The following is a 52,374-nucleotide window of genomic DNA, read 5'->3' as shown; positions in this document are numbered from 1 at the left end:
ATAAAAATTGAAATGGCATCATTAATTAGTTTTTTAATAAGTTGTCTAGAAGCACTCGTTATTATAATCCTTTTGAAAATTTTAATTATCTGAGAAAAAAGTCACTGCCCTCTTTGTTTTTTTTTTTTTTTGGAGACCAAACTAAGAATTTTTTCTGGTACTCTCTCTCTTCGATTTTTTAAGATATTGATTGTGCATAATATGAAAGTATGCATAACAATTGAAATGGTGTCATTAATTAGTTTCTTAAAAAGTTGTCCAAAAGCAATTGTTATTGTAATCCTTTTAAAAATTTTAATTATATGAGAAAAAAATAGTCACTACCCTTTTTTTTAAACACCAAAGTAAGAATTTTTTCTGGTACTCTCTCTCTTCCATTTTAAAGATATTGATTGTGCATAATATGAAAATAATCAATGCATAAAAATTGAAATGGTGTCATTTATTAGTTTCTTAATAAGTTGTCTAAAAGCACTCGCTATTGTAATCCTTTTAAAAATTCTAATTATCTGAGAAAAGAAAATAGTGACTGACCTCTTTGTTCCTTTTTTTTTACACCAAAGTAAGAATTTTTTCTGGTACTTTCTCTATGTATATATTTACACATATAAAAATGTGAATGATAATTAGAAGCTTGTCTAGTCTATCTATAACTTTTTCTACTACCCAATTAAACATGCTTTTTTGGCCAATCTATTTGATATGTTTTAACTATAAAATATATTTCAATATTTTATTATCATAATATACAATTAAATTTATAGAAAATTACAAAAAAATCCTAAATCTATTGGACTTGTGTCAATTCAACCATAAACATTGTAATTTAGTGAATTTGGTCATGAACTTTTTAACGATTTGATAATTTAGTCAATTTAGCTAATTTTGATCGAATATTATTGATGTGACGGTTTAGTCAGTGTTGACCATTCTACGTGATACGATTGGCACTAATATGGATAATTTTTGTAATTTTTACATTTTTATGGATAAATATACTATAAGTCCTAAAATTTGTTGTGAAAATGTAATTAAGTTTTAGAATTTGTTGAATTGGTGCAATCAAGTTAATTTGTCAATACCATCAATTTGGTTAACGAAAAATGTTAATGTGGTACTTTTAAATTAATTTCTCTCTCCTAAATGACATATTATTGTTATTATTATCATCATCATCATTATTTATTCAAAAATCATTTAAATTAGATTAAAAAACTAAAAAAATAAAGAAAGAACTTTATTTTAAAAAACAAAACAAAAAATAAAGAAAGAGAGCGGTAGGCGGGCGAGGTGACTGACCCCTGCTTGGCCCTAGGCGAGGTTGACCAACCTAGCTAGGCTCGAGCGAGGGTGCTTAGATTTGGGTCGCGTTGGTCCTCACTTGGGGCAACCTTTGCTAGGCCTAGATGAGGGTGACACTTGTGCTAGTTAGGCCTAGCGAAGGTCGGCTTTGCCTAGATCTAGGTGAGCCTCAAAGGCCCTAGGCGAGGGCTAATGAGGCCTAGCCCACGCCTAGTAAGGGATGTCGACCATTGCCTAGAGTGGGTGATGGTCGCCGGCCCTAGGTGAGGGTTGGCATTGCTTAGATCTAGGCGTCCTTGCTCGGGCTTGGTGAGGGTCGTCAGCCCTCACCTAGGGCTGGTGAGGCCTCGCTTTGGCTAGGCAAGGGTCGGCTACCCTCGCTAGGGACTAGCGACCTCCATTAGCCCCTTCGACGATGGGTGATGGCGGCGGTAGCACTCGCGCCCCATTGGCGAGCTTGCCATTCTCTTTTTAGGAATTCTATTGCTCCTATTCTTTTTAATTGTTTTGCATATTTTATTATTGTTTCTTTTTTTTTTTTTTTTCAAATTTGAGTCGGCAATCCTCAATTGCTTTTCCTTGCCTAAATCTAGGTGAGGCTTGACTCATCTATGGTTGGGAAAAAAAAGAATGAAAATTTTTAAAAATTTAAAAATTGCAAAAATTGTTCACGTTAGTATTGGCAATGTCATATAGAATGATCAATGTTGACTATAGCTGACTATATCACCATGTTAGCGATTTTGGATAAAATTTGCTAGAAAAACTAAATTGGCAAATCATCAAAAAATATATGATTAAATTAGTAAATTGTTAAAATGTTTAGGTTTAAATTGGCAAATTGTCAAAAAATTTACAATTAAATAAATCAAATTTAAAGATTTGACATTGAATTGACAAGTGCAATAAATTTATTTTATTTATTTTTCATAATTTTCAGTTAAAATTAAGTACTTGAATTTTTTTTTTTTTACTTTTTAAAAATTTCATTAGAGTACAGTAATGTGACTTTATTATAGAAAATTGCAAAAATAGATATTACTCTTGCAAACTTGATTTATTATTCTTGCAAACTCAACCGGGCCAAATTTGCTGTCACTGCCACCCTTGACAGAGCTAGATCTACCGTTGTCGAGAACGTCGAGGCCAGATTTGGCCCATTTAGTATGGTGGAGCCACTTTTGGCTCCTCTCGTGATGATAATCACAGTTATCAAGCCACCATGCTAAATTCCTTTTGCACTTTTGATTGTCTATATTCGTCTTTGTTGGATATAATTTAATAGGATGTCTCCTATGTGACACCAAAGCAAGAATAAGGCCATATCATGTTTTGTTTGCTCATAGGTCATACTTCCGCAAGGCGACATACTTTGGTGATGTCAAATCATGAAATCTCTGTTCATCTATTTTAAATCCATGCTTACTTGATGGGATAATTCGTTTCTCACGTGATCAACTACACATCGTTCAATGTTAAGGTAAATTAGCACACCATAAAACCATTTTCCAATCTTTTCGGTGAAACCTTAACATCCTTCCAACATTTCCATCTAAACTAAAACGTGTGGTTGCCTTGAGCAACCATTCATCGTTATTAAATTAAAATAACCAAGTACATTGTTTTCTTTTTGGAAAGAAAGATATTTGAATTTATTGTTAAATGAAAGAACTTTTGTTTTTAAGAAATAAAGATTAATTTGAATTTGATGTGTAAATGAAAGAACCTTTCAATAACCGTACATTAAAGAAGAAGAAGTGAAGGTTCACAATAATTAGAGGTATTATCACTTTTGTTTGTTGTTTTTTTTTTCTTTTTTGGGCCTGTTTTTAAAGATGAGGAAGTCTATGTTAGATTGGTAGACGTCTGACCAATCACATACCGCGCTAACCCCATTAGCTAAATCAAATGCAATCTTATACTTGGATGGTAGGCTCACTCATGGTATTGTTTGGGGATGAGCATCAATGGAGATGGTGGGTTTTGAGCAATGATAGTGGTGCAGCAATACTATTAAGAAAACCTCATATTATATTTCAAAATTGACAAAACTATCTATAACTTATATTGATTTTGATATATGGAATAAGTGTTTATGCTTCAAGTAATATTCATGCCGACAGAATTATTTATGACCGAAAAACCTATATGATCAAATTTGGAAAGATAGGTATAGGTCCATCTTGAACATTGGTGTAGGTCCATGCAGCGTATGTGTTGGTGTGGAAAGTATATGTATTAGACACTTCCTGAATTGCTGAGTCTTTAAAGATTAGAGCGTGGAAAGTATATGCATTAGAGTGTGGAAAGACTAAGCAATTGAGGAAAGTATATATGTATTAGAGCGTGGAAATATTGGGGTAAGACACTTCCTGAATTGCTGAGTCTTTATAGAAGGAAGTGATCCATGCTATCCGGTCTTGGTCGACAAGTGGTGATTTGATATCGACAGAAGGCAAAATGAAATGATGAGCAGACGCATGTCGTGACAAATGACAATATGATCTTTAACACTTGGTTAAAACCGCGTTTCCAGGCCTAAGTCGTCGAGCTTCTGGATAGTGGAGGTCTTGACGGGAGGTCGTACGCTGGGAAAGAAGGCAAAATGAATTGATGAGCAGACGCATGACATGACAAATGACAATGATCTTTAACACTTGGGCAAAACCGCGTTTCCAGGCCTAAACGCATATCTATCGTGTATAAGTGACACGTGGTGCGTGTTAATTAGTGAGTCAAATCCATCAGCATCAGTCTCTTATACCTGCTTTTCGAAGAGGACAAGAGCTCCATTTTGCCATTCGTAAGACAGCATCGGAAGAAGACATATTCAACGGCTACGTGGGACGGAGTGGGGGCATGCTGCTAGACTAGTGCACTTGATGTGACCATTTACAGCCTTAGGCATCAGCAGAGAGTATATTCGCCACCAACATTTATTGACAGGGAGAAAGAGGAACCCTTGCCTTGTCCATCTGCTGCTCGGAAGTATTTTAGAGGTTCTCCATTGATTTTGACCTTGACAGGTATCGTGGTTATGTTTTGCATTAACCGAGCTTTTCATCGGCCAAGAAAATCCATTCTGTCCGAAATTCCTCTCGAAAGATCCCACAAGTACATGCAATTCGGCAGCAGCATAACCTCTCTAGGTTTTTAAGCGTGGTTAGATTTGGTCTTAACAAAAATTGGAACTCTCGTAATAATCATCAAAATTGTTTGGCCACTGGATTGCTTGTGCACTTCTGCTTGTCTACTAGTCATCTACATCGGATACGATTTAGCTGGACATCTCTCTTGTTAACACCAAAGCCCAATGAGGCCATGCGATACTCTGTTTGCTCATAGGTTGTACGTTTGTAGGGAAAAGTACTAAAAAAGTTATAAATCTTGTGTATTTGTACCAATTTAATTCTAAACATTTTTTGATACTAATTTAGTTCTAAATCTTTTTACTTAGTACCGATTCAGTCATTTCCCGCCAATTTTAGCCGAATTTTGTTGACTAGACACCGGCCGGTTGATGTGGCATAATCGGGACTGACGTTGACAATTTTTAATAATATTTTAATATTTTAGATTTTTTTTAATTTTAATTTTAATTTTAATTTTTCCCTCCCCTCCTCCAGCTGGTCGACGGACACCAAAAAAATGTTCTTGACTAAATTTACACAAATACAAAATGTTTAAGACTTTTTAAGTACTTTTCCCTATGTTTACATGTTCGAAATTCTCTGGTGTTGTCAAAGCACAAAATCCCCATCTAATTCATCCTCGATCTTACGAATTTTATTGTTCTTTGCACGACTGGCATATGCTGTTTATTCGTGAGCAACAACAGCTTAACAATCTCTTCTCGATCCACTTTCTCTTCATATCGATCGATTGTTAATTTGTCCTTGTTTGTTCTCATACTCTACAAGTTTATATGCAGCGATGTGTGGTGGCTATACGGTAGGCGGTCAGGCGTGGCGCTGCCTCCGAATCCATGAGAATATGAGAAAAAAGAAAGAGTTATGTGGTCGTACTAAGTTAAATGAGCCACTGGATTTATTCTTGGTTTTGTATAGGCGATACGAGGAGCCATTACAGAGCAAGCAAGCGAAACTTGCTACACGAAGCCATCGTTTCAATTAGTTTTTCTTGAGAACCTTAACATCCTTCCACCGTGACTCCATGCGGTGAGAGGAATCATCCATTGCATAAACCCCAAACTTAAAGTAGTGCGAAGCCCCGCTACCATGGCCCGGAGCTGAAAACCTAAGTTGATCATCGATGTAGATCTTCACATTGGAGGCGTCGGCGTCGTGTATCACGTTGAGCTTGAACCATTTGTCGTAGACATTCTCGACCAAGACTTGGCTTCCGTAGTAATACAATGTGCCGTTGTAGACGCGGAGTACGAAAGTCGTGGCCTGACCGACGGCCCCAAAAACTTGCATAACGCAGACACCCGATGTTCCGCCTGGCACGTATCCTTGCCCTTCGAATTGCCACACTCCGGAGGAATAGTCATATCCCTGTTCGGTGTCTTTATTTCGTCAGCATGCAGTGGTTGGTGAAAGAGTATTCAAAATTAGATCATGGAATACTAAGGTAAGTCCAATCTGAGGAGCTTTCGACGAGGATCACGATCCTCACTTGCCCAAGACCACTCGTATTTCGTGAGCAGTATCTTTCCACGAGTGTAATTACCTAGCACATCATTTGATTGGAAAGAATGACGATGTACTTATCTAAACACGATTAAACAGAGTTAGAAATTGTTGTCGAGCACTTACCAGAGCGATCATGAATCGAGAAGCATATGTAAAAGCACAATTATCACCGGAGTACCGATTTCTAATACTTCTATGGAGGATTTCTTTCTGTTTATCACATCCCCGGTCCGGCTCCGGGGTCCCAAATCTCAGGACGAAACACTGTTGAGCTAAGACTAGTCACGAAGGTAGCTTACCCTTATACGGATTTCGGTGCGTGGCTTGGTTTCGCTTGTGGTGGAGTGAGGCTTGTCGGTGTCGAACACCCACAGCTTGTGCACTCCATCTTTGAAGCTGTATCTCTGATCTACCGGCACGTCGTACGGCCTTTGCACGGCGAAGTTGGATTGAGTCAGCGGAAGCGATTTGAACCCTTCTGTGGGATCAGTCTGCGTCTGAGCATCAACTTGGTGTGGCATCAAATAAGCTAGGCTCAAGCCCAAAAGAATTGCAAGGATTATCATGTTTAAATGTTCTGGCAAGGGACGAAAGAGATTGATGAAGTAATTGTTTGATTGTGTATATATAAGTATCCAAGCATAGATGGAATATAAAATGATCTTTGTTTCTTGGACATTCAAAGCTGACTTGCCCCGTGAAAGAGACGGTAGAGTCATAGCCTAAGTGGGGTTGCTTTATGCGTGGTTGGTGGAGAGCAAGAGGGGAGAGAGAGCGTGCACTTAGACTAATTAGCACTAACAGTGACACGCGACACATGATACGACACAACACAACACGACACGCCGACACATTATTTTTTAAAAAATAGAGAATTTCGATACATTGAGACATATTTATATATACATAATAAATTATCATTTTTATCATTATTTCAATCAAATTAATTTTATTCGAATTCACAAATAAATAAATAATTACAAAAGCCTAGAATGAATTTATACTAAAAACATTAATCCACAATTTATTAATGATATTCATTGTTTTAATTTGACAAATTCAATTCTATTCCAATAATTCATAAAATTTGGAGAAAAACAAGAATCGACATTCCGAACTCGCATGTTAGATATGTCAAAAGAAGAAAAAAAAAAAAACTTAAGGGTTAAATTGTGTATTATGAAAGTGGGAGTCAGAAGAGAAGAGAAGACTAGGTTTTTCTTCTTTTTCCATTTATTATTTTATTATTGTGTTATATTTTTTCACATATATTTGACATCTCATTATTGAAAATTTTTAAAATTGATATCAATATCGGAAACAAGTGTTAGAAACTTATATGTTAAAATTCCGACTAGAGTGTCGGAGAGTGTTGAAAAAGTTGACTAGGTGTCGATTTTCTGACAACCATTGAACAAGTGTTGGAGAGTGGTCGAGAATCCCGGAGAGTGTTGGACACGTGTCGAAGTGTCCGACACAACACAAAGGTTCTTGAAGAGTGTTAGTGTTTCATAGCACTTAGAGAGATCGAAGAAGGAGGAAAAAAAGGAGGTGTGGCTTTGCAGTCTTGATTTGGAGGCCAAAGGTTGATGAAATTGACTCAAATTTTAGTAAGTTTTTTGTGAGACTGAAGGCTACAAGTTAATCGACTTTGTTCATTAAGAACCTTTACCGAATTAAATCGCGATTAGGATTGTCTTGTTCCATTTGTGTTTATCTACCTTCGTGGTAATGAAATAGTGTTGAATTATTAATGTTGAGCTTTTAGTGTGTGACAAGAGAGAAATTCTTTGTGAATTCTATTATTTTTGGTGATTAGTGAAAGTTTGTAGGTGGTCATGATTTTTCCTTCGTTGGGTTTTGTTGGTAAAAGCGAACAATCGAACAATAAAATAGACAAAACAAGAAAATAAATTGTATACTAGATTTTCGTAATTTGGTCATAAAGAACTACGTCCACAAAAAAAAATAATGATGAATTTGTTATAGATCAAGCGATACAACAGAGATTACACACTTAAGTCATTCAAATACTCACGGTGTTTTTAAGTCTCAATTATACCTAATAACGCATGCAGTGTTTAGCCTCGAAATTTCTCGTGAAATAATATCTCAATTTTATGAAGAAATTATATGCAAATCTTATCAAAAGATTTAATTGGCTACAAACAAATAAAAGCTCTTGATGTAATAGCATATACGAAACCAACGAAATAACCCATGCCGAGCATTCGCTTAAAAATGGGGCTTCAATATTTCTTCGCAATCAACTTCAGAGCAACCCACAAAGATAGGTCGTCAACCAAGCACTCGAAACGGGGCTTCAATTGGAGGACCCACGGCACACCATTATGCAGCCCCTTGACCATATATCTATTGCCAAAATATAAACCTATAGAAACCGAAACAACATGGAATAGGAAATCCATGTGCCGTGTAAGTTTCGAGTGGGTTTCAATTCAAGTCCAAGAAACAACATTGAATAGAAATCTTTCTTTTTGGACAAATCTTGTTGATTTCAACCAAAATATATCTCCATATATTTTAAATAAAATCTAAGTCTAAATCAATATTAGACTTTTCTATTTTAGTGGCCAAACTCTTTGACGCGGATTCGGACTTTTGAGGAGTTGACTTTCGGATCTTCTTTGCTCCATTTCGGATGTCTGCAAAATACTCAATTTGGAATATTCAGACTTTTGCATTATGCTTAAATTCGAGACATATTTTAACAAATTTTTCATATAAAATCTTTGTGTTGTTGCCTTTGTTTTATTATCATTTTGTCATTATATTTATGTATTGTGTGTTGTATTACTAGAATTTATTGTTGGTTGTTGCTGGAGTGAAGTCGATTTCAATCGGTTCAGTGTTGGGAAGATATTGATCTGGATTGAGTTAGTTCTTGATGAGTTATTACCCCTTTCTCCCCAATATGTATAATTTATTGATCCTATTGTCATTAGATACGAAGCATTTGAGTTTTTATTATACCATGCTATGAGTTAATCACATGAAATACAAAATTATTAATGTTCTCCCATGTACAAAAGTTGAGTAAAAACCTTAGTCATAATTTCATAAACCCTTCAAGATTAATGTAATTGGGTGGAGTGTCGGGAGATTTTGGACCCAAGAACTAGGGATCTGTATAAATTGATCTGGGTACGGGCTACATGCACATACAAAATATCTAAACTCAATTGGTTCATGGGACCCACAAAGTGTTCCATCAACCTCTAGTTAGCTAGTTCTCCGCGCTGGTGTTTCTGGGTTACCAAAGAGAAACTATAGTCATAGCTTTCCTAATCACTATATCTCACTGCATGCTCTTGCGGTATGTTGGATTTCGGCGCAGATTATGGTAATGCTTTGTTTGCACGGTCGCAGTCGGACTGTTTAAGACGAGTGAATTAGTGCGGATCGAGCTTCAGTTGTGATAAGATTCTTTTAAAGTGATACCACCGACAAAGTTGGCCTTAGACTATGCGCCTACGCTTGCGATAACTCCTCGGTGGTCGGACCCTTTGGAAGCGAATTGATACCCTAAAAGCTACTAGAACATGTTATATACCGACCGATTCTTGCGAGACGTACTTCCATAGGTGGTAAAATGTTGAAAAGATTTATTTTTAGATCATCATAAATAGCCCATCTGGACAGTCGATCTTATGGAGCCGACATGGGAAACTGCATGATTAATAGCCTAGATGGCCTAGGCACAATGGTCGGTATACCACGCAAATTGGTAGGGATGAAGGGATCATCCCAACAAAATAGAGCCTCATCCAACAAGTAATGCAAATTGCTTGAAGATTAACTGCAAACCACGCTTGCAGAATTTTAAGCCTCACTTTTTTTTTCCTTTCTAGATTTTGAGGATGATTTCATGCTCCAATCTAGTATCATGAATATATATGGTTGGAAAGCTCAAATTTGCCCTGTGGCCCGAGGAAAATTTTTGAGGCAGTGAGCATTTTCTTTGTTGCATTTATGCTTTCTTCTGAATCTCAGACCCCTCCAATATTAGTAAAGTTTATGTCCAACTAGGGAATAGAGAGCATGAGGACAATAATTTGGTCCATTTGAAATTCTTAACGGGGGTGATTGTACACTCAATTTCAAAAGAATGTTAATACAAGTTCAATGATAAGTAAATCAAGCAAGTAATTAGGCTGACTGCGACGATCCCAACCAGCCCCTTTGAGTCCTTACCCCCTTTACTTTGATTTATCTTGATTCATGTCTAGGCAATCGCATAGGTCTAATTCCAAGAATTTGAATTGTCTACTCATCCCCAAGCCCCGGTACACAACTTCAAGTACGGTTCAACATGTGGACGAAGTGATATCTATATGTACAATCTTCTCCCAAACGGCATATCAGAAAAGATGACTCGCAAATTTGTCCATGCAACTCGAGATTTCCACGGTCACAAATGTACGTAACATTTGAAAGAAAAGCATTAATGGGAACAACATTTTCTGGACCATCCTTTTCCCATCCCAAAATCCCCGTGCACACTCGAGCATGGCAAAAGACTACAAAGATGAGGCACTATAGACTTGCATCACTTAAGAGAACTAGATGGAGCATATATATCAATATATGCATATGCATAATCTTTCCCAGAATGTAAACCAATAAAGATGATCAAGATAATCTAACCATGGTTTGCCTGTCCAGAATCAACAAAAGCAAGGCAATAACAGATTACCTTATCGACAATCATCCTCACTCATCAGAACTTTTAATTCGAACGTTCACGGGGAACTTTGTCCTTCGGTAGTACCAATGACAAGCGCTTAAGGGAATATCCGTATACAACTCAAAAGTCAAAAGGGCCATACTAATAGCACTGACCTTCTCAAACATCCAGGTCTGGCTCTCTTTACAGATAAGCTTCATCAAATCCAAGTTTATTCTTCAGCAGGTTGACCCAAACGTTTCCCTTTTTCAGATATTTCTCTGCAATTGCACTTAATAGAACGGAAGTGCAGTTCATGACCAACAGACTTGACTTTTGGCTTGAGCCAGTACTCCCAACAGCCATGCAATTCAATTTCAATAAGTCACAAATGGCATACAAAATGCATAACATGCATTTGGCTGCTCAGACAATTTGAAATAGAAGAATAAGAGTGCTTTGTTCAGTAACAGTATCTACAAGAACATAAGCTCTCCAAAGCCGGGCTCCAGTCCACAAGCTTTTTTACCTCTGGACTTTGTGTACATCAGGTGTAAATCATCTGCTCAGACAACTGTCCTTCATGAAAGATGTCAAAGGTCATGTCCAGGAATGATTTAGAAACCAGCCCATCCTGCAGGTTGAGAAGATGATTTGTTCTCCCTGAACTTTGAATCGCCAAACCGCTGGGAAGTGCTTCCTTCTCGAATGGGTTTTGATATCTGAGAACTGGCATTGGGCATGGCAGTAAAACTCTCCGACCCAAAGCCCCATGTTTCATTTTTTGATGCTGCTTGAGTGCCCTGCTTACTTTGTTGACCATTTATTGTCCTAACAGATCTGGAGGTGGTATCCCTTGAAAGAGGCTGCCTTGGTTTAGGATCATCAGCGAAAGCCTGCCATGAGGTGGGTTCTGGGCTTTGAAAATTCTTCTGAACTTTTTCCTGATGGGTGTCCCAGTTGGTTTTTCCAGTTTCCTCTGATGGCTGTATTAACCGAAATGTCTGTCAAGATAGAATGTAACACAACCTAGAAATTGCATGTGATGCAATAAATAAGACAAAAAGAGAACAAAATTACCATAGCAGCAGCAGATGACTCGATTCTAGTAGGGGTTTGATTTCTCATAGCATCCTTGCTTGGTGATGGAGCTCTAGCAGCAAGAGCTTGTTTGAGTTCCTGTATTTCCTGCCTCTGAGATCGGCAAATGGCAGATAGCTTTTCATATTTAGAAGTCATCTCAGTCTTTTCTAGGTTTGCTTGCTTCAGCTGCTCTTTTAGCCTCTCTAATTCAACATCCAAATCTTCTTCCTTTTGCATCACGTGATTACTGATACCAGAGCTAAATTTTTTGGTATCAAATTCAGCAACAAAGGTATTGAAACTCTCATCTTGAAAAATGGCCGCATTCTCAGGTTTTGATGCAAGGACTCAGGTGGCGACCATCACCCATGTTTTGTTCTTTGCACCTTCTCCGTGATTTTTCCTTTGCCATTCATGCTCATGAGAGATACTTCAAACCGTAACCCCCTCTGCATCTGCTTATAATGTTGTTCACGGTATAAAACTGAGGATAACTACATGATATTTCCCCAATCCGTCTCCACTATATCCGTCTACTTTCGAGTGAGCAATTTTCTGCATCAAGCATTCTCTGCTTGTACTAGTTTTCTATCTGATTAGTGTTAACCCCCAATTTTTTCAGTCAATTTGGAATAAATAAGGTACCAATGTTCAGAGCATACCAAGGCACAAAGAAATTCAGCAAAGCCAACAGAACATGGATTCTCAATGCCTCACAAAGCAATTCCAACTTCCACTTTTCATTCATACCGAAATCAAATTACAAACCCAATTCGACTAGAGATCGAATCCGTTCCAGATCAAACTATAAACTGTCCTCATGTTTTTCGGATCGAGGGGGCATGGGCTCGGGCTGATCCAAGCCGGTGGCGGCCACAGGATCCTCAAGTAGTCCGGGGAGAATGCCGCCCTCTTGATGCTATGGTCCTCCATGCAAAAGACATGGACTTTAACACCATAAAAATTACTCAATTCAGTGAAGTAAATGCAGTTCCCAACGCACCCACCGAACTCTTGCACAGACACTGAGAAGCAACTGTGATCACCCAGAAACAGGGCCACATCACCGAGCCTCCTCACTTCATCCCATGTGCCCCGTTCTTGATCCAACCTATATACTATAAACTTAACCGTCTCCAAGCCGACCTCCCGGTTGTTCTGGTACCTTGTCACAGCGCCCCTCCCGAGGTACCGGTCCACCACGTAGAGGTCGCCGCCCGCCTCCACCATGTGCTTCCTGTCACCGCCACCGCACATGTGTGGTGAGAATCGCTGGACCTGGAAAGACGGGTTGATCCATGACACTGTCCCAAGCCTATCCACGGCATAGAACTGCCCTTTGTAGACCATGACATCATCAAAATGACAATCTTGGCCTTCGATCACACTCCATTCCTCATCCCCATATCTCCAATGCCCCAATTTCCCTTCCTCAAGAATCCCAACCACCGCACACTCCCCTGCATCGGCCCACGCCGAATCAGGGAACAAAGCTACCTTCGCGACACGGCGGAAAATGGCCCCGTCATCGACCTCGACAGCGTACTCTTTGACAATCTCGGTGACCCTGAAGTCCAAAGTGTTCAACACGCTAGGAAAAAAATCGGGCTTGTACTTGATCGGCTCCTTCGAGAGCGGATTCAGGAGGCGGAGCGGGCGGCCCGGCTCGCCGGATCCCTCGAGCTTGACCAGCCAGCCAAAGGCCGGGCCGGATTCTTCCGGCGGCTGGAGGCGGTAGATCGTGGATCGAGTGACGAAGGCGGGCTTTTGGCCCGGCCGGAGAGGGAGCTGCAGGGGAAACAGAGGAGGGTTGTTGCCATGGGGGAGCGGAGGGATCAGAGAACGCCAAGAAGAGCAGACGCTGCGGAACCGGCAGACGTCGGTGGGGGTGTCGAGCTTCTTCCCGATCATACACCAGAGCTCTTCGGGGAGATCGGACCATGGCACGGTGTTCTCCATCTTTGCAGGGGAGATATCCGATCATCCGAGGACCAAGAACGGCGGAGTTGCAGATAAGCCGTCCTAACTGGCGGCTTGCTTTTTTTCCTTGCCTTCTGTTGGATTATTCTGCGGCTAGTATATAAGGACAGAGGGACTTTTGTCAGTTATATCATATGGTAAAAAAGTTGACCTTTGACCGGGTTCTATCACCTTGCTCCTGCGGACGATATGTGTTCGTCCATTAACTCTTTCTTTCCCGGCACGCTAGTTGAAAGCTCGCGCAACCCACGAATTGAACTTTCGGAGCATCTTCAGCAGGTTGACCCAAACGTTTCCCTTTTTCAGATATTTCTCTGCAATCTGCACTAAATAGAACGGAAGTGCAGTTCATGACCAACACACTTGACTTTTGGCTTGAGCCAGTACTTCCAACAGCCATGCAATTCAATTTCAATAAGTAACAAATGGCATACAAAATGCATAGCATGCATTTGGCTGCTCAGACAATTTGAAATAGAAGAATAAGAGTGCTTTGTTCAGTAACAGTATCTACAAGAACATAAACTCTCCAAAGCCGGGCTCCAGTCCACAAGCTTTTTTACCTCTGGACTTTGTGTACATCAATGCATAAAAATTGAAATGGGGTCATTAATAAGTTTCTTAATAATTTGTCTAGAAGCATTTGTTATTGTAATCCTTTTAAAAATTTTAACTATTTGAGAAAAAATAGTCACTGCCCTTTTTTTTTACACCAAAGTAAGAATTTTTTTGGTACTCTCTCTTCCATTTTCAAGATATTGATTGTGCGTAATATGAAAATAATCAATGCATAAAAATTGAAATGGTGTCATTAATTAGTTTCTTAATAAGTTGTCTAGAAGCATTCGTTATTGTAATCCTTTTAAAAATTCTAATTATCTGAGAAACAAATAGTCACTGACCTCTTTGTTTTTTTTTTTTTTTTTTTGACACCAAAGTAAGAATTTTTTCTGGTACTCTCTCTATGTATATATTTACACATATATATAATTGTGAATGATAATTATAAGCTTGTCTATTCTATCTATAACGTTTTCTACTACCCAATTAAACATGCTTTTTTGGCCAACCTATTCGATATGTTTTAACTATAATATATCTTTCAATATTTTATTATCATAATATATAATTAAATTTAAAGAAAATTACAAAAAAATCCTAAATCTATTAGACTTGTGTCAACCATAAATTAGTGAATTTGGTCATGAACTTTTTAACAATTTGATAATTTAGTCCATTTGGCTAATTTTGATTGAAAATTATTGACGTAACGGTCTAGTCAGTATTGACCATTCTACATGATATAACCGGCACTAATGTAGATAATTTTTGTAATTTTTAATTTTTTATGCATAAATATATTAGAAGTTCTAAAATTTGTTGCGAAAATGTAATTAAGTTTTAGATTTTGTTAAGTTGGTGTAATCGAGTTAATCTGCCAATATTGTCAATTTGGTTAACCAAAAATATTAGTGTGGTACTTTTAAATTAATTTCTCTCTCCTACGTGACATATTATTATTATTATTATTATTATTATTATTATTATTATTATTATTATTATTATTATTAAAAGATGAAAATTTACAAAAAAATTAAAAATTGCAAAAATTGTTCATGTTAGTGTTAGCCATGTCATGTAGGATGGTTAGCGCTGACTATACTGCTATCTAAGTGATTTTTGGATAGAATTGGTTGAAAATACTAAATTGGCAAATGCTCAAAATATATAGGATTAAATTGGTAAATCGTTAAAATGTTTAGGTTTAAATTGGAAAATTATCAAAAATTTTATAACTAAATTAGTCAAATTGAAAGGGTTGACATTGAATTGACAAGTGCAATAAATTTAATTTTTTTTTTGGTAATTTTCCATTAAAATTAAGTACTTGATTTTTTACTTTTTAAAAATTTCATTAGAATACAGTAATATGACTTTATTATGGAAAATTGCGAAGATAGATATTAGTCTTGCAAACTTGATTTATCATTCTTTCAAACTCAACCGGGCCAAATTTGTTGTCGCTGCCACCCTTGATAGAGCTAGTTCTGACGTTGTCGAGAACGCCTAGATTTGGCCCCATTTAGTATGGCTGGGCCAGTTTTGGCTCCTCTCGTGATGATCATCACAATTATCAAGCCACCATGCTAAATTCCTTTCGCACTTTTGATTGTCTATATTCGTCTTTGTTGGATATAGTTTAATAGGATGTCTCCTATATGACACCAAAGCAAGAATAAGGCCATATCATTTTTTGTTTGCTCATAGGTCATACTTCCGCATGGCGACAAACTTTGGTGATGTCAAATCATGAAATCTCCGTCCATCTATTTTAAATCCATGCTTACCCGATGGGATAATTCGTTTCTCACGTGATCAACGACAACATCGCGTTCAATGTAGAAGGCACGAAATCGTTGTCACAAAGCAATCACTTGAAGCTTTCCATACGAAACCATCATTTCCAATTACATTTTCTCTTGAGAACCTTAACATCCTTCCAACGTTAGTAGATGTTCACATTGGAGGCGTCGACGTCGTGTATGGCCTTGAGCTCGAACCATTCATCGTAGATACTCTTGAAGAAGACAGGGTGTCGACAGACTACAACTAATTCTAAGTTAGATAATTTTTATTTTTGTTCGAGAAAATTAATAGATATTGGTACATTTCTTTTTAGAAAGAAATATTAATTTGAATTTAATGTGCAAATGAAAAAACTTTTGTTTTTGTGCATACGAAAAAAAAAAAGAAGAAGAAAGAAATGATGGTTCACAATCTACCATTGTTGCAGACTATAAATTTTCGGTGAAATGCCGGTTATCCTTTCCATCTAAACTGAAATGTGTGGCTGCCCTTGCACCGTTATTAAATTAAAATAACCGTACAGTTATATTAGCAATGTCATTTCAATAATTAGAGGTACTATCACTTTTGTTTGTTGTTTTTTCCTTTTCTGGGCCTGTTTTTAAAGATGAGGAAGTCTATGTTAGATTGGTAGACGTCTGACCAATCACATACCGTGCTAACCCCATTAGCTAAATCAAATGCAATCTTATACTTGGATGGTAGGCTCACCCATAGTATTGTTTGGGGATGAGCAGCAATGGATCGACGATGGTGGGTTTTGAGCAATGATGGTGGTGCAGCAATACTGTTGAGAAAACCTCATAATATATTTCGAAATTGACAAAACTATCTATAATTTATATTGATTTTGATATATGGAAGAAGTGTTTACATTTCAGGTAATATTCATGCCGACAGAATTATTTATGACTGAAAAAATTATTTATGACTGAAAAACTTACATGATCAAATTTGGAAAGATATCGTATTCGTTGGTGTAGGTCCATCTTGAACATTGGTGTAGGTCCATGCAGCGTATGTGTTGGTGTGGAAAGTATATGTATTAGACACTTCCTGAATTGCTGAGTCTTTAAAGATTAGAGCGTGGAAAGTATATGCATTAGAGTGTGGAAAGACTAAGCAATTGAGGAAAGTATATATGTATTAGAGCGTGGAAATATTGGGGTAAGACACTTCCTGAATTGCTGAGTCTTTATAGAAGGAAGTGATCCATGCTATCCGGTCTTGGTCGACAAGTGGTGATTTGATATCGACAGAAGGCAAAATGAAATGATGAGCAGACGCATGTCATGACAAATGACAATATGATCTTTAACACTTGGTTAAAACCGCGTTTCCAGGCCTAAGTCGTTGAGCTTCTGGATAGTGGAGGTCTTGACGGGAGGTCGTACGCTGGGAATCGACGACTTGAGATTTCCGTGTAACACGCGTTCAGTATAAACGCATATCTATCGTGTATAATGACACGTGGTGCGTGTTAATTAGTGAGTCAAATCCATCAGCATCAGTCTCTTATACCTGCTTTTCGAAGAGGACCAGAGCTCCATTTTGCCATTGAAGAAGATATATGGCGCCTGATTCAGCATTGTCATCTAGGGACTTTCAGTCTTCAAATTTTTTTGGGGAAATGTTGAATGTTGGTAACAATTTTGAAATAGCTGCTAGATTAATGCACTTGATGTGACCATTTACAACCTCAGGTATCGGTAGAGAGTATATACACCACCAAAATTGATTGACCGGGAGAAAGAGGACCACCTTACCTTAGTCGGTCTGCTGGTGGGAAGTATTTTAGAGGTTCTCCATTGATTTTGACCTTGACAGGTATCGTGGTTATGTTTTGCATTAACCGAGCTTTTCATCGGCCAAGAAAATCCATTCTGTCCGAAATTCCTGTCGAAAGATCCCACAAGTACATGCAATTCGGCAGCAGCATAACCTCTCTAGGTTTTTAAGCGTGGTTAGATTTGGTCTAACAAAAATTGGAACTCTCGTCATAATCATCAAAATTGTTTGGCCACTAGATTGCTTGTGCACTTCTGTTTGTCTACTAGTCGTCTACGTCGGATACGATTTAGCTGGACACCTCTCTTGTTAACACCAAAGCCCAATGAGGCCGTGCGATACTCTGTTTGCTCGTAGGTCGTACGTCTGCACGTTCGAAATTCTCTGGTGTTGTCAAAGCACAAAATCTCCATCTAAACCATCCTTGATCTTATGAATTTTCTTGTTCTTTGCACGACTGGCATACGCTGTTTATTCGTGATCAACAACAGCTTAACAATCTCTTCTCGATTCACTTTCTCTTCATATTGATCGATTGTTAATTTGTTATTGTTTGTTCTCATACTCTACAAGTTTATATGCAGCGATGTGTGGTGGCTATACGGTAGGATGTCAGGCGTGGCGCTGCCTCCGAATCCATGAGAATATGAGAAAGAAGAAAGAGTTATGTGGTCGTACTAAGTTAAATGAGCCATTGGATTTATTCTTGGATCTATATAGGTGATACGAGGAGCCATTACAGAGCAAGCAAGCGAAACTTGATACACGAAGCCATCGTTTCAATTAGTTTTTCTTGAGAACCTTAACATCCTTCCACCGTGACTCCATGCAGTGAGAGGAATCATCTTGAGTATAAACCCCAAACTTAAAGTAGTGCGAAACCCCACTACCACGGCCTGGAGCTGAAAACCTAAGTTATGTAGATCTTCACATTGTCGGCATCGGCGTCGTGTATCACGTTGAGCTTGAACCATTTGTCGTAGACATTCTCGACCAACACTTGGCTATTGTAGTAATACAATGTGCCATTGTAGACGCGGAGCATGAAGGTCGTGGCGTGAGTGACGGCCCCAAAAACTTGCATAACGCAGACACCCGATGTTCCGCCTGGCACGTATCCTTGCCCTTCGAATTGCCACACTCCGGAGGAATAGTCATATCCCTGTTCGGTGTCTTTATTTCGTCAGCATGCAGTGGTTGGTGAAAGAGTATTCAAAATTAGATCACGGAATACTAAGGTAAGTCCAATCTGAGGAGCTTTCGACGAGGATCATGATCCTCACTTGCCCAAGACCACTCGTATTTCGTGAGCAGTATCTTTCCACGAGTGTAATTACCTAGCACATCATTTGATTGGAAAGAATGACGATGTACTTATCTAAACACGATTAAACAGAGTTAGAAATTGTTGTCGAGCACTTACCAGAGCGATCATGAATCGAGAAGCATATATAAAAGCACAATTATCACCGGAGTACCGATTTCTAATACTTCTGTGTAGGATTTCTTTCTGTTTATCACATCCCCGGTCCGGCTCCGGGGTCCCAAATCTCAGGACGAAACACTGTTGAGCTAAGACTAGTCACGAAGGTAGCTTACCCTTATACGGATTTCGGTGCGTGGCTTGGTTTGGCTTGTGGTGGAGTGAGGCTTGTCGGTGTCGAACACCCACAGCTTGTGAACTCCATCTTTGAAGCTGTATCTCTGATCTACCGGCACGTCGTACGGCCTTTGCACGGCGAAGTTGGATTGAGTCAGCGGAAGCGATTTGAACCCTTCTGTGGGATCGGTCTGCGTCTGAGCATCAACTTGGTGTGGCACCAAATATCCTAGGCTCAAGCCCAAAAGAATTGCAAGGACTGTCATGTTTAAATATTCTAGCAAGGGGCGAAAGAGATTGATGAAGTAATTGTTTGATTGTGTATATATAAGTATCCAAGCATAGATGGAATACAAAATGATCTTTGTTTCTTGGAAATTCAAAGCTGATTTGCCCCGTGAGAGAGACGGTAGAGTCATAGCCGCACATCCTAGGTGAGGCTTAAAAGCAAAAAACAAGAAAAGTGGGGTTGCTTCATGCGTGGTTGGTGGAGAGCAAGAGGGGAGAGAGAACGTGTACTTAGAGAGCTAAGGAGGAAAAAAAGAGGCGTGGCTCTGCAGTCTTGATTCGGAGGCCAAACGTTGATGATATTGGCTCAAATTTTAATACGTTTTTTTGTGAGACTAAAGGCTACAAGTTGATCGACTTTGTTCATTAAGAGCTTTCACTGAATTAAATCGCGATTAGGGTTTTCTTGTTCCATTTGTGTTTATCTACCTTCGTGGTAATGAAATAGTGTTGAATTATTAAAGTTGAGCCGTTAGAGAGAAATTCTTTGTGTATTTTATTGTTTTTGGTGATTAGTGAAAGTTTGTAGGTGGTCATGATTTTTTCCTTAGTTGGGTTTTGTTGTGAAAAGTGAGCAATCAAACAATAAAATAGACAGAATAAGAAAATAAATTGGATATTGAATTTACGTGATTTGGTCATAAAGAACTACGTCCACGGGAAAAGAAGCGACGGATTTGTTATAAATCAAGCAATATAACGGAAATTACATACTCTAGTCATTCAAATACTCACGGTATTTTCTAAGCTCTAATTATACCTGATAACACATGTAGTGTTTAGCCTCAAAATTTCTCGTGAATTAATCTCTCACTTTCACAACGGAATTACATGCAAATCTTACCAGAATATTTAATTGGTTACAAATAGATAAAATCTCCGTATATTTAAAACAAAATCCAAGTCAAGTAAATGTTGGACTTTTCTATTTCAGTGGCCAAACTCTCCAACGTGAATTCGGACTTTTGAGGGGCTTACTCTCTGATCTTCCTTGCTCAATTTGGGATGTCCGCAAAAAATTCAATTCGGAATTTTAAGACTTTTGCATTAGGCTCAAACTCGAGGTATATTCTAACAAATTTTCTCACGTAAAATCTTGGTATTGTTGCCTTTGTCTTCTTATAATTTTGTCATTATATTTATGTATTGTGGGGTTGTATTACTGAAATTTATTTTTGGTTGTTGTTGGAGTAAAGTTGATTTCAATCGGTTCAATATTGGGAAGATATTGATCTGGATTGAGTTAGTTCTTAATGAATTATTATCTGGATTGAGTTAGTTCTTGATGAATTATTACCCCTTTCTCCCCAATATGTATAATTTATTGATCCTTTTGTCATTAGATACGAAGCATATGAGTTTTGTACCACTTAGTTTTTACCATGCTATGAATTAATCATATGAAATACAAAATTATTAATGTCCTCCCATGTTTTATAGTAGTTAAGCATACAAAGGTTGAGTAAAAACCTTAGTCATAAACCCTTCAAGGTTAACGTAATTGGTTGGAGTGTCGGGAAATTTTTGACTCAAGAACTAGGGATCTGTATAAATTGATCTACATGCACATACAAAATATCTAAACTTAATTGATTCATGAGACCTGCAGGGTGTTCCATAAACCTTTAGTTAGCCAGTTCTCCGTGCTTGTGTGTCTGGGTTACCAAAGAGAAACTATAGTCATAGCTTTCCTAATCACTATATCTAACTACATGCTCTTGCGGTATGTTGGGTTTCGGCATGTAGATTCTGATAATGCTTCGTTTGCACAGTCTCAGTTGGACTGCTTAAGACTAGACCAGTCAAATGGATGGGTCCGGTCGGGTTTGAGTCGAGTCGAAAATGGGTCGACCCATCTTTGACCTATTTAATCCGTTTTGACCAATATTCATGTAGTGTAAATCAAATAACTTATACTCGACTTGACCCATACCTAATTTATACCATACTCGATCCGTATCGCTAAAACCTATTAATATTCTAGGAAAACCCACCTCTCCTATATTCTAATTGGATTAAAACTTCAAATTAAATTAAAAATAGTAAATAAAATAAAACAAAGTTAAAAAAACCCTATAAATTGAAATATTTATAAAGAATTAGACCATGCACACGCTTCTCTTATTTGAAGTGAACACACCATTAAATAACTAAAAATTGTAACATGAAATTTTTTTAACTAAACCTAAAAAGCTTATTCTTATGATTTTTTTAATAAAAAAGTATTGTTAAAACATTTTTATGCAATACAATATTTTTTAACAATTTTCATGCAATACAAATTTAATGGAAAATTTTTATTCTAAAATATTTTTAAAAAATCGAATTTTTGTTTTTTTAAATTTAATTTTAAATTATTTTTATTTTTAAAAATATATAATTTTTTATAATTTTTATTTTAGAATATAATTTTTAATTTTTAGTATTTATTTTTCTTTTTCTCTTTTCTCTTTTCTTTCTTCTTCTTCTTCTTCTTCTTTGTCGGTTGCCAACCACAACAATAACCAAAGAACCGGCCACAGTGAGATCGAGCTCGCTAGTGTTGGGTGGGGCTCGATCTACTCGATCTAGCGAGGCCAAGGCCCCACCCAACACTTGCGAGCTCGAGTCTTGCCGGTCGTTGGCGAGGCTTGAGCCTCGCCGCATCTGGCAAGGCCGAGGCTCCGCCAAAGCATCGGGCGAGGCTCGATCTTGCCGATTTGGTGAGGCCGAGGTCTCGCCCGACGCCGCCGAGCTTGAGTCTCACCGGATCCAACGAGGCCGAGGCTTTGTTGGCGTTGGGCGAGGCTCGATCTCGCCGATTTGGCGAGGCCGAGGCCTCGCCCGACGTCGGGAGCTCAAGTCTCGCCCGATCCGGGTGAGGCTTGAGCCTTGCCCGGTCGTTGGTGAGGCTCGAGCCTCGCCCGTCGTTGGTGAGGCTCGAGCCTCGCTAGTCGTTGGCGAGGCCGAGGCCTCGCTTGATGTCTGCGAGCTCGAGTCTCGTTAGATCTGGTGAGGCTTGAGCCTCGCTTGGCCTGTTGCTGATCGGCGGTTGGTCGTCGCCTTGCTGGCCGTTGGCTAAGGAAGGAAGAAAAGAAAGAAAAAGAAAAGCAAATTAAAATATGAAAAATAATTATAATTTCGATTAATTTTTTTTTTTTATAAAGTTAAAGAGGGAAGGCCACGGGTTCAAAGTGGATTTCATAATAACTCATTCAAACCCTTTTTTTTTTTTTTTTGGTGCTTTACTTTCACTTGGTCCATATATGACCCATTTAACTAAATATGGGTCATAATATGGGTTTATGACCCGTTTTGCTAGCTTTACTTAAGACGAGTGAACTAGTGTGGATCGAGCTTCAGTTGTGATAAGATTCTTATAAAGTGATACCACCGACAAAGTTGGCCTTAGACTATGCGCCTACGCTTGCGATAATTCCACGGTGGTCGGACCCTTTGGAGCGAATTGATACCCTAAAAGCTACTAGAACATGTTATATACCGACCGATTCTTGCGAGACTTACTTCCATAGGTGGTAAAATGTTGAAAAGATTTATTCTTAGATCATCATAGATAGCCCATCTGGACAGTCGATCGTATGGAGCCGACATGGGAAACTGCATGATTAATAGCCTAGATGGCCTAGGCACAATGGTCGGTATACCACGCAAATTGGTAGGGATGAAGGGATCATCCCAAGAAAATAGAGCATGATAGCCTATAGGTGGTCGGACCCTTTGGAAGCGAATTGATACCCTAAAAGCTACTAGAACATGTTATATAACGACCGATTCTTGCGAGACTTACTTCCATAGGTGGTAAAATGTTGAAAAGATTTATTTTTAGATCATCATAGATAGCCCATCTGGACAGTCGATCGTATGGAGCCGACATGGGAAACTGCATGATTAACAGCCTAGATGGCCTAGGCACAATGGTCGGTATACCACGCAAATTGGTAGGGATGAAGGGATCATCCCAAGAAAATAGAGCCTCATCCAACAAGTAATGCAAATTGCTTGAAGATTAACTGCAAACCATGCTTGCAGAATTTTAAGCCTCACTTTTTTTTTTTTTACTTTCTAGATTTTGAGGATGATTTCATGCTCCAATCTAGTATCATGAATATATATGGTTGGAAAGCTCAAATTTGCCCTGTGCCCCGAGGAAAAATTTTGAGGTGGTGAGCATTTACTTTGTTGCATTTATGCTTTCTTCTGAATCTCAGACCCCTCCAATATTGGTGAAGTTTATGTCCAACTAGGTAATGGAGAGGATGAGGACAATAATTTGGTCTCTTTGAAATTCTTAACGGGGGTGATTGTACACTCAATTTCAAAAGAATGTTAGTACAAGTTCGATGAAAAGTTAATCAAGCAAGTAATTAGGCTGACGGCGACAATCCCAACCAGCCCCTTTGAGTCCTTACCCCCTTTACTTTGATTTATCTTGATTCATGTCTAGGCAATCGCAAACGTCTAATTCCAAGAATTTGAATTTTCTACTCATCCCCAAGCCCCGGTGCACAACTTCAAGTACGGTTCAACATGTGGACGAAGTGATATCTATATGTACAATCTTCTCCCAAACGGCATATCAGAAAAGATGACTCGCAAATTTGTCCATGCAACTCACAGATTTCCACGGTCACAAATGTACGTAACATTTGAAAGAAAAGCATTAATGGGAACAACATTTTCTGGACCATCCTTTTCCCATCCCAAAATCCCCGTGCACACTCGAGCATGGCAAAAGACTACAAAGATGAGGCACCATAGACTTGCAGCACTTAAGAGAACAAGATGGAGCATATATATGCATATGCATAATCTTTCCCAGAATGTAAAGCAATAAAGATGATCAAGATAATCTAACCATGGTTTGCCTGTCCAGAATCAACAAAAGCAAGGCAATAACAGATTACCTTGTCGACAATCATCCTCACTCATCAGAACTTTTAATTCGAACATTCACAGGGAACTTTGTCCTTCGGTAGTACCAATGACAAGCGCTTAAGGGAATATCCGTATACAACTCAAAAGTCAAAAGGGCAATACTAATAGCACTGACCTTCTCAAACATCCAGGTATGGCTCTCTTTACAGATAAGCTTCATCAAATCCAATTTTATTCTTCAGCAGGTTGACCCAAACGTATCCCTTTTTCAGATATTTCTCTGCAATCTGCACTTAATAGAACGGAAGTGCAGTTTATGACCAACAGACTTGACTTTTGGCTTGAGCCAGTACTTCCAACAGCCGAGCAATTCAATTTCAGTAAGTCACAAATGGCATACAAAATGCATAGCATGCATTTGGCTGCTCAGACAATTTGAAATAGAAGAATAAGAGTGCTTTGTTCAGTAACAGTATCTACAAGAACATAAGCTCTCCAAAGCCGGGCTCCAGTCCACAAGCTTTTTTACCTCTGGACTTTGTGTACATCAGGTGTAAATCATCTGCTCAGACAACTGTCCTTCATGAAAGATATCAAAGGTCATGTCCAGGAATGATTTAGAAACCAGCCCATCCTGCAGGTTGAGAGGATGATTTGTTCTCCCTGAACTTTGAATCACCAAACCGCTGGGAAGTGCTTCCTTCTCGAATGGGTTTTGATATCTGAGAACTGGCATTGGGCATGGCAGTAAAACTCTCCGACCCAAAGCCCCATGTCTCATTTTTTGATGCCGCTTGAGTGCCCTGCTTACTTTGTTGACCATTTCTTGTCCTAACAGATCTGGAGGTGGTATCCCTTGAAAGAGGCTGCCTTGGCTTAGGATCATCGGCAAAAGCCTGCCATGATGTGGGTTCTGGGCTTTGAAAATTCTTCTCAACTTTTTCCTGATGGGTGTCCCAGTTGGTTTTTCTAGTTTCCTCTGATGGCTGTATTAACCGAAATGTCTGTCAAGATAGAATGTAACACAACCTAGAAATTGCATGTGATGCATTAAATAAGACAAAAAGAGAACAAAATTACCATAGCAGCAGCAGATGACTCGATTCTAGTAGGGGTTTGATTTCTCATAGCATCCCTGCTTGGTGATGGAGCTCTAGCAGCAAGAGCTTGTTTGAGTTCCTGTATTTCCTGCCTCTGAGATCGGCAAATGGCAGATAGCTTTTCATATTTAGAAGTCATCTCAGTCTTTTCTAGGTTTGCTTGCTTCAGCTGCTCTTTTAGCCTCTCTAATTCAACATCCAAATCTTCTTCCTTTTGCATCCCGTGATTACTGATACCAGAGCTAAATTTTTTGGCATCAAATTCAGCAACAAAGGTATTGAAACTGTCATCTTGAAAAATGGCCGCATTCTCAGGTTTTGATGCTCCAGGTCTCTCATGACGCTGGTCTGAATCTTTTTGGAAGAAGTTTATCTCGAAGTCTTTATGATGATTGCCCTCAGGCCTAAGATAGTTTTGTCCAGGCACACTCCTCCGAGTAGGTTGTGGCTGTACATTTACCTCTTTCTTCGGAAAAGTGTTTTTGGAGAAAGTATGATTCTCTGCATGCTCTCTATCAAGTTTTGACATTCTATGACTTGTTGGTTCTTCATCGAAACTTGGGCCAGTATTATCCTCAGCAACAACTGAATCCCTCGCATGCTGACTAGACCAGAAAGCACCAAGCGACCCTCCACCTCCACCTGCTTTAATATGCGGTGACGATTTGACTGAGTCACTCTGTGAAGGTGGGGGTGGCGGACTTCTACGAGGCACCGGTGACACCCGATTTGTGGACTTTGGAATGCCTGGAGGATAAGGATGCTCACCTTTTTAAGTCTTAAATAAAGCAGAGAAGTAGACATTGTCAAAGGAAGAATTGTCACTCGAATACTTGAGTGACTGAGTTGTAAAATTACAAAAATTTATTACGTAATTCTGTGAATCAAACTATCTGCATCTCAAAAGGGTTTCATATATATCAATGGTATCAGTTCCATGTTTGAGTAGAACAAATGTCAACTAACAGGACCAACTTCTTATGCCAAAAATAAATAAATAAATAAATAAATAAAGTACTACCTGCATGAATCTCTGCTGATTGCATTTCTGGGGACTGATCAGGCAAAGACTTTTGCTGTCCAACAGGTAACTGCTCATTAGCACGGAACCACACCTGCCACCAGGGGAAGAAATTGCCAACATCAGCGAAACAGATTGTTGAAACTCCACTGAGTGCATGCATACTATGATCTATGACTAGTTTAATTTCATCAAGATCAGTGGCCGATCAAGCAAAGCCCTTGCCTGCGTGATGTCGGGTCTGGCATCTGGAGAGGCTTGAAGCATGTCATTAATTAGATCCGTGATGAAAGAGCTGTATTTTGGTAACTCCGGAATACGATAATTCCCATTCAGGATTTGTAGCTTGGACTCTCCATCAAATGCAGATTTCAAGTAGCAAATCCGAAAGAGGAGGCATCCAAGAGCCTAGGATGAAAAAATAAATAAGTTACAACTGACTATTATATTCCTCACTTCCAAAAGAATATGAATGCCAACTTCACATACCCATATATCTACTTTTTCGTTTAGGACCTCCTTGCGATATAAATCCCACATCTAAATCAGAAAGGCAACAAACGGGATCAGACATTTCTACCGCCAGAGTCAACAAACATATATGTAAATGCACAAATCTTTTTATTCAACCTCAGGAGCCCTGTATGCAGGTGTTGTGTGTTTCCTGATATTGTCTTCTTCAATACCCATTTCTTCAGGCTTGTCAAACCGTTTGTGATTGGTAGAGGTGCTTCCGAAATCACACAACTTCCACAGGCCATCAGTCCCCAACAAAATATTCTCGGCCTTCAAGTCCCTATGCAATTAAACAAGGACTACTTGAGAATGCAAGATGAAGATTGCCTCCACCAATTATTGAAAAAGCACATCAAGGATGCTCTTTTTGCTCCTTCCCATTTTTTTTATTTTTTCCAAGACTGAAAACTATCCTCATAATCCTCCCAAATTATATCCGCTAATCTTTAGATTTGACCTTTGGATTTGATCTTTGGATATTCTTTTCATCAGTCATTTTCATGATCAATATGCATCAGACCCAAAAGTGGCCAGACTGAACTCAGTCAGCAGGTTCCTTGCTTTCGACCAATAACACAACCAAGAGTCTCAGTTGCTAATAGAGGGGACAAGTTATACCATATGATATAATCTGAGTATCGATAAGCCTGATCCAATATAGAGACCATAACAAGTACAGAGATCATATAAGTGCCAACTCATGTATCCACTCCCATTAATCTTTCTGAAGCAACTTTCTTCCTAGTAAATTAGAACAGAAAAGTGGCATAAGCTAGAACAGAAAAGTGGCATTACGACCTTTTGCTAGATGCCAGTACTCCTAGATGAAACAGAGATGACGCAACAGATACAATGATTAGGAGTAATATTCAGCAACTCGTAAGTACCACAGTAAAATTATTAAATACCAAAGTATGTGCTGTAGGATTTCTAAATTCAGCTGTTAATTTAAGCATATAACGGCAAAATCCGAATAAATCCTCAAGAACTCACAAATATATAAGCAATCAAAGAAGAGCAGGATCATCGAATTGCAGCTGTTGGGTCTAATCCAAGTGGGACGGATGCACGGAAGGCTAACAGGATTGAAAAAAATCACATCTTCAAAGGTGCCATTTATAATACAATGAGAGGGAGTCTGCTGTCAAATGTGTCAACTCATTTAATCGATCACATAGCAAAGATCAGTAGCGAACAGATTGCAGGAGTCGGATCATTGCAGTATGTGGAATGAGAGAGCAAAAGTTACAAGATTCTTTCTTTCCTTTTATGGATCACCAAAATCTCATCTCTTTCCCTTCTCTAGCATCGATAAGCAGGGACTAGCTTACACTGGCAGACATGTCAAACGCAATAACCAGAAGGCAGGAGCTGGGAATTGGCGAGAATTACCTATGAGCAACGGGAGGCGACTGGCAGTGCATTGCGAAGACGGCATTACAGACGTCCCTGAACATCGCCCATATCTGCTTCTCCTCAAAATGCGCAGCTCCCCTGCTCTCCAGCACATGAACCAGCGACTTCTCGCAGAAATCCATCAGCAGCAGGACTTCCTTGGTCCGCCCCATGTCCAGCACAGTGTGAGCCTGAAGCGCGACCACGTTCGGGTGCCCCGCCAGCGATTTCATCACCGCGATCTCCTTCATCGCGACCCCCAGCGACTCCTCGTCGTTGCAGATTATGTGCTTCAGCGCGAACTGCCTCGACACGTGCAGCGCGTCCCGGGCCAAGTACACGCACGAGAACCCGCCCTCGGCGATGACGTTCCGGACATGGACCTTGACGTTCCCGATGTCGATCGCGCGGCCCTCCAGCCCGGCCTGCTCCTTCTGCCCGAACGGCTTGAACCTCCACATGGTCTCCGGACGGTGCGGGATCCAAATGGGTCGCGCAGATCGGTCCTCAGCGGGGCGAATCGCGATCTGGGTCGCGAGGTCCCGGGGATCCCAGATCGCCGGCGGTCCGGATCCGGCGGGCGGCGCCGTTCAGGGGAGGTGGGTCGGCGCCGGCGGGGGACGGGGAGCCCTAGGGAGGTGGAGGGAGGAACTAGCTCTTGGGATGGACCGATTCGGTGTGCTTCTTGGTGCTATCCTGTGCGGTGGCGGTGCTGGTGGTTGTGAAAAAAGTGAAGCTTTTTAGACGGCTGGTCGCCATAATGCTTGCCTTTGAAGTAATGAATACGTTGAAACGTGGGATCAAACGCGCTTTTATGGAACCTTATTTGATTGAACTCAGTACCCCGAAATGTTTTTGATTTTTTGTCCAGAGTTTAGTGAAGTTGGTTGTGTGAAATTGGTTTGCGAAATTGATGGAATTTTAAATGTGGCCGACTCGTTTCGATAGTTCATTTGCATACCCGTTTTGTAATATAATTTTATGAATAGATTTAGTATGCTTTCTATCGTTTAACGGTTGTCATGGTATTTCATGTTCGTTCAATTAAATTTTCTTTATTCGTGTTAAAATTTTAAAAAATAAAAACGAGTATCAAAGAACGGATGTACGATTATATGAATTTTAGTACAATGTTCAAATAATTCCAAATATCTTGATTGATGTTCCAAAAAGAAAGTACTATTGATTAGACTTTGATTTATCTCATGTGACAGAAACATAGTGTGACTCCGTAGTCTTCTGGACCATGTGTTTTTGCTAAATGCCACTCACTCTCATCAAAATATGTGGAACTTTGGAAGCCTTCGACTTGTTTGTATCAATTAATCTTAACCCGCTGGAAAAATCGTGGCAAGAAAAGAAACACAATGGAAAAATCATTAAGGCAATTTATTATAAAAATGATTTATTGGCAATATGGCCAGATTTGCGGGCCTTAATCAAATCTTCTCAAGAGAGAATCTTTTGTTTGGAATGAGGCGGCTACTAAAGCATATTCCGGCATATATCTGAAGGAACTGATGTCACAAGCACCGGCCTTAGCTTTGCCAGATTCCAGTAAGCCATTTGTCATTGAAACCGAGGCATCTGCCGGTGACGGCACAGGAGCATCTATAATGCAAGAGGGACATCCCACTGCTTTCGTCAGCAAAGCTTTGTCAACTGAACGCCTGAGTCCTTTCAGTTTATGACAGAAAATTGATGGTACTGGTTCATGCTGTCTCCAAATGGCATAGTATTCTCATGGGGTGGCTTCTTTTTCTATCACCAAAGCTCAGTGTGAAGTTCTTGATGAGCCAAAGAATCCGCAACGTTAGCCGCTGAATTGGTTAGCCAAGCTTATGCCTTAGGACTATGAGAGATATGTTTCAAGCAAGGGAAGTAAAATGTAGCCTGCTGATGCCCTGTAGAGGCTCCACTATTCTTAAACATTTGGCAATCACTTTGACGCTCGTGGAGCCGTCTCTTTTGCAAGAGATCAAGCAGGGTAAGGAGGAGGATCCCAAACCTTAGCCGCTCAATTCAACTGCTCAGCAATTACTCATTCTACTGCCTCTTCCAACGGATGGCATAAGGGGCACGATAACGAAGAAGGGCAGACTGGTAGCGGGCAAGAACGGAGAATTAGAAAATAAATTATACTTCTTTACCACAACTAATCCATGGATGGTCATTCTGGAGTGCGAGCAACATGAAGGGAGTTGCGTCCACTTTTTACTCTAAGGTGCTTGAAGAACAAGTCAGACAATGCTGCTACTCCAGGCCTGTTGAAGCCTTTACCTGTCCCTGACAGGGTATTGCAGGAATTGAGCATGGACTTGGTTGGTGGCCATCCTAAATCCCAGGAAAAAGATGAGAACTTTTTCTCAAGTCAAATATTTTGTAACAAGAAAATATCTTTATTTATTTTTAATTATATCAACAACTAGATCGAGAACGAAGAGTTCATATGTATTCTAAGAGAGACAAAGAAAAGGGGCTAGAGACCCCTCAAAAAATCAAATGCCTCATAATTTTCTTTTGAGCTATTTCATATTTTAGGATTACTCAATTTGAGTTCAAAGAATACAAATGATTTTTTTTATAAAGAAAAAGAAGAATACAAAAGTATTAAATAATCACAGTCTAATTTATTAAATTTAATGCTTTTATAGATTGATTTGACATTAGAATTGTATACATAGACATATCTTCTAATTTCTCAAGCTGTACAAGGAGAAAGCTTTGTATACATTCCTAGGAAGGGTTCTAGTTTATCTATGTCTATCCCATTGAGTCGTTTATTGAATTGTTGCAATTGATGTTCAATCCTAAAGAGAAGGGAGAGATCTTTGCAAAGTGGGTTTTTATGATTTAACAAATTCTCAAACGTATTTAAATATTCTTACTATTTTATTTTATTTTTAAATTGAAAGAGGAGCTCAACCTATAGGAATTGTTTATGATATTTTAAAGAAGGCAAGGGTATGTTTTTGCAGAATTTCGACTTAATCAAAGGAAAGCCAATATGTGGGTGATTCTTTTATAGCTTTGCATAAGTTTTTTTTTTCCTAGTATACTTTGGGATGTCATTTTCTTCAGATATATAAGCTTGGACAACCTGAGCTGCTGATGAAAGCATGTCAGGAACAGGTAAAGGCTGCAACAAGCCAGGACTTCCCAGCAGAGCTGCGAGCGATAGAGATATCGTCTTCATCAGCAGATTTTGGATTGCACGCTTCAAACTTCTGGGGGTGGGACCTACATCATTCTTCAGCTTGTCATCCGCAAAGTGATGGCCAAACTTGGGTGGTCAACAGATGAGTAGCCTTATCTTGGGTGGATGACTCATGATTGTCCCACCAGATGATGGAATTGGCTTTACTTGGCATAGTGGTGGGACAACACTAGTCATCACGCTTCTTCTAGAATGATGCTTTACGATATTGTTAGTGGCTGAACACCATCGATCCCCATTGCACATGTGCCTAGGGATGTTGTGCCTCCCGCTGTTGATCAAAGATTACGAGATCGAGAAGTAGTCACTCAGCTTTTGAAAAACTTGCGTCAGGCACGAAATAGGGTGAAGAAACTAGCTTGACTCTCAAAGACCGGAGAGATCTTTTGATGTTGGTGATTAGGCTAATACTTGTGTTTGGCTCAACATTTAGAAAAAGGTCTTTGAGTAACGCAGAGAATTTATATTTAAAAGGTTTTCATGAAAAGTAAAGATTGTTTGATAAATTATTATTGAAAAATGCATTGGAATGTGACTTTGAGTGACTTTGAGAAAATACTGTTTGATAGAAACACATGAAAAATCTTTTAATGTGATCAATAAAAACTTTCTAAGTTTAATTTGTTCAAAATTGAAAAAAAAAAAAAAATGACCACAACTTTTACAATTTAATTTAAATGTTGAGAATAATATGGAAGAAATGCATTACCAATATTATAAATATAAAATCACGCTTCTTTTTTTGCTATGAAAAAGGATCGGCAATAATTCATTTCTAAAAAGGATTACTAATCCTTAACTTTTCAAGAAATCCTTCATCAGTAATTGTGCATGACTGATTTTTTCTTTCAATCTTTCCGACCTTAGTTCCGTAGGGTTGAGCCAAAATTTAGAGATTATTTGTGTCATTTTCTTTTAACTAATCTTTCTAGAGGTGTTGATACTTTGCATATCTATCTAAACAACGTTTCTTGTGCATATCATGAAGATTATTTCATTAAGCATATAGAGGAATATAGTACATTGACATATACTGCACGTTCAGTCGCTCTTCCTTAAGACTTTAATATGTCTCCAACGAGACTCCATGTAGAAAGAGTCGTCGTTTTGGGCATAAACACCACATTTGAAGGCATGAGAAGTCCCTCCTCGACCATCTGTCTCTAATACCGGATACCCATCAATGTAAACCTTCACTTTCGAACCATCCACGTCGTGTATGACATTCAGCCGGAACCACTCGTCATAGATCTCTTCGATGAGGACCTGACTCCTGTAGTACAGGAGCGAGCCATTATACACTCTTAGCATGAGCGTGGTTGCGTGAGGGCTCGCTCCAAACACTTGCATTATGCACACGCCTGAAGTCCCGGTCGGGACATATCCGTACCCTTCGAATTCCATACGCCTGAGGAATAGCCGTATCCCTAAGGCGGAAAATGATGTTCAAATCGATCAGAGTAAATCAAGTGTAGGTAGGTACGATATTCTACACAAGTGGTTTCAAAAAGCTACAAAACAGCACAATATTGTGTATATATTGTAGATTAGGTGTACTCTGATTAAGCATCTCTTGGTCTTGTGCATTCGATTTGATCTATATCATTTTAAAAAGGCCAAAAGAAGAAGAAGAAAGAGAAACCTATCATAACGAGACAACTCTGAGATAGCTAGTATAAGCACCTAGAGGGGGGTGAATAGGTGCACAAACAATTTATCGAGATACGGAAGCGATTCTTGGCAAATGATAGAAAGGAAATTCTCTCTTAATTAACAAAATGAAATACGATCAAGGTAAAGAGAGTAAGGAAGAGAGAATTGAACACATGATTTATAGTGGTTCGGCTTATTCCAAGCCTACGTCCACTCTTCCGCACCGACAGCCCTCTACCGGTTGGATTTCACTATGATCAAAAGAGAAGTTACAGCACACAGCCTTTGCCTTAATTTCACAAAACAGATGTTCTACCACACCTCCTCAAGGTTTCTCACAAATATAGACTCTCTTTTGTATACAAGTATTCGCTCAAAGTGATTGTCTAAACAAGAAGGAGCTTCGACTTTGGAATTCTTCTATCGCGCACACCTCAAACACCTAAGACCTTCTTCCTTATATACTCCTTTATGCCATCATACCCGTTGGCACTTTCCAAAGGAATTCCTCCAATCTACCCGTTGGACGGAATCAATTAGGAAGATTGTTCGAGCTATTAAAGGAACGTGTCGATAACCCATCAATCCTGTTCGCCTATACAATCAGGATCTCGGTTTCCATAAGTAAAACCTTCCAAAAATATTTAGGCAATAATCGAATCTTCAATCATCGAATCAATCTCGATCAATCAAAGGATTCCGTTACGTCTTCTCCAGCCCACGAGATCTTCTCCAGCTTGATAAGATTAAATCCTTGACGGAACATCCAGCTTACGGATAACCTTTATTCAACGGATTAGAGACTCCAATGAGGATAGACTTTGAGTCTTGAGTCTGGCTGTCCTGAGGTCTTCGACTTTAAATAGCGAGTCCGCAAGCCTTCGCACTAGATCGATGGAAACGTTTTGTCAACTTCAAAACACTTCAAGAAGATTTCTCCAACAATCTCCCCTTTTTGATGGTGACAAAACTTTCCGCATATTTGGATAACTTTCCCGCAAAACATTTCTCAAACACATATGCATATCTTATAGAAATAAATGGCTAAATGAATAACACTAGAATCTCGCAACCACGTAAAATAGGTTAGTATACGATAAAGCCATCCATAAGATATCAATACTTGGTTAATAAAAGCAGTCAAGTCCAAGTCTAGTTCGTTTTCATCCGGACACAAAACAAAGTAAAAAAAAACAATCCAACAAACAATTAAAAGTTTAACAATTGAAAATTTGATCAAATCTTGCATCTCTCCCCTTTTTGTCGCATTAAAAAGGTTGAGATGAAGTCAAGATTGCTTGGGAACGCGGACAAGCTGGAAATCTTCCATAGACTGAATGATGCCTTCCAGCCTTTTAAAGTCTTCCTTCGCTTGTGCAATTTCCTCACTCTTGGCATTGGCCTCGATTCTCGAATGTAGAGGGCTTGGATCTTATCATTCAATGAACATGAAGAAACTTGACCTGCATTCTTCAAGCTTTGAACTTCGCATCCCAAGGCATAAATTTGACCTCGCATCTCCAAGAGAATATCCATGATTCTGCGAAAATCTGCTGCATTATCTGTCTGGGTACTTGCTTCGGCCCGATCTGATGGAGTAAATGCAGACGATGGTAGATCAACATAATCTCGCAGATTTGGCGATGAAACTTCATGACCTTCTTCTGGAAATTGAGAGGTATAAACATCCTCTGGGTCTGCAGGTGAGCGACTGACTCATTCACTTGCATCAGGATATGAAGACTTCCCTCCTTTCTCTTGATCTCCCCCTGTTTTCATGCCTACAGGTGGAGAAGAGAATTCCTTAGGTTCTCCTTCTTCTCTTCTTTCTTCTTCAGTCTTTCCTCCTCTCGCTTCTTTTCACCTTCTCTTTCTTCTTCTTCCTTCTCCTCTCGCTTCTTTCGTCATTTGTTCCAATTCTTTCGGGAACAGACGACTTAAATTCTTCAAAGCCATTGCGAGATGGTGATGTCTTCCTCATCATCTTTATCCTCAACGAGGAGAGCTCTTCTTCTCTTGGATGGAGCAACCATGGGCTCCTTCCCTTTTCTTTAGATGCAGAAGAGGTTTGATGAGTTTTGGCGAGTCTTCTCCTTGAATTTTTCCAACTCCTTTCTCGGTTCCTTCGGACGCATTTTGGTCACCATTTTCAGTCCTACCACTATATGATCGCATGGTCGAACACAAAAGATTTGTGGAGGCTGAATATTAAGATGTTTGAATAACTTTGTAACAAGGCTTGGATAAGGAAGTTGACCTCTGTCCTTCATCATTGCTCTATACATGTGAAACATAATAGTATGAGGGAGAGAAAACCTTTTCCACAGAGGATGGCATACATCAACTTTGCCTCCAACTTGAAACATCGCTTTGGAAGTTGATTTTGGTCGGAGGCAATTAATCACAATCTTGTGAAGCAAGATGTTGAATGCACTCATCCTTAAATAGGTGATCTTCTCATCTGTTCTCCTGTCTTTCACCGGTTCCGGTGTGGCTCGAGCAATGGAAACTTTAATTGGTTGATATCTTCCTCTTTCGACTCCTAACACATCTCGCCAAAGATATTCATATCCATAACATAATCTTGGTCTTTAACGCTGAAAGAGAATCTATTCGCATCCAAAAAGCTAAGATTTGAATAGAAATATGCAGCTAATCCAAAGATAAGCCACCGTATTGTCGAATGTAACTTTTCAAGTTGAAGATGACTGAACTTTTCCCTCAAGTTCACATTCACAGCATCCGAAAATCAAAATCCACACTCCTAGGGTTTATTACCCCACGCTTCAGCAATTTCGAGTACGAGATCCTTTTGTTCCTTTGATCTGAACAAATCTCCCATTTTTCCTTGAATTTCAGCCGCAATACCCATTTTCGGTTGAAATAGGCCATACAAATTGTCATCATCATTCCCATCTACAGATTCGGCCCCAAATCACGAGGATCACTTGGGATATTCGCAAGGGTTTCCTCACCACCCCTTTGCGAGCAATTCCCAAACTTTCCATTTTTCGCGAAAGATATATTCGTTCTTATATCCTTTGTCTTTAAGAAAATCGTCAACATAGTTCAAAGGAGTACGAATTCCTTTTAAGGCACGATATAGCTTGTAAATAAAAGCGGGCTTTTGAACTCTTACTGGGTCCGCATCCTCGATGATTTCTTCCCGTTGTTGATGATCAACACCTTGAGGACTAGATGGTGGAGAATGACGCTGCTGAGAATGTTGTGGGCTCGGTTGCTGTTCTGGAGATACTTCTTCTTCAGTAAGATCGAAGTGCGTAGGCCCCTCACTCATTCGACGTGGTCCCCTGCTTGCTATTCTCGAAGACTTCCTTGAAGATGACATCTTTCTCGCCTTTTGGAAGATTCCTTGCTTGACTTTCCCAAGAAAGATGACAACTTTTTGAAGATTAAACAAAGAAGACAAACGGGAATGGAGGATCGATGCTTTCTAGGGTTTTTGAGAGTAAAGTGAAGAGCAATCGACAAGTGCTCGATCGGTTAAACGAACCGTCATAAAGGAAATAATAAAAAATGCCTTTTCAAAATAACTGTCTTTTTCCGCAAAAATAGCTATTTCAAAAATACTTTCTTTTGAAAATGAAATGATGCAATAATTATGTCGATTAAATATAGCAACAATTTAAACACAAATCGACTGGCCGTACTTTTCAAGATAAGATTAGAGAAAGACTTACAGTCGATGGTCGTACCAAGACTATCTTACGTATAAAGTCTTGTTTGTCGATTTCCTCATACCTCAAAATGTTGAGTCTGGAACGAATAGATTCAAATTGATTTTTCTCCAACGGCTTTGTGAATATATCCGCCAGTTGGTTCTTTGAGTCAACAAATTGAATTGAAACATCTCCATTTTGAACATGATCTCTAATAAAGTGATGTCGAATCTCTATATGCTTTGCTCTTGAGTGGAGAATTGGATTTTTGGTGAGATTGATAGCGCTGGTGTTGTCGCAATTAATCTTCATGCATGAGTCTTCAATTCCAAAGTCTCTTAGCTGTTGTTTTATCCATAGAATTTGCGAACAAGAACTTCCAAGAGCTACATACTCGCTTCGTTGTTGAAAGAGCCACGTGCTTTGTTTCCGTGAAAACCAAGATACTTGTCCCCGCTTCCAAGCAACCGGCAAGTTCCCGAAGTGCTTTTTCTATCAACTCGCAACCGGCCAGATCTGCGTCGAATATCCCATAAGTTTAAGATCTTCCTTCTTAGGATACCAAAGACCGATGCTTGAAGTTGATGAAACATATTTAATAATACGCTTCGCAAAGATTCAAATGAGATTCTTTGGGTCCGATTGAAATCTGCACAAATGCAAACACTAAACAAAATGTCGTCTAGAAGCGTAAGATAAAGAAGAGATCCGATGATACTCCCGTACAGCTTTTGATCGACTTTCTTCCCTTCTTCATCTTTGTCTATCTTTAAGGCACTTGACATTGGTATGTCAGCCTTTTGCAATTGTCCGGACCAAACTTTTTGACAAGATCATTTGCATACTTTTCTTGATGAATAAAAGTTCCTTCCTCCAATTGTTTTATTTGAAATCCAAGAAAGAAGGTTAACTCACCCATCATGCTCATTTCAAATTCATCCTGCATAGTCTTAGAAAATTTCTTGCACAGACTTTCATTAAAGGATCCAAAGATAATATCATCGACATATATTTGAACAAGCAGAAAAATTTTGCTTTCTCTTTTAATAAAAAGAGTAGTGTCGACTTTACCTTTAACAAATCCATTTTGAATTAAAAACTTACTTAATCTGTCGTACCCGTGCTCGAGGTGCTTGCTTTAAGCCATATAAGGCCTTTTTGAGTCTCGAATACGAGTTTGGTTTCCTTGGGTCTTCAAACCCTGGTGGTTGTTCCACATAGACTTTCTCATGGATGAATCCATTTAGGAAAGCACTTTTGACATCCATTTGGAATAACCTGAAATTTTTATGACAAGCAAATGCAAGTAATAAACGAATTGCTTCTAACCTTGCTACCGGTGCATAAGTCTCGTCATAGTCAATCCCTTCTTCTTGTGTGTATCCCTTGGCCACGAGTCTAGCTTAGTTTCTTACGACTTTACCTTTCTCGTCCATCTTGTTCCTGAATACCCATTTAGCTCCAACAACCGATTTACCTTTCGGTTTTGGAGTTAATTCCCGTGACATCATTAATTTTAAATTGTCCGAGTTCTTCTTGCATAGCTTCAATCCAGCTTTCATCGGATAAAGCTTCTTCTATGCTCTTGGGTTCTATTTCAGAAATAAGAGCCACGGCACTAGACTCTTCTCGCCTTTTGGATCTTGTGCGTATTCCTTCATTGATGTCGCCAATAATAAGATCTTTGGGATGACTGGACTTATGTTTCCAGTTGCTGGTTAATTTATCGATTGATGATCACTTCCTTCACTTGAGTCTTCAACAGCCACTTGTTGTTGATCCTTCAAAGTCTCGAACTCGCTTATTGAGATTTAGACTTTGTAGAGTCTCGAGCAGATTCGCCTCTCTTCGAGATGAGTCTCGAATGAATTCACTTTGTGTAGAATCTTGGAATTTGACATTCATTGATTCTTCCATAGTTTGAGTCTTCTTGTTGTAGACTCGACGCTTTGCTTGTGGTTGAATATCCAAGGAAGATGCCTTCATCTGACTTTTCTTCAAACTTACCAACTCGATCATTTGCATTTTTCAATATGAAACATTTGCATCCGAATACATGAAAATACGAAACAATTGGCTTCTTTTCTTTAAATAGTTCATAAGGGGTTTTTTTTTTTTCTAAAATAGGCCTTAGAAAGACTCTATTGATAATATAACATGATGTTGAAACTGCTTCAGCCCAAAAACGTAAAGAGATATTACTTTCAATTAAAAGAGTTCTAGCCATTTCTTGAAGAGATCTATTCTTTCTTTCCACGACTCCGTTTTGCTCTGGAGTATATGGGGAGGAGAACAAATGTTGAAAACCAGATTCATCACAAAATTTTGCAAAGTCTTGATTTTCAAATTCACCTCCATGGTCTGTTTTTATACTTGAAATAACATACCCTTTTTTATTTTGAACCTTTTAAGCAAATTTTTCAAAGTAAGAGAAAGTTTCAGACTTACTTGTCAAGAAATATACCCAAGTAAATCATGAGTAGTCATCCACAATTACTAGGCAATATTTCTTACCTCCAATGCTCGCGTTCTTATTGGTCCGAAGAGATCCATATGCAAGAGCTGCAAATACACGGTTAGTGGAGACTTGATTTATTGGTTTAAAGGAATTTATTACCTGTTTTCCCAATATACATGGTGTACATAGATCAGACTTTTGATATGATAAATTGGGTAGACCACGAACAAGCTTCTTTTGCTGAGATTTTGGCTATCTCGCTTCATGTTGATATGCCCAAGCTTTTTGTGCCATAAGTTTGCTTCGTCTTGGATTGAGATTAGACATTGCGATTCATCTGGTTTCACGTCCAAGAGGTAGATATTTCCATATCTTCGACCCATGAATGACTGAGTAGAGTCTTTACTGGTTCCCGAACAAATACCCTCTTGAAAGTTGATTCTAAACCGGCATCACAAAGCTTCGATCGATCTTTGAGCATTGTAATTGAGCCCTTCAACTAAAGAAACATTGCTTATTGTGAGGTTCCCAATCTTTACAAAGATTCTAAATCCTACTATTTTTCCTTTGTGTTTCCTCCAAATGAGACTTTTCCACCGTTCATTTGAGTGAGTTTTATGAAGTAATTTGAATCCCCCTGTCATATGTCTCGAGCATCCACTATCCAGATACCATTTTACTTTTTCTTGATAGTGACTCCGCATTCAAAAAGAAACTCAAGCTTTCTTTGGTATCCATATTTTCTTGGGTCCTTTTGAGTTAGTCGATATACGGTTTTTGCCCGGACTTTATTGACAGTCTCCAAACCTTTGGACGTCCTTTCTCAAAATGATCCGTACTATTGCATTTTGAACATTTAAGAGCATTGCGACCTACTGGTTTTACAAAGTTCCTTTCAAAATGATTTTTGTAAGCATTTCTTGTGGGTCTTTGTTTGATTCTTTCTTTTACTTTAGGAAAATCAATTAAATGAATGGTTTAAGCAAGTCATTCCCAATCCGTTTATTGAAATAAGGTCTTTGAGCGAAAGTATTTTCTCCAGTTTTTCAGAACCTAAAGAAAATCTCTTGGAAATATTTGAAATATCATTTTTCAAGAATGCATTTTCTTTTAAAAGATAATTTTCACTTTCTTTGAGAGAAGCAACATTCTGGTCTAAGTATTTCACTTTTTCCTCCAAAGTATTCTCATGATGTTTTAAAGCAGAATTTTCTTTTTTGAGTTCGGAAATTCTTTTAAGAGAAGTCTTAAGACTAAAACATAATTCATCAATGTATTTTGAAACTTTAATAGGGATTTTGAAGTTGCTTACCTCGACCCACTTTCGAATCGCCTCTCGAAGTTTGATTCTCGAATCCGATTGTGCCATTAGACATATGTTGGCATAATCATCATCACTATCTTCACACTCCGTATCACCCCGTGTTCAGCTTTAAGAGCTTTTCGATATTTTTCAGTTTTTCCTCTTCTTTTTTCGGAAGAGACAAATGAGTCGATGTGTCCCTTTTTCTTGCATTCAAAGCAGACTACATCTTTGTTTGATTCTTCATCTTCAGAAGCTTAGTCTCATTTGCTTTTGAAAACTTTGTTTCTTTGCATTGAATTTTCTTCCTTTTCGTTTATCTTTCGAATCTTCTTATCATGAGAGCAAGTTCTTCATCATCCAAGTCGTCTTCGAATCTGTTACATCGAATCATCATTAGATTTTAATGCAATAGATTTCTTACCTTTAGGGTCTTCGTCTTCATTGATTCGTTCCACTTCATAGGATTGAAGAGTCCCAACCAACTCATCGACGACAAAGGGCACGATTCTTTGGGTCTCCCGATTGAGGTCTATATGTGATTCCAATTCTTGGAGAGTCCACGCAAAGAACTTGTTTACTTTCATGGGATCGAAATTGGTTGACCTTGATTTTCAAGACCATTCACAATATCTGTAAAACGACTAAACATGTCAGTTATAGATTCTCCTGGTTTCATTCTGAAGGCTTCGTATTGACCGAGAAGAATGTTGATTCTTGTCTCTTTCACTCGATCGGTTCCTTCATAGGTAATGTGTAATCTATCCCAGACTTCTTTGGCTGTATCACAAGAAGATATTCTGTTATATTCAGTAGGTGATGAAGCACAATATAAAGAATAAATTGCTTTTGCATCAAGAGCTTGTCTCTTGATTATTTCTTCCTGAGTCATTTCGCTAGACTCAACAGTGTCTTTTTCTCTTTCTGAGATAGGAACAACTTTGGGAACAATTCCTTTTTCTACAACGTCCCATTCCAGAGGATCCTTTGATCTTAAGAATGCCTTCATCTTGTTTTTCCATATGTTGTAGTCCTTTCCATCAAAGTAAGGTGGTCTCGTGTTGCTTTGCCCTTCTACCAGCCCTGGAGCCAACATACTAGCCATGGATCTTTAACTCAAGTAAAATACTTCAAACAAAGTGAGTACACAGCTCGATACCAATTGAGATAGCTAGTATAAGCACCTAGAGGGGGGTGAATAGGTGCACAAACAATTTATCGAGATACGTAAGCGATTCTTGGCAAATGATAGAAAGGAAATTCTCTCTTAATTAACAAAATGAAATACGATCAAGGTAAAGAGAGTAAGGAAGAGAGAATTGAACACGGATTTATAGTGGTTCGGCTTATTCCAAGCCTACGTCCACTCTTCCACACCGACCTCTACCGGCTGGATTTCACTATGATCAAAAGAGAAGTTACAGCACAGCTTTGCCTTGATTTCACAAGTGTAGATGTTCTACCACACCTCCTCAAGGTTTCTCACAAATATAGACTCTCTTTTGTATACAAGTATTCGCTCAAAGTGATTGTCTAAACAAGAAGGAGCTTCAGACTTTGGAATTCTTCTATCGCGCACACCTCAAACACCTAAGACCTTCTTCCTTATATACTCCTTTATGCCATCATACCCGTTGGCACTTTCCAAAGGAATTCCTCCAATCTACCCGTTGGACGGAATCAATTAGGAAGATTGTTCGAGCTATTAAAGGAACGTGTTGATAGCCCATCAATCTGTTCGCCCATACAATCGGATCTCGGTTTCCATAAGTAAAACCTTCCAAAATATTTAGGCAATAATCGAATCTTCAATCATCGAATCAATCTCGATCAATCAAAGGATTCCGTTACGTCTTCTCCAGCCACGAGATCTTCTCCGAGTTGATAAGATTAAATCCTTGACGGAACATCTAGTTCTGGATAACCTTTCTTCAACGGATTAGAGACTGTCAATGAGGATAAACTTTGAGTCTTGAGTCTGGCTGTCCGGAGGTCTTCAGACTTTAAATAGCAGAGTCTGCAAGCCTTCAGACTAGACTGATGGAAACGTTTTGTCAACTTCAAAACACTTCAAGAAGATTTCTCCAACAAACTCTAACAAGCAAAATGACTGACCGGACCAGGACCGGACCCGATCCAATGAATCCCAACATAAGTAACTATACCGACAAGGTATTGAATCACATCGGGGCTTAAAACTCTTCTCTTTTTTACCCACAATTCATGGTCCCTCAGAGTAAAACCAAACAATGAAGACGCACACATTGTTTACTTGATTAATACTAGGCATTAAAGTTGAGGATAATTTGTTCTGTATGAGAAGCGAAGTTCTGACTTCTCAGGATGAGAGGCGCAAAAGTGACCGAGGGAGGCGCAAAAGAGAGAAAGGCTCATTGAGGGTTTTGTTTCGCCCTTGCTAAACAAAATAATAACATACTCTAGGCTGCTTCCACCGGTCCAATTCCTCCCCAAGAACCAGAAATCGGGCTGGTTATTCCAAGTTCCAAAATCTTGGAATCAGAAACTGGACCAGTCACCTTGGTAGCCACACAAATTGGCCTGCTCGTTACGATCAGGTTGGACCAAGATGGAAATGCACTCTTAATTCGTTTTGGATGGGAAACCAGGTTTACAAAAGTATTCAAACCGAACAACAGGTCAGCTGGTCCCTACCCATGACCCAACATCATAACTTCGTCATCATCAACCGATACTGGCTACAAAGTGACGACATCCCCCCGTAAAACCAGTGAGACCAGTATGCCATGTACTTCACCGAAACTACATAACAAGCAAGCTATCTTTTCCCAACAAACTTGTTTGGCCCCTTGTTAAGTTACCTGTATCGCGATCTCAGTACGAGGCTCGGTTCGGCTGCTCAGACTATGTGGCTTGTCTGTGGAGTAAACCCAGCATTTATGGATGCCGTTGCTGAAGGAATAACGCTGGTCCTCCGGCACGTCGTATGGCTTTTGGATGTGGTAATGTGAACGGTTAAAAGGCAGAGACACGAAGCCTTGGGTTGGATCGACGGGCCCCGACAAAGCCAAGCTCCGATGCACTAGGATGATGAGATGAATGATGATGGTAATTGTATACTTTGCTTTTGAGAAGAACAAGGTAGACATCTTAAGTGAAGGAAAGGACTTCGGCCTGGCCTGTGGAAGGCATTGTGATGATCAAGAATCAAAATGATATATATTTGGATGAAGATGGGAAGGGTTAGGTGGAGGGTATCTGGCGAACAGCAGAGCACGACAAAAGCAATAATATAAGACAACGAAGAAGGGAAAAAGAATAAAAACGAAGAAAGAGAAAAAAAGATATTAAATTTTGTCATTAAATTTTAGTTTTTGGGCCTCACTAGATTTACAATACGGCCAGTTGTTTCTTCTATGTGTAGAGGAATTTCGGCGGGTATATCTTCTTGTTCTATGTGATGCACGATGCATGTGAACCGTGTTCGTCATCAATGAGACTTATGTGCACGGTTCTGTATCCATTAGTGTCCGCAGGTTAGAGAGCTAAGGAGTCATTTGAGTAATATGATTGAGTATGGGATCTCTTATTAGGTTTTAGACATTCATGACTTGGGAGAAAAGTTAGATTTTATAAAATCACTGCCAACTATTTTTAAAGTTTAAGTTGTTAGACGAAGATGTTGTTTAATATTTAAATATTCTATATTCTCCTTCACGCATAGCTAAAGTATGGGAATATGAAATCGGGGAGGCAAATAGGGGTATTAAAAATTTGAACTTAAGATATCTTGCTCTAATAACATGTGAGATTTTGTAGGACCACTACCCATATAAGATTTGGTGTGATTGTTACTAACTATTTTAAAAATTTGAACTATTAAAAGAATGCATAATTTAATATTTAAATATTTTAACAAAAAACATGCGGATGTTTTCAATATCGGTTATGTTTGAGACATTTTTCAGTAGCACTATTAGGAACCAAGTGTGGCCGTGGGTGAGAAAAATGGATATCATCTAACAATTTCACTCCAAAACGCAAAATGTTCGAGCCAGCCTCGACAAACTCCCTTTGTTAAATTCGACGTTTCTTCTTGTTTCTTCCTTAAATGACATCATGACTTGAGCAAGTTCTTAAAAGGCTCAAGGAGAAGAAACAGATGAGAGAACTACCTAGGGGTGGGAGACTCGGCAATGTCATTTCCGTATTCTCCCTTTGTCGGGAAGACAAAGATAGACAGGAAATTAGGGGCCTCACAATGGTGAAGATAGACATTACGTCGGGATTTCGGTTCTGGCTACTGCCAGATAGGCATGTATAGTAGGCTTCTATGCTTGAGATGAACTATGATGGGTGAAAGGCTTATGCAGAGCTAGTACGCCTTACGACACTATACTCAATCACAGGCTAGTTCTATACCCCCATTTTCTTCTTGTTTCTTCCTCTTGTTTCTTCCTTAAATAACATCATGACATGTAAGTCTAATTTTATACATTTGAATATCGCACACAAATCAAAATTGATGGATGATGAGATAGAGCGGCAACTTCGTCTCGTAATGCAATGAATTGTCATGACAAGATGTGCAGATTTAATAGGGACCAAACAGAAAACGCAAATTCCGAGAGCGCGCTTATCCACGCATTGGTTCACCAACAGGGCCAATCAACAAATTCTACGCTCATTCATGACACATTGGGTGGAACTTGCTCATAAACCTCTAGGAGAATAATGCCATTCGCAAACTACACACAGATGGGTTAAAGTGTTGAACTCATATTCGGCATCAAGAATTAAGGTAACCTTAACTCTTCGAGCACATCAAAGTCCTTCAAATCAGTCCATTTTCATACTTTAAGTTAACATTACAAAAACATCCACAGCATCATTAAAGCATGGTCTACTAGCATAAACGAGAATTCGGAATAACAACAAAACAGAACAAACCAAAGCTCAATTAAAGTAAATACATGGTAATGGTGATCGCACAACTGAAGTGGCGAAGGTAGAGGCATCAACTAGGGTGTTCCTATGTAGAATTAAAGCATCGATTCTTCTCAAATCCTCACAATCAACAACAATATGAAATTATATCATCAAGACAAGCTCCATTGTAACCCATTTTCACATAAACAAAACTATAGTGCCCGGCCTCTATTTTGCTAAGAATAGAGCATATATAATTAGATTGAATAGAAGATGAGAACCCACATGATTAATGATCGAACCTGAATAATGCGGTCATTGAAACAATGTCGTGGATTGGAATCATCGAAAAAGGCAGTGGTGTCCACGATTCAAGCTCCTCGGCAGTGGTAACCAAGAACACAAGCGAACAGAGCTTTAATGCGTCGCCGTGGAAATGGCCAATGCTAATGATTGGCAGCGGCGAGCAACATGCGAAAGGTGCTGGTGAATAGAAGTCGATGAAGACGCCCGTGGAAATTCATGAAAAAACTGAGTAGATCAGTGCGTTGACTAGATGAGAAATCGAAAATAGAGAAAAGAGAAAGAGGACTTAGCTCTAATTCCATAGAAAGGATCATATCCAAGGACTATAGAATGAAGATGGGTAGCTTGATGAATGTGTTGTAACTTGGAAATTGGTGGACAATATTCCAGGAAAAATGATAATCCCGCTAAATCAAAAATCGACTTGATTGAAGTATATGATTATAATAAAATATTTGTTGCGGTCATTTCTCAAGCCAATATTGTGGCCAATGTGAAAGAACGAATGGTAAAATCAGGTGTTACTAGGCATGGATGTATAAGGAAAATGTTTTATCCTCCTACACTCTAATAGGGAAGGAGAATAAAATTTCATTATGTTTCGGTAATTTGAGAATTGCTCAAGTTCTTGAAAAAGGGAATGAAGCTGACACTTTTGTATACGTGCATTATGATTGCCAAGTGGCAATAGTCATTGCAAAGAATGAAACTTTCAATGGTAAAAAAACACATCCGGTTGAGATGTGATGTGATAAAACAATTGTGTGTAGATGAAATTATATCCATTGGCTATATGAATCAGAAATGGATTTGGCCGATACTCGTACTAGACATGCAAGAAGATGACTTATAATACATCAAGGGGAATGAGACTTGAACTAGTTGAGGAAAATTAATAGTGATAATAACTCAATCCATGTCATTGACAATCCCATGAATTAAGTTCATATGGGTAATAACAAGTCACTTGTTGATCTAGTGATACATTATCATAATTTTTGTCTATCCTTTAGTGATAAAAGTAGAACAATGAAATGAAAAAAAAAATGTTGAACTAAGCTCTTAATGAATTTCATAACCATTATTGGTGGTGTATAAAATGGCAAAATACACTTGGTGGAATCGTCTATGTAAGTGTGAAGCGGGGCTATTCCTATAAGAATTATTGGCGATGAACTTCTAGAGTATTTATAAATAAAGTAGGCATGCGCATTGCTTATTAGCGCAAAACCGCGTTGAATACGAAAATTTGTGGAAGTGTGATGTGATTATTGAAAATTATAATTTACAAATGAAATTCTTGGTTCATAGAATTTTCAAACTTCACTAATGGTTTTGTGAATTATATTTCAATCTTTCTAGTACTGGTTTATAGCCTAACAAGCATAAGTTCCGATGCATTACGCTCCAATAGCCCATCATTATTTTTTTCTTTTCAAAACCTTTTGAAAAATGTGGGGAGTTGTATATTTTAGGGTTAATACCTTGAAAAACCCCAAACTAATACACCTATGACAAATTTACCAAAACTACTTTTTTTACCATAAAAAACCTCAAAATAATACACTTTTGACAAATTTATCCTAAATTGGTATATTTGTGATAAATTTATCCTCTATTAGTTTTCATTAAATTTTACTATCAAATTATTGAATTAAATGACACATGACAATGAACTAGTGTACTAGTTTGGGATTTTACTATTTGTTTGTCACAGTTGTACTATTTTTGTAGTTTTTTGTATTATAAATTCAACTTATCAAATGGTATATTTGTTATAAATATACCAGTTTGGGGTTTGTGGCGGTCGAACAAATTAGTTTACAGTAAATTTGTCACATGTTAGTGCTAATATGAACACCTAGAGAGGGGTGAATAGGTGTGAAGACAATTTTTCGAAAGAACAGTAGAAATATTTTGTTTCTAAAGCAATCTTAAGAACAACAAATTTTGAGCAAGATCAAACTTTAGCAGTTAAATAGAATGACAAACAAAGTAAATGAGTTTGGGGAAGGGAATAAGAACACATAAATTATAGTGGTTCGGTTTATATTAAGCCTACGTCACTCTCCACGCTAACAGCCTATTGGCTTGATTTTACTAAAAATCAAAAGAGATTTTATAGAATTTCATAGTGAAGAGTCTCCATTGCTCTCTCACGAAGTCACACTAAGTGTTTCTCTTTTGTAAATAACTTTGAGCTCAGTATTTGGAGTAACAAGGAAATGGAAAATTTCAAATTTTGAAAATTTTCTTTCACGCATACTCTCGAACAACTAGAGAGTCCTCCTTAAATACTCATTTATGCCTTTCTCGATCGTTGGCACATTCCAAAGGAATTCTTCCAATCTTACCGGTTGGATAGAATCAATAAAGGAGATCTCGAGCCGTTTGAAGATTGTGATGAAAGCCCATCAAACTTGTTCGCCCATACAATCGGATCTTGGTTTTCATAAGTAGATATTTTCCAAGTTTATTTGCAATCCGAAAATATTTGATTTATCTAAATTGATTCTAATAAAGATAATGAATCCCGTAGGTTATATATCCAATCAGAAAACCATCCATAATCCAAAAGAATCGAACTCCTAAAGAAATAAACAAAATCTCGCATTTGGATAAGTCTTCATTCTTTAGTAGCGTTCAGTCTGGAATTTGTTAGTGTGGGTAGACTTTGACACTAAAGCTTAGAAGTCTTCAAACTAAACTATGGATAAGTTTTGTTAACTTTAAAATGTTAAACGAGTTTTCTCCAACAATCTCCCCCTTTTTGATGGTGACAAAACTTTCCTGTAGATTTAAGAACTTTTGACCTGCAAAACAACTCTTAAGTAGTACGTGATATCTTATAAAAATAAGTTGATTAGGATCTGGATAGCATTGATTTTGCAACCACAGAAAATAAGTTAATCTTGAAAATATAAGACATAAATCAAGACTAAAACAACTATCCGTCCAAAATCATAACCACAAAAGTAAGTTGCCTGCAAATGTCAAACGGAATAAAAGTAGGTTCAGGTAAAAGGTAAAAGTTCAACATATCAAAAGTTCAAGTCAAATAAGTCAAATCTGCATGTTCTCCCCTTTTTTGTCAACAACAAAAAGTAAAGAAAGTTAAAAATAGATGAAAAACAAATGAAATCAAGTTAGTTTTGGAATGCAAACAAGCTAGAAATCCCCAATCGATTATATTGTCTCCTCCAACTTTCGCACTGTTTCCTTCAACTTCTCAACATCTTCTATCTTGGCAATCTCTTTAATTTGCTGTTGTAAAGCTTGAACTTGAAGATTAAGAGCCTATACCTTCTCATGGAGAGAATCTAAAGTAGATTTCAAAATAGATTGAAGCTTATGAATCTCACATTCCATTCTATATTGCTGTGCTTTTATCTTCAGAAGGAGCTCTAGTAGCCTTGGAAAGTTTGCATTAGATTCTAATTGCACACTAGCCTCAGCGCGTTCGATTTGTTGAGTGTTGAGAGATGAGGGGACATCAACACCTTTACTTCCAAGACTTGGAGTAGATTCTCCAATATTAGCTTCAGGGAAATGTGAAGCATAGATATCCTCTGGATTGGTAGGAGATCTACTAACATTATCATTTATAAAAAAGAGGATAAGAAGAAATACCCCTTTTTCTCACAACTCCCCCTATTTCTGTGGCTATAGGTAGAGAAAGGAATTCTTCTTGTTCCTTCTCAAATTTAGCGCCCAATTGATGTTCTTTTTCTGTTCCATCTCTTACAATTCCACTCCTTGCCTTCTCTAAATCCCAAATGTTGGTTCATGAGAGTCATCCTGACCCTACTCTTCTTCTCCGGCTTCTTGTCCTGTTTCTTCTCTTTCCTCTCTTCCTTCTCTGTCCTCTCTTCCTTCTTTGTCCTATTGCTATTCAAAACTTACAATACTCCGAAGATTCTTCAAGGCAAATGCAGAGAGAGTAAGATCATTATCATCCTCTTTGTCCTGCAAGATAAGAGATATTCTCTTCTTAACAGGTTCATGCATAACTCCTTGCCTTTCCTTTTCTTTTGTGGCATCCCAAAATTCATAATGACCTCTAGTTACATTAAAGTCTATGAATAGGTGATGGAAGTGCCATTAAGTTATTTTATAGCCATTTAATCCATAATTTGCAATAAGATTTATGGCCAAGCTTTTAATGGATAATTATGTGATAGGAAAGAAAATTCTATCATTGGCCATGTGTTTTATAAATTGGAATTTATGGATTTATGATTTCAAGTTTTATGGCCATATGAAATTGTAATTTAGTATTTATATAAGTTGGGATTTAAGGTAAATTATTAAAAGTAAAAATGGACTTATTTAAGAAAATTTTGGGCCATTTAAGTTTGGACCTTAGGCCCAAGTGAGATGGGCCTAAAGTGGGCCATAAGCCCGGCCCATTGTCGGCGCATGGAGGGGGAGGAGGAGGCGCCGCATGGCATCCGTGTCTTCGGCAAAGGAGACACTTGTCTCCTTCTTAGGGACAAGTGTCCCCCATGCAAAATAGGAATGCATGCAATATATATCCAACCAAAAGGGAAGAGAGAGAGGGAGTGGCTGATGGTGGGGGGCTGTCGTCCAAGAGAGTTGCGAGAGAGAGAGTGAGTTGCGAGAGAGAGGGAGGCCGAGGAGGAGGAGAGCTCGCCCGTCGCCGCCCGCACGCCGTTCGTCCGTGTGCTCGTATTTGCTCAGTCTTAGAGGCAAGTTGGGACTGATTTCCACCCCTTGCATGTGTGCCTTGCATGTGTGGTTGAATTTTTGGATGTTTACAGGTTAGAAATCGAAGTACATGAGGTTTGTTCTTGGAGATGCATGCTGTTTTCGTATGAACCGCCTGAACCAGAATCTTGTGAGAGCTTGCATGCATGTTTCGAATTTGATTTTGACTTTTATCTCTTCATAAAAGTTGTAGCCAACATCTTAAAATATAACATACTAAAATTTGGTGGAAAATGATGGAGATTTAATGGGTTAAAATCTCATCCTACGGAGACCTCAGATCTGGAACGATTTCACTGACCTTTTGATGGATTTGTGGTTGCATGTTGATTTTTGCTAAGAATCTCTCTTCGATTTCTTCATGAAAGTTGTAGGGGACATCTTAGAATACAACATAATCAAATTTGAAGCAAAATGAACAATTATAACCTAGTAAATCGACTGAATCTTGGAGACGGTAATTCTGGAGATGTAGTACAGGACACCCGAGACTTCATGGACCTAAACGATGACTATACTCTGGATTTTTGACTTAGATCTCTTCCTGAAACTTGTAGAAAACATCTTGATGTAAAACATATCCAAATTTCAGAGGAAATGAAGAAGGATAGGTAGGTGAAAACTCAGTATTTCGGAGAAGCATGCATTGGACGATTCGGTGTTAGATCCAGAAGCTTCGTGTGACTGTAGAAAATAATTTAAAAAGAATTTGGCTTGGAAGTCTTCATAAAAAATGTACTTTAGTGTCTTGGATATAACTCGGTAAAATTTCGTAATTTTTGGAGGTTGTATGGATATTTCAATAAAATTATTTCGGAAACTGTGCATTCTGATTTTATCCGAAAATTACATGCTGTTTTGTGAGAATTATGGATTTGTGTGGAATTCTATTTGGCCATGTATTTTGCATGAAATCATTATCCTATTGTCTTGTTTATTACTTGCCCTAATTTTTATGATTTTTGAGAATTATATAGATATTTAAATTTAATATTTTTGAAAGTGGCACAAGCTGGAATTTAAATAAATGTAAAAAGGGCATGATAAATGGATTATTTTAATTGGCATAAATTCCGTAAATTTTATTTTATGAATAATTGTACCATGTTGCATGTATAATGTGGTCTTGATGTATGCATGACAATGAATTGAGATGCATGTGTGAATTCAATGTTGAACATGATTTTTGGTTGCCATTGCATCATCATATGCCATGCTAAATTGAGACCGAAATTGGTGAACATGAATAATGTTAAATGAGGAGATTGTTGTGGCGGATGATAATACCCGGAATGTATAGAGATACATTGCCAGATGGCCCTGAGAGTTTTAGGATGCCCGATGGTATACGGTACGTAATTCCAAGGGAGGCTTGGTGGTATGTCGGTACGTAATTCCAGAGTGCAGGGGAAACCATTTTCATGGTGAGCCCCAGAGATTCCCCGAGAGTGTCGGGATGCCCGG

The 52,374-nt window shown here is 38.6% G+C and overlaps 4 protein-coding genes and 1 pseudogene across 5 annotated transcripts; all 5 read right to left on the bottom strand.

Annotated features, from left to right (window-relative positions):
• Positions 1 to 5,345: 5,345 nt before the first annotated feature.
• LOC104418172 (citrate-binding protein) lies at positions 5,346 to 6,563 on the bottom strand. The gene is made up of 2 exons (XM_010029426.3): positions 6,257 to 6,563; positions 5,346 to 5,819 (listed from the first exon to the last, which is right to left on the bottom strand). Exons 1-2 carry the CDS (start codon positions 6,521 to 6,523, stop codon positions 5,433 to 5,435), a joined length of 654 nt encoding a protein of 217 aa, XP_010027728.1. The 5' UTR covers positions 6,524 to 6,563; the 3' UTR covers positions 5,346 to 5,432.
• A 4,003-nt stretch (positions 6,564 to 10,566) lies between these two features.
• On the bottom strand, positions 10,567 to 13,801 carry LOC104422812 (putative F-box protein At1g65770). The gene is made up of 2 exons (XM_039301313.1): positions 11,725 to 13,801; positions 10,567 to 11,630 (listed from the first exon to the last, which is right to left on the bottom strand). Exon 1 carries the CDS (start codon positions 13,684 to 13,686, stop codon positions 12,505 to 12,507), a length of 1,182 nt encoding a protein of 393 aa, XP_039157247.1. The 5' UTR covers positions 13,687 to 13,801; the 3' UTR covers positions 10,567 to 11,630; positions 11,725 to 12,504.
• A 4,743-nt stretch (positions 13,802 to 18,544) lies between these two features.
• On the bottom strand, positions 18,545 to 19,741 carry LOC104418171 (citrate-binding protein). Its single transcript, XM_010029425.3, is given in 3 exon segments — positions 18,545 to 18,775; positions 18,777 to 19,024; positions 19,462 to 19,741. Coding segments are annotated over 3 exon segments (645 nt in total). The 5' UTR covers positions 19,729 to 19,741; the 3' UTR covers positions 18,545 to 18,645.
• Positions 19,742 to 24,573: 4,832 nt separating this feature from the next.
• LOC104418170 (AP2-associated protein kinase 1) lies at positions 24,574 to 29,417 on the bottom strand. 2 transcript variants are annotated; one of them, XM_039301798.1, is made up of 7 exons: positions 28,655 to 29,417; positions 27,377 to 27,542; positions 27,236 to 27,286; positions 26,972 to 27,154; positions 26,747 to 26,840; positions 25,706 to 26,472; positions 24,574 to 25,629 (listed from the first exon to the last, which is right to left on the bottom strand). In XM_039301798.1, the coding sequence occupies exons 1-7, from the start codon at positions 29,116 to 29,118 to the stop codon at positions 25,243 to 25,245; spliced, it is 2,112 nt and encodes a 703-aa protein (XP_039157732.1). In that variant the 5' UTR covers positions 29,119 to 29,417; the 3' UTR covers positions 24,574 to 25,242. The 2 variants fall into 2 exon arrangements, with proteins under 2 accessions (XP_039157732.1, XP_010027725.2); XM_010029423.3 differs by having other exon boundaries at positions 24,574 to 25,611; positions 28,655 to 29,415.
• A 3,498-nt stretch (positions 29,418 to 32,915) lies between these two features.
• On the bottom strand, positions 32,916 to 44,096 carry LOC120288361 (annotated as a pseudogene).
• Between the last annotated feature and the right edge of the window lie 8,278 nt (positions 44,097 to 52,374).

The sequence above is a fragment of the Eucalyptus grandis genome, chromosome 9, assembly GCF_016545825.1.
Source record: "Eucalyptus grandis isolate ANBG69807.140 chromosome 9, ASM1654582v1, whole genome shotgun sequence".
Lineage (NCBI taxonomy): Eukaryota > Viridiplantae > Streptophyta > Magnoliopsida > Myrtales > Myrtaceae > Eucalyptus > Eucalyptus grandis.
Note: the sequence above shows the minus strand (reverse complement) of the source record. Positions and strands in the feature narration are given on the sequence as shown.

Coding starts and splice junctions, on each gene's coding strand:
- LOC104418172 (XM_010029426.3), bottom strand. CDS start 6,523: ATGATAATCCTTGCAATTCTTTTGGGCTTGAGCCTAGCTTATTTGATG. Junction 5,820..6,256: donor GCACCGAAATCCGTATAAGG/GTAAGCTACCTT, acceptor GACACCGAACAG/GGATATGACTATTCCTCCGG.
- LOC104422812 (XM_039301313.1), bottom strand. CDS start 13,686: ATGGAGAACACCGTGCCATGGTCCGATCTCCCCGAAGAGCTCTGGTGT.
- LOC104418170 (XM_039301798.1), bottom strand. CDS start 29,118: ATGTGGAGGTTCAAGCCGTTCGGGCAGAAGGAGCAGGCCGGGCTGGAG. Junction 26,841..26,971: donor CCAGACCCGACATCACGCAG/GCAAGGGCTTTG, acceptor CCCTGGTGGCAG/GTGTGGTTCCGTGCTAATGA. Junction 26,473..26,746: donor ATCAGCAGAGATTCATGCAG/GTAGTACTTTAT, acceptor CTTATCCTCCAG/GCATTCCAAAGTCCACAAAT.